The sequence below is a fragment of the Vicia villosa genome, unplaced genomic scaffold, assembly GCF_029867415.1.
Source record: "Vicia villosa cultivar HV-30 ecotype Madison, WI unplaced genomic scaffold, Vvil1.0 ctg.003182F_1_1, whole genome shotgun sequence".
In the NCBI taxonomy this organism is placed as follows: Eukaryota; Viridiplantae; Streptophyta; class Magnoliopsida; order Fabales; family Fabaceae; genus Vicia; species Vicia villosa.
The window spans coordinates 101,407-173,495 of NW_026706131.1; the positions used below are offsets into that span (position 1 = coordinate 101,407).

At 35.6% G+C, this 72,089-nt stretch overlaps 1 protein-coding gene and 1 non-coding gene across 2 annotated transcripts; both read left to right on the forward strand.

The window, feature by feature from the left end:
- Positions 1-19,909: 19,909 nt before the first annotated feature.
- Positions 19,910-20,016, forward strand: LOC131640504 (small nucleolar RNA R71). Its single transcript, XR_009295263.1, has one exon. It is a non-coding gene; the product is annotated as a small nucleolar RNA R71 (small nucleolar RNA).
- Positions 20,017-49,092: 29,076 nt separating this feature from the next.
- Positions 49,093-50,801, forward strand: LOC131640502 (uncharacterized). The gene is made up of 4 exons (XM_058910900.1): positions 49,093-49,392; positions 49,474-49,763; positions 50,052-50,209; positions 50,707-50,801. Exons 1-4 carry the CDS (start codon positions 49,093-49,095, stop codon positions 50,799-50,801), a joined length of 843 nt encoding a protein of 280 aa, XP_058766883.1.
- Positions 50,802-72,089: the final 21,288 nt, after the last annotated feature.

The following is a 72,089-nucleotide window of genomic DNA, read 5'->3' on the forward strand; positions in this document are numbered from 1 at the left end:
GCAGATCTAAAGCGATACCTCAGACGGTTCCACAATGATCAACTTCCAAAATCTAAAAAACTTTGGACAAGTTCCGTAACGATTATCTTCCAAGACTTAAAGCGGTAACCTTGGACGGTTCCGAAACAGTCAACACAAAGACTTTCAAATCCTTCATCAAGATATAATCAATGGATTCATTCTGATGAACAAACCCTCAACCCATTTACCAGGTGGCATCTGAAAGCCCATCTCAGGTAATGTTTCAATCTGCCAACAACATTTCGCAGACGACATTCAAATGCAACTTCCAACATCTCTTCTGATCAAGGTAAGTGCAAATTTTCAGGGCATCTAAATATTCAATCATCTTCTACCTTCAGATTTCAGACAATCTCTTCAGGTTTAAGAAGATTGAATAGGGGCAACTGTTATACCCCAAAATTTGCCCACATATTTTCCAAGAAAACTCCAATCTGAAAATTAAGGGTCTCATATAATCATGGATTTTTATTTCAACAAATATCCTGACATATGAAATACTTAGTTTTTAGAATTTTTCTTATACAGTAATTTGGCTTGCAGTTGAATTTATTCTTACGCAAACACCAAATACTGTTTATTTCTTTCAAATCTTACTTCCACTCAAATTTTCCTTTTGTACGGAATCACATCATTCCCCAACGTCTCTTTCCTTCTTTCCATTCTATAAATACCTCTCATTTTCTTCCATAAAATCTCACATCAAATTCCAACTCATCTTTCAAATTCCTATCTCATATCTATTTTTTCTTCTTCCCTGACAAGAATGGCAAAGTGGATAGAGACACTGTTTCTTACAGTCATCACCATTGCTACGGTGATCATGACTTTCTTCTGCCTGCATAGTCCTGAAGAGTGTGGACCTGCAATGGTTGCACTCCCAATCATCTACATGTTATTGTTCATAGCATGGGTCATTAATCGTCATTCTTAAAATTTGCAGTATTTCTTATTTCTTAAATGTACCGTTTATTCGTCGTACTGTTCAATATAGTATGTAATATTTGTACTGTCAGTATTAAATGTTGTACTATTTGTCATAATATTGCTTAATTACTAAGATAATATTTTGTGTGTTTTCTGCCAGTCAAATATTCCTATTTCTGTGCATTAAATGATTTTCAGGGTTATTATCGGTAATTTTGCCCGCATACCGTAAATATTAGTTATTTATTATGTCTGTGTTTTTAACAAGTCATGTAAATAAACTTTCATTTTTCACATAAAACAAAAACAAAAAACAACAAAAAAAAGAAAATTAACTTTGACTGTTGATTTTTTCACTCTAACTGCTACATCAATACCTGGACAGTCAGTCGACAGCCAAACTGCTGGCGGTACAATTCTCAGTGTTTTGTACCATCAATCAAATCAATCTTTCACAATTCAAAATTCCAAGATTTTTGTTCTAGAAGTCTTCTGAATATCACGCGATTAGCAGAGACTCAACACTGCGCAAAAATCAGGTACGCTTAACTGTCTCCTACATAAACAGTCCCTGACTAGGGTTTTTCTTGTTTTTACAGGAGCAACAAGTTTTTGAGAGCTCAAATGGATTTCATACACATCCATATATCTCAAAGTACCATCATACAAATTTTCAAACTTCAATTCACTCAGACGCACCGTCAGCAACTCAAACAGTCAACAGACGACCCGTTTGACCAAAAAAGTCAACAGACAGTCAAAAATGAAATTTTTTGTCAAAGTCCATATTTTGTCAAAGGATTCATCATTTGATCATTGGATGATCATAATTCATCAAGGAAAGATCAAAAATCAACAAAACCCTAAGATTCAAAATTAGGGTTTTTGCCTGAAAAGTCAACTCAACTTTGACTGATCATAACTCTCTCATCCTTCATCCAAAAAATTCAAACCAAAGCTTGTTTTGAAGGAAATTCAATTATCTTTCAAATGCCATTGATCCCATGGTCATTGGATTCACCATTTGAAAAATATGATCAAAGACATTACAGGTCATTTTCAAAGTCAACAAAAAGACACTTTTTTCAAAAGGACACACAAGGAGCTTCAAAAATCATTTTGACATGAGACCAAAGGCATTGGTTAGAGGACTCTTTGAGGTTTCCAAAAAGTGCAAGATCTCCTTCATATGACAAAAATTTAAGGATTTACACCTTGTTGAAGTTGGCTAAATTTTGGGGAAATACATGAAATCAACATTGATTAAAATGGCATTTTTTCCAAATGGGGCCAAGTTTTCAGCATTCAAACATCATTTCCATGATGATATGGGCCTCCCACGACCAAGACTAAGCCCATACCTTTTTTTATCCATTTTTGCATGATTTTATCTTATTTTAAGATTAAAATTAAAAGGAAAATGCATGGATAAATGGTAGCTTACAATTCAAGCATGACTCATCAAAGAATCTCCATTTTTCTGCAGCCAAATGAAGTACAAGGCAAGTGCATTGAAGGAGAGCAAGACTTGGTCAAGTTTTCAAAGATTTTTAATATTTAAAAATCAAACTTTCAACAAAGCAATCAATGCTCTTAGCTTCACTTCCAAGCAGCCCTTGGCCTATAAAAGAAGTAGAATATTTCAGCAACAAGAGGAGGGCCAACACACACGAAAATAGCCAAGGCATAGTCAAGAAAACTCACCAAAATTCTCTCAAAATTCCATAACTTTGTAATTTTCAATTTTCATATTTCCAATCAATATCAATACAAACAAACACTTCCAATTATCTTCTAAAATAATATAGAGCAAGAATAAACTCTTTGTGTGGTCCCATGAGAGTCGTAACATATGTATGGTGTTTTTCATGAACATACACATATAACTTTCGTTTTCCTATGCATGCTTGATTAAAATAAAAACTAACCACTTGCATGGACTCATGGCATGATATAGAGTAGGTTTGAGTGATCACATGCAAGCTTTAACGTGGTTTTGAAGCTCCACCATTTTTGAGCTTCAAACATGTGAAGCTTTCGTTCTCCATGATACAAGCTTCAAATGGAAAAACTAACGACGCTATCATGTTCAGAAGGGTCCAATTAGGTGATCTGGGTGGCCTTTGTTTTTTTTTTATTTTCATTTTGTAGGTCGTTCAAAAGCATGGAAAAAGAAAGAAAAATCCGCAGGAAAATTCGCAGGTAAATCTGCAGCAAAATCCGCAGGTAATATGAAGAAGAAGATGAATAGTAAGGTGGAATTTTTGACCAGCATGCGTGGCAGATTTACTCCCTCTCATTCGTTGGTCAACTGCACGTGGGTCCCACGTTGGACTCTCCAAATCAGCATGATCACATGTTGTCCCTCTATCCATGTGCATCATGTTACTTTAAATCTGAGCCACAAGATTTCCTAGTAATCTGATCCAACGCATCAAAAAAGCGCAGCCACACCATAACCCATCATAAATGACCACACATGATCACTGCTTTATTTATTTTTCTGTTTTATTTTAATTTCTTGTTAAATTAATTAAAAATAGTTTTAAAAATCTAAAAAATACACAAAAAATATTTTTAGACTTCTAAAATAATATATTATTTTCTGAAATAAAAATATTTTATTTTTCTTCAAAATTTCAATATTTTGCATAATTAATTAGTATATATTTATATATTTGCTTTTTAATTATTCTAACCAATCAAAAAATCATAAAAAAAATTGTTCTTTATATAAAATATTGTTTATATATTATAAACTAATTTTGTACATATTTTGAATAATTTTCTCTTTGAGTTTTAATTATTTATATAATTATTGGTATAATTATGTATTAATTAGCTTAATCAATTTCAAATCAATTTCAAAAATTCCAAAAAAATTAGTTTTGTTTTAAAATTAATTGACAAATATTTTGTACATATTTTAAACTTAATTCCTAGGTTTAAATCTATTTTCATCTTTTTTCTTCATTTTAATTTAATTAATCATGCATTAATTATAATTAAAATCAAATCATAAAAAATCCAAAAACATGCCTTTTATTTTTCTTGCAATTTAAATTCCTAGATAAATGTATAGGATGTCAAATTCATGTAAATAGGCTAGTTTACATTTCCTGCACAATTGATGTAATAGCGTAGATTTACTTTCCGCACTTTACATTTCCGCATTTTAATTTCCAGCAAATATAAACTGCGTGTATGTCAAAGATAAAATTGAACCGTTAGATCACTAACTCCAAAAGATAAAATATCTGAATTCAAACACAAATCACATTTGCACCTCTTAAGGTAATCCCTTCTCATTCTTTTCAAAATCAAAGTCAAAATTCCACTGTTTTGAGTACAAAATCGAACCTTTTGTTTATATCCGGTGAAAGGATAGATTTTTAAAGGAAATAAGGATAAAGACCTTACAACTCAGGGTAGACCTCCTAGTTTGCTTGCTCAAATCAAAACAAACAAAATTCTCATACACTGTTGTTTTTCAAAACAAAACATTCCAAAAAGACAATACTTTGTATACATCCAAATTAACACGGATCATTACAAAGTTAACGTTCTTTTCAAAACATCTTTCGAAAGATAAACAAACATTTTGTATACATCCACACAAGGATCATTACAAAATTCAATTTACAAAGGTATTTGAAACCACATATGAGCATTCTAAAGCAATTGAAAAGTAATCGAAAAACAAGTGAGCTAAGCAAACTTAAGAGCCCATGGATAACCATGGATACAAAGGGTGCTAACACCTTCCCTTTGTATAACCTACCCCCTTACCCAGAATTTCTTAAAGGTCTTTTTTCTGTTTCTTTTATAAACCTTTCCTTAATTGGATAAAATAAAAGGTCGGTGGCGACTCTGTGAATTTTCAAAAAAATGCGAAAGCATAAGCGATAAAAAAGAGTCAGTTCACGTATCTCTACCGCTCAGAGGTATGGCCCGAAAAAATCGGAGGTCCACACACAGACAGAGAAGTCGTCCATAAAGACCTCCATTATTCCATCTAGGAAGTCGGCAAATATTGCCATCATGCTGTAGCGGGGAAAATCTGACATCGAAGCCATGGAATTGACTCGAATCAATATTTCAGTGAAAGTCGCCACCGCGCTTTTATTATTTCCAAAGGAAAAGGGAAAAGAACGAAAAAAAACCAAAGTTTGTTTTGAAAACAAAAAGAAGAGATCTTGGGTACGGGTGTTGATTATATGAGGGGAAGGTTTTAAGCACCCCTCGTATCTGTGGTACTCCACAGGAACCTTTTTGAAAATCTGTGTGTGTGCTAAAAAAGAGTTTGTTTTATTTTTAAAATAAGCTCGGCAAAGCGTTAAGCTTCGGGCCTACATACCTCCTCGGTGCAATGGAGAAGTCAGAGCTAATGTAGTTCCGCTTTTGGGAAAAACATTTTTAAAAACGAATAAACACTTTGTTGTCGTTAGAGAGAAATACTCAGCCATTGATTTTGAGCATGAGAACAAACAAGTTCTTTGCATCGCAAATGAAAGAAGGGCTCCAACTCGGATAAAATCGACGAGTATGCCACTAGCTCTCTCACGCGGAAAAGATCTCATTATTATCAATCAATTTCAAAATCGTGGGGTATAACCACTCGTTTCGACAATTAACGGTGTCTAAACTTTTGAAGAAAAACCACTAAGGGCCAAAGATATTTTTAAGAAAAGGTTTTGAAAAGGTTTGCAAACATAAGAATATTTTGGAAAAAAGGGAGAAGATTTTGAAAATTTAAGAAGTGGGAGGAGATGAAGAGGCTAACCTAGTGCATAAAGTAAAAGCTAAGGAAAGAAACGGTCTAACCAAATAAGAAGCCAACACTTGACATTAAGAGCCAAAGTAGTTTTCCCATCCTTTGGATTTATCAATACCAACACATTAACACTTGGGGATCCAGATGAACTTATTGTCTTAGCACCACTTTGCATTAAGCACATTAAGGTTCTGACGAAAATCGGGCAGAGTAACGGCTGTTTTCGGGTAAAATCCTTATATCAATGCCTTGGAATTAACCATCAAGGGCTTTAAAGGAAATACCTGCACACAAAAACATACAACAGTACAATGCCAGACAGACAGAATAATCACAGGGGAGTAATAGAATGAGTCCAGAGGTACTAGGTCCATAAGTCCGAATCTCCAAATTGCTAAGGATAGTAACCGATAGTCCAAAGAGAACCTTATGTATTTTTTTAGATTTTGGTTATTTATTAGTGTTTTAGCAAGAAAAGTAGATTATGGTCCAAGTGGACAAAGAAAAATGACGGAAGCATAAACATATGTCCAAGTGGACAAAAGGGAAAATGGCGGAACGTAAATATGATGAAATGATAAAATAAAGCGATAAAGCGAGAAATATAAAGAGCGGTAATATAAAGAGCGGTAATATAAAGAGCGGTATAGTAAAGGTGCGGAAATTAAAGTTAGTTGTTAAATGTTAAAGATAACCATCTTGAAACTTGTCAAGTATGTTATCAAAGTTAGTAGGAGATCGATGGTGAGTGAATGATGTACTCGGATTTAAATTCAATGGGGTTTATCAGAAGCTTGATAAAATCATAGCGACTACACGATAAAAACCTCCACAAGTCTTAAATCAACCGCATACAATTCTCTTCCATATTGGATCTTTTATCGAGTCGGGACAAATGTAGGAGAACTCTCCATGTATCAAGATTATCAATCAAAAGAAATAAGAAGGAGAAGAAGAAACGATCTAGCCTTTATCAAGAATCCATAGAATTCTCAAGATATTAAGACTTTCATCGATCAAGAGGAAATAAAATGAAAAAAGATAAGAATAGAAACAAATTGATCTAGTCTTTATCAAGAATCCATAGAATTCTCAAGATATTAAGACTTTCATCGATCAAAAGAAAGATAAGATGAAAATAAGAATGAAAACAAATTGATCTAGTCTTCATCAAGAATTCATAGAATTCTCAAGATGTTAAGACTTTCATCGATCAAAAGAAAGATAAGATGAAAATAAGAATGAAAACATGAAAGATAATCAACTCACACTATCATTAATATCATTCATCCATTTTGGTGGATTAGGTCATTTCAAACCTATCAACACCCTAGATCCAATGATATTAATGAAGTGGAGGAAGTAGGAAGCCAAAACAAGCATAAAAAAGGCAAAAAACCACATTCTGCCCAGTGTAAATCGATTTGCACAGAGTGTAAATCGATTTGCATAACTTTGTTTTCAAAATCTGTGCAGTTTTCAGTTGTGTAAATCGATTTGCACCAGATGTAAATCGATTTGCACAACACAGTTTTCAAAAAAACAGCAAATCAAGAGAAGAAAACTTGTTTAAACATAAAACCAAACACCTTGTGATCTTGGATCAATTTGTGCACGAAAATGTATCAATTAAGCAAGCAAATCTCATCAATATAGCACCAAAGGTGCATCAAGCATAAACAACAATGGATCACATCTTGAATCATGTAAAGGATCTAGAATTTTACCAAATCTTCACAAACTTTGAATCTTCTTCAAGAACACACAACCACAAGCCTTGATCTCTCACAATTGATGAAGAAACTAGTGTTTATGTTGAGGTTTAGCTCTAAATTAGTGAGGTTCAAGATGTGACTCACTAATTTGTGTGGAAGAAAAAGAGCTTTGAGTGATGGGTTTGGAAGAGGTGAGGAGAGAATTTGCAATAAGTTTCTTGGCTATCAAAGCTTCAAGGAATGAATTTGCAATAAGTTTTTTGGCTATCAAAGCTTGAAAAATGAAGAGGGGAATGCCTCAATTTATAGGAGCTAGGCTTGGGAATTTTTGTGGCTTGGAGTTAGGATTGGAAAATAGAATTAGGCTTGGAGAAAGGTTTTGGAGCCAAAAATGAAATCCAATGGTCTTGATGCAATCACATGAGGGCTCATGATAAAATGATGTAGGAAATCCAATGTGAGAACTAAGTCATGCTTCCCATGCTTGCAAATGATGTCAACACTCTCAAAAGCTGAAATTTGCCTTCATTTTTCCAAATTCGTGCTGGTGCAATCGATTTACACTTTATGCAAATCTATTTACATAGCTGAGAAAGGCAAAATCTGGGGAAAAAACAGTTATGTAAATCGATTTGCACCTTATGCAAATCGATTTGCACAGATGGCAGAAGCAAAATCTGGTGCAGAAACAGTTGTGTAAATCGATTTACACCTTATGCAAATCGATTTGCACAGTGTAAATGTTGAAAAATGCCCTTTTTGAAGGATACTTTGACTTGGTACCTACAAAACACAAACATACAAAAGCACAAGGCAATATTTTTGGTATTTTGGTTAGTAAAACAATATATACAAGACTAAAACATTGGTGTTTGATGATCCCTCTTACAGATGAAGTGAGCATAACACCGAGAGCAGACCTTTAAGATGAAACTCTTGATTGATGATTGATATGCAAATGATGTATGATCTTAGGGTCAAAAATTGGGGTATGACAGATGCCCCTATTTAAGTTTCTTCTATCCGGAGATGTGAGGGTTAAAATCCTCGGCTCGACGTAATTGAAGAGACTTAAATATAAAACACACAATTTTTGAACCTAAGGTATGATGTGATGCTAATGGATGCGTCAAGTATGATTATGGAATAGAGAAAAGTATAACACCACTGGGGAGATAAGAAAGGATTCCACTGGGGAAAAGGTATGTGTCATCCAGGGATAAAACTTGGATTCCACAGGAGAAAGAGACAGTCAACAGAAGCTTTCAAGATAAAACATGATTGAGCTTCGAGAAGAGAGTATCTGAGGCCTACATGAATGTGGCTACATCAAATGAATATCAAGGTAAAACATGATTGGACAACATCAAATGACAACCAAGGTAAAACGTGATTGGGCAACATCGAATGACAATCAAGGTAAAACGTGATTGGATATCGTCAAAGGATAATCAAGGTAAAACATGATTGGATAATCATCAACGGACAATCAAGGTAAAACATGATTGGATAATCATCACAGGTCCATCAAGGTAAAACATGATTGGATGTCATTAAGGGATAATCAAGGTAAAACATGATTGGATAACATCAAATGACAATCAAGGTAAAACATGATTGAAAAATACCAAATGACAATCAAGGTAAAACATGATTAGATAACCAAGATAAAACATGGTCGAAAGCGATCAGGATAAAGCATGATTAGAGACAATCAAGATAAAACATCATTGAAGGGAAACAAGATAAAACATGGTGTAAGTGATCAGGATAAAGCATGATCAGAGACAATCAAGATAAAACGTGATTGAAGGGAAACAAGATAAAACATGGTGTAAGTCTTTCAGGAATGACAGTGAAAGAAGAAAAGATACATCTAGGAACAACACTAGACGGACAAGACAAACAAGTATCTGTTTTGGATAGGTGCCAAGTAAGCTGGACTTTGATCTCATGGTGAAGATGTTGATAGCAACAGAACCTTGGGAAAATGCAAATGAGTATGAAATTTGTTTCAATGCATGATGTTGAATTTTTCTATGCATGATATATGATCAATGCAATGCAATTGTTTGTTACAACTGAGGGAGACTCTTTTGTGAGGCACAATAGGAACTCGATTCCTCAACACGGGAACTCTGCCAATTCTGCTTGGGAAGAAGATGCTTAAACACACTTCTATTACACCGGTAACTGTATCAAAATGATGATCCTTTGAGAAGGACTGATGAACTGCTTGGGGATTGCTGAAGAAAATTGCCCCTGATTAACTAATTGTTGCAAGTTAACTGATCATGGCTTCAGCTGAAATGTATTGGGGATGAACTGATCATGGCTTCAATTCTTAAAATGTTTGTTGGGATGGCTTGCCCCAGTATAAGTCTTGAAAGGATATTCTGATCAACAAATCTTGACTGAACATCTGAACAACAGGATCTTGAAGTAACGTGCCCCTGATAGGATCACTGATCAAGTTTCTCGACTGTTTGAACTTCCTGAAAGGTGAGTGCTTACTTGCAAATAAAATGTTCATTCAAGAATGGTAATTTTAATGCAATGCTCAAAGAACATTTTTGAAATCAAAATCATTTTTGGAATGATGTCATTGATGTAAAGCAAATGGAATCACTGGTCAAAACATAGAGGTTATGACATTCAAAGTGAAAGATAAAACAAAGGCATGATATCAAAACAAATGATTGGAAAATCTCATGGGAGTCAGCTTACGCAACCTTGTTGTAGTATGCTTTCAAACAAACCTTGCTTCAATTAGGTCTTTCATAGGTTGTAACGTGGCCTGGTTCACGGTTTCAGAAACAAAGGATATAAGGCTCAAAATTTGATTGTACCCACCCCATCTTCGTGATTGTCTCCAGTCCTAAAACTCAGTTAATTCAACTTATGCATTCAGGTTCCAAGAGACTTCTGGAATTGCACCTTTGTAATGATGATAGCTCACAAGCAAAGAGAACTTTTGAGATGGCATTCACTTCTTCCTTTTGGTAGTCACAACATTTTGTTGCTTGAGGAATTTATTGACTTCTCTTTTTTCATCTTTTCTTTTTATATATCCCTAACTTTTGCCTGAACTGTTTATTTTTGTACTTACAGTCAGCGGGATGCCTTAATTTTTGCCTAAGTCATTTTTGGTTTTGACTTAGCAGGCTTTTCTTTGTATACATTTTTTGATACACTTTTTTTTTGAAAGATAGTGACTACCTTGCTTAATGATTAAGATGAACCATCTTTGGCTTTTGATTGACATCTCCAACATTTCTTTGATGTATGCTGAGGAGCGCTTGTGATTGAAACCTTTGTTGAAAGGTGTACTGAATGATTCTCTTAAAATAGAATGCACAGCCAAATTAACTGAGAACTACCCTGCCCCAGGTTTAAAATGTGGGTTTTTTCGTACAGAAAGAAACTCCTACTTCGAAGGCTCAGAGGGGTTGACAAGGGATTAACTTCCTTATTTCTCCAGTGTTTGGGAATTGAAACAATGCCTGTACATCATCAGCAAAGTTTTATTCGAAAGCATACAGTTCAACAACTTGGGTATTTCGTTGTCATCATCCTCCCTCCAATCTCTGCATAAAACACAAGTTTGATAGAGAAAGCAAATGGAAGAAAAAGTTTTGTAAAATAAAGCATGAACATAAACAGCGTAGATGAAAATGAATTCAAAATATGCAATGCTCATTTCATTAAAATCACCATTCAAAAATAAACAAAATCTAAAAGTAAACAGCACAATAAAGGAAATACAAACAGTACAGAAACATGGCCTAGTGACTAATCAGCAACAAAGATAAGCTATCTTGTCTGAAACACTTGGCTTTAGGAAAATTGGGCTTTGACTTGTCTTCAGCCACTCTGATCTGGCAAAGGATTAGTGACAACATTAGGACCCATATCCTTGAAAGTGAGCAACTTTGATCTCACCAACTCTTGAACTCTTTCCTTCAGAGGGAAACATCTTTCTAAATCATGGCCTGCTGCGCCTTGATGGAAAGGACAATGAAGATCAGATCTGAAACCATCAGGGAGAGGATTTCGAGGAGGCGGCATAGCTCTTGTTGTAATCAACCCTTGCTGGACCAAAGCAGGATACAGTTCCGTATAAGTCATGGGGATAGGATCAAAGTCGACCCTATTACGAATTTGATTCCGTTTAACAGCTTGAACTTGCACAGGAGCAACAGCAGCTACATAAGGTTGATCACCATTTTGAGGTCTACGACGAGATCCCCTTCTGTCATCTGACACAGCATTAGTCTCATTCTCCTTCTTCTTGTGGAAGTTTCCATAAGGTTTCTTTGATCCACCAGAAGATTCAGCAACATTAGCAACTTTCCCTTTCTTGATCCCCTCTTCAAGTCTCTGGCCAATAGTAACCAAATCTGTGAAATTTGAGGACACACTTCCAATCATTTTTTCCCAGTAGAAAGGGGAGAGAGTATCCATGAACATTCCAGTCAATTCTTTCTCAGCTAATGGTGGTTCAACTTGGGAAGCCAATTCTCTCCAACGTTGAGCATATTCTTTGAAAGACTCTTTTTCCTTCTGAGCCATGTTTTGCAACTGTCGGCGATCAGGTGCCATGTCCAGATTGTACTTATACTGCTTCATGAAAGCATCAGTCAGATCTTGGAAGCAATGAATGTGATTACTCTCAAGTCCCATATACCATTTCAGTGAAGCTCCACTCAAACTATCCTGAAAGCAATGGATAAGCAATTTATCATTCTGGGTATAAGCAGCCATTTTGCGATAGTACATGGTCAAATGGCTTCTTGGCCAAGTGTTCCCCTTATACTTCTCAAACTCAGGAGTCTTGAATTTTGCAGGCATGACAAAGTTGGAAACCAGACACATATTCTCAGCAGCAACCCCAAAGTAATCATTTCCTTCCATGGCTCTCAGGCGCTTTTCTAAAGTATGATACTGCTCTTTGACATCTTCAATATCTCCAGCATCTCCTTGACTTCCATTCTGGGAACGGGAAGCTTGATATTCAAACAGAGGATTAACATAAGTAGGCTGAGCAACAGTATGCACAATAGGTTGAGATTCAGTGAAGACAGGAGCATGAAACACTGGATTTGAAGCTTGACCAATCACAAGTTGTGAAGATTGACCAATACCAGGAGTCTTCTCATAGGGAGGAGTGTAACCATGAGGCAAACCAAACTCAGGCCACGTAGAAGGTGGTTGTTGAGTAGGTTGAGGGTCAACATCAGCACTTGAGACTTCAACAATGACAGTCTTCTGAGGCGGTTCTCCTCTAGCAATCAAAACTTGCAGCATTTCAGTTAACTTGGTCATGCCTGACTTCAATTCGTCAATTTCCATTCTGACCTCTGCATTGTGTTGCTCTTGGTATTCCATTCTCAATTTGACGTTGGCTCTAGTTCCGTACTTGTGTGGAGGAATCAGCTTGACGGTAGACAGACAAACTCTGAAGATGGAGAGAGACAAGGATAAGTTTTCTGGACAACCTGGATGTATGTATGCAAATGATGCAATTGCTGTTTTTTTATTTATTTATTTGATTTTCAAAGAATTCAAGTTATTACTTTGTAAACATCAAAACATGAAGGAAGTAAATCCCATATTGGATCAAAGCTTTGATCAAGTTATCATCAAGATCAATTATCCATTTTGGTGGATTAAGGTTTTCACCCTATCGACACCCAAGATCCATTGAGTTTGATGAAACTTATGATGTTTACAAAGAAAGACCTATGAGTTCCTTGGAAATCAAATGAATGCATGGATGCATGGTTTATGCATCAATCACAATCAAGATCACACACGGTCACACAAACAGGGTTCAAAGGTTCGACGTCACGAGCATGGAGTCAAGTTTAAGAACCACCCACAAAGGTATGTACTAGGGAATTTTGTACCTGCCGAACGGGTTCTACAAAGGTTCCCAGAGTTTTCAATCTTCTATCGGATATTACCGCCACGCACAATTGCTCATGGGCGCCAATAATATGCCTAAAAAGACCTCATCTGAGCGTAGTATCGCATGACAACAAGCTCAAATTGGTACTTGATCTTGTTTCTGCACTACATCCTAAAAAAGGCTTAGATTGGTTAAAAAGGGTTCTAGGCCATTCAGCTTCTACGGACACTCACTATTGAAAGTAATAGCATTCTTACGATAGTTCGTAACAACATCTACTACCTTCCATGAGGCCTCCACTGATTGGGGTTCCACCATATGACGCTCATGGTAAGGATTGCTCCTGACATGCGACTATTGGTCTTACCGCCTCCTATCTCAAGTTACTCACAAAAGTCCGGGTTAGAACTTTATCTCATCACAGAGGAACCATCGAGCACCAAAAAGAAAAAAAGAAAATAACAAACACAGCACACAGCAATATATACAGATAAAAACACACAGACAAACAAAAATAGGCTTAACACACTTAAAACTGGGTCCCCAGTGGAGTCGCCATTTTTCTGTAGCGGGGAAAATCTGACATCGAAGCCATGGGATTGACTCGAATCAATATTTCAGTGAAAGTCGCCACCGCGCTTTTATTATTTCCAAAGGAAAAGGGAAAAGAACGAAAAAAACCAAAGTTTGTTTTGAAAACAAAAAGAAGAGATCTTGGGTACGGGTGTTGATTATATGAGGGGAAGGTTTTAAGCACCCCTCATATTTGTGGTACTCCACAGGAACCTTTTTGAAAATCTGTGTGTGTGTGCTAAAAAAGAGTTTGTTTTATTTTTAAAATAAGCTCGGCAAAGCGTTAAGCTTCGGGCCTACATACCTCCTCGGTGCAATGGAGAAGTCAGAGCTAATGTAGTTCCGCTTTTGGGAAAAACATTTTTAAAAACGAATAAACACTTTGTTGTCGTTAGAGAGAAATACTCAGCCATTGATTTTGAGCATGAGAACAAACAAGTTCTTTGCATCGCAAATGAAAGAAGGGCTCCAACTCGGATAAAATCGACGAGTATGCCACTAGCTCTCTCACGCGGAAAAGATCTCATTATTATCAATCAATTTCAAAATCGTGGGGTATAACCACTCGTTTCGACAATTAACGGTGTCTAAACTTTTGAAGAAAAACCACTAAGGGCCAAAGATATTTTTAAGAAAAGGTTTTGAAAAGGTTTGCAAACATAAGAATATTTTGGAAAAAAGGGAGAAGATTTTGAAAATTTAAGAAGTGGGAGGAGATGAAGAGGCTAACCTAGTGCATAAAGTAAAAGCTAAGGAAAGAAACGGTCTAACCAAATAAGAAGCCAACACTTGACATTAAGAGCCAAAGTAGTTTTCCCATCCTTTGGATTTATCAATACCAACACATTAACACTTGGGGATCCAGATGAACTTATTGTCTTAGCACCACTTTGCATTAAGCACATTAAGGTTCTGACGAAAATCGGGCAGAGTAACGGCTGTTTTCGGGTAAAATCCTTATATCAATGCCTTGGAATTAACCATCAAGGGCTTTAAAGGAAATACCTGCACACAAAAACATACAACAGTACAATGCCAGACAGACAGAATAATCACAGGGGAGTAATAGAATGAGTCCAGAGGTACTAGGTCCATAAGTCCGAATCTCCAAATTGCTAAGGATAGTAACCGATAGTCCAAAGAGAACCTTATGTATTTTTTTAGATTTTGGTTATTTATTAGTGTTTTAGCAAGAAAAGTAGATTATGGTCCAAGTGGACAAAGAAAAATGACGGAAGCATAAACATATGTCCAAGTGGACAAAAGGGAAAATGGCGGAACGTAAATATGATGAAATGATAAAATAAAGCGATAAAGCGAGAAATATAAAGAGCGGTAATATAAAGAGCGGTAATATAAAGAGCGGTATAGTAAAGGTGCGGAAATTAAAGTTAGTTGTTAAATGTTAAAGATAACCATCTTGAAACTTGTCAAGTATGTTATCAAAGTTAGTAGGAGATCGATGGTGAGTGAATGATGTACTCGGATTTAAATTCAATGGGGTTTATCAGAAGCTTGATAAAATCATAGCGACTACACGATAAAAACCTCCACAAGTCTTAAATCAACCGCATACAATTCTCTTCCATATTGGATCTTTTATCGAGTCGGGACAAATGTAGGAGAACTCTCCATGTATCAAGATTATCAATCAAAAGAAATAAGAAGGAGAAGAAGAAATGATCTAGCCTTTATCAAGAATCCATAGAATTCTCAAGATATTAAGACTTTCATCGATCAAGAGGAAATAAAATGAAAAAAGATAAGAATAGAAACAAATTGATCTAGTCTTTATCAAGAATCCATAGAATTCTCAAGATATTAAGACTTTCATCGATCAAAAGAAAGATAAGATGAAAATAAGAATGAAAACAAATTGATCTAGTCTTCATCAAGAATTCATAGAATTCTCAAGATGTTAAGACTTTCATCGATCAAAAGAAAGATAAGATGAAAATAAGAATGAAAACATGAAAGATAATCAACTCACACTATCATTAATATCATTCATCCATTTTGGTGGATTAGGTCATTTCAAACCTATCAACACCCTAGATCCAATGATATTAATGAAGTGGAGGAAGTAGGAAGCCAAAACAAGCATAAAAAAGGCAAAAAAACCACATTCTGCCCAGTGTAAATCGATTTGCACAGAGTGTAAATCGATTTGCATAACTTTGTTTTCAAAATCTGCGCAGTTTTCAGTTGTGTAAATCGATTTGCACCAGATGTAAATCGATTTGCACAACACAGTTTTCAAAAAAACAGCAAATCAAGAGAAGAAAACTTGTTTAAACATAAAACCAAACACCTTGTGATCTTGGATCAATTTGTGCACGAAAATGTATCAATTAAGCAAGCAAATCTCATCAATATAGCACCAAAGGTGCATCAAGCATAAACAACAATGGATCACATCTTGAATCATGTAAAGGATCTAGAATTTTACCAAATCTTCACAAACTTTGAATCTTCTTCAAGAACACACAACCACAAGCCTTGATCTCTCACAATTGATGAAGAAACTAGTGTTTATGTTGAGGTTTAGCTCTAAATTAGTGAGGTTCAAGATGTGACTCACTAATTTGTGTGGAAGAAAAAGAGCTTTGAGTGATGGGTTTGGAAGAGGTGAGGAGAGAATTTGCAATAAGTTTCTTGGCTATCAAAGCTTCAAGGAATGAATTTGCAATAAGTTTTTTGGCTATCAAAGCTTGAAAAATGAAGAGGGGAATGCCTCAATTTATAGGAGCTAGGCTTGGGAATTTTTGTGGCTTGAAGTTAGGATTGGAAAATAGAATTAGGCTTGGAGAAAGGTTTTGGAGCCAAAAATGAAATCCAATGGTCTTGATGCAATCACATGAGGGCTCATGATAAAATGATGTAGGAAATCCAATGTGAGAACTAAGTCATGCTTCCCATGCTTGCAAATGATGTCAACACTCTCAAAAGCTGAAATTTGCCTTCATTTTTCCAAATTCGTGCTGGTGCAATCGATTTACACTTTATGCAAATCTATTTACATAGCTGAGAAAGGCAAAATCTGGGGAAAAAACAGTTATGTAAATCGATTTGCACCTTATGCAAATCGATTTGCACTGATGGCAGAAGCAAAATCTGGTGCAGAAACAGTTGTGTAAATCGATTTACACCTTATGCAAATCGATTTGCACAGTGTAAATGTTGAAAAATGCCCTTTTTGAAGGATACTTTGACTTGGTACCTACAAAACACAAACATACAAAAGCACAAGGCAATATTTTTGGTATTTTGGTTAGTAAAACAATATATACAAGACTAAAACATTGGTGTTTGATGATCCCTCTTACAGATGAAGTGAGCATAACACCGAGAGCAGACCTTTAAGATGAAACTCTTGATTGATGATTGATATGCAAATGATGTATGATCTTAGGGTCAAAAATTGGGGTATGACACATGCATCTTTGGAAGGTCGCGGGTGCATTGCAAAGCCCAAAAGGCATTCGTCTATAGGCGAATGTACCATAAGGACAGGTAAATGTGGTCTTCTCTTGGTCGTCAGGGTGGATAGGAATTTGGAAAAATCCGGAGTATCCATCCAAATAACAGAAATGCGAGTGTTTAGCTAGGCGTTCGAGCATTTGATCTATGAAAGGTAAAGGGAAATGGTCTTTTCGAGTAGCTTTGTTTAGCTTCCTATAGTCAATGCACATTCTCCATCCAGTTTGGGTACGTTGTGCTACAGATTCGCCTTTAGCGTTAGTGATTACAGTAACTCCTCCTTTCTTTGGTACGACGTGAACAGGGCTAACCCATTTACTATCGGATATAGGATATATTATTCCGGCTTCTAGTAGTTTATGGATTTCCTTCTTAACCACATCACTCATAATAGGATTTATCCGCCTTTGATGTTCTCTAGATGTTTTACAGTCGTCTTCGAGCATTATGCGGTGCATACAGAGGGAAGGACTTATTCCTTTCAAATATGATATGTTATATCCTAAAGCGGTTGGGTATTTTCTTAGGACAGTAAGTAATTTTACAGTCTCGGTTTGTCCTAAGTTAGCGTTTACTATAACTGGTCGGTTTTGTTCTTCGTCAAGGAATTCGTATCTTAGATCGGTAGGCAGTGTTTTTAGTTCTATAGCAGGCTTCTTCGGTCCAGGTATAGGATCAGGAGTAAGTGCCAAGCATTCACTCAAGTGGTTATCTTGATATTCCCCTCGCCAGTTGTCATCTTCAAGGATTGGCGGCATAGGAATTTTTATGATCTCGGTTTCCTTGTTTGGCTCGGATTGTATTTCATTAACACACTCGTCGATTATGTCAGCAGAGCAGCATGTGTCAATTATAGAAGGTGCTTTTAGGAATTGGGAAAGGATAAATTCTATTTTCTCTTCTCCTACTTCGAAAGTAAGCTTTCCTCGCTTTACGTCTATAATTGCACCAGCGGTTGCTAAGAATGGTCTTCCTAATATGATCGGGATGTTAGAATCTTCTTGGATATCCATAATGATGAAATCAGTCGGGATGTAGAATTGACCTACACGAACAGGGATATTCTCTAACATTCCTACAGGATATTTTACTGAACGGTCTGCTAGTTGAAGAGACATTCTCGTTGCTTTAAGCTCACCTAGATTTAGTTTCTTACAGGTTGAAAGAGGCATCAAACTAACACTAGCTCCTAAATCGCACAAGGCTTTCTCTATAATGGTTTTACCTATTACGCAGGGTATAGAGAAACTACCAGGGTCTTTCAGTTTTGGAGGCATGTTGTTTTGGATGATAGCACTACATTCAGCGGTAAGCGTCACAGTTTCGTTATCCTCTAGTTTCTTTTTGTTCGATAAGATTTCTTTTAGGAATTTAGCGTACGAAGGCATTTCAGTTATGGCTTCTGTGAATGGTATGGTTATGTTTAATTGCTTCAGAAGTTCTACAAATCTCTTAAATTGCGCTTCGGTTTTTGATTTAGCTAATCTTTGAGGATAAGGAATTGGCGGCTTATAAGGTGGTGGTGGAACATAAGGTTTTTCCTTTTCAGATTCCACTTCGTTATGGTTCTCTTTAGTCTTAGCAGTTTGGTCATCATTTGGTGTCTTTTGGGTTTCCTTTGGCTCTTGTTGTGACATGGGTACGTTTTGAGTTCGAGGATCAACGGGTCCATCGTAATTCGTTCCACTTCGTAGTGTTATTGCGTTCGCATGTCCTTTAGGATTAGGTTGTGGTTGAGCAGGAAACGTGCCAACAGGGGCAGCGGTAGGTGCTTGTTGTTGAGCTACTTGTGAGATTTGAGTTTCAAGCATTTTGTTATGCATAGCTAAAGCATCTACTTTGTTCGATAGTTGTTTTAGTTGCTCGCTATTGTGAATATTTTGATTCAGGAAGTCTTTGTTGGTTTGTTGTTGGGAAGCTATAAAGTTTTCCATCATGATTTCTAGATTTGACTTCCTAGGAGTGTTTTGAGCAACTACAGGCGCTTTTTGGTAGCCAGGTGGTACAGCAGGTGCTTGTCCAGGTGCGTACAACGCATTGTTGTTTTTATAGGAAAAGTTCGGATGGTTCTTCCATCCAGGGTTGTACGTGTTAGAATAAGGGTTTCCTTGAGCATAATTTACTTGATCAGATGGGGTTCCAGTCAAGAGTTGACATTCGGCAACTACATGTCCAGTCAATCCACAGATCTCGCAGTTAGGTATTACAGCAGCAGCGGTGGCTGATGGAGTGACGGTTAAGTTCTCGATCTTTTGAGTTAAAGCGTCTACTTTCGAGTTAACACGGTCTATACCACTTATTTCGTACATTCCTCCTTTGGTTTGGGCTTTCTCTAGAGCGGCTCGTTCTCCACCCCATTGGTAATGGTTTTGTGCCATGTTCTCTATGATGTTATATGCTTCATCATGTTGCTTGTCCATTAATGCTCCGCCAGCAGCGGCATCTATAGTCATTTTAGTGTTATATAAGAGACCACCATAGAAAGTATGGATGATCAGCCATGGTTCGAGTCCATGATGAGGGCATAGTCTAAGCATGTCCTTATAACGTTCCCAAGCTTCGAAGAGTGATTCGTTATCTTTCTGGGTAAATCCGTTGATTTGACCTCTGAGCATAGCAGTTTTGCTAGGCGGGAAATATCTCGCTAAGAATACTCTCTTCAATTCGTCCCATGTGGTTATGGAGTTCGAAGGCAGGGATTGAAGCCACGCTCTAGCTCTATCTCTCAAGGAGAAAGGAAAGAGACGTAATCGAATAGCTTCGGAACTAACGTTGTTAGCTTTGACAGTGTCGGGATATTGCACGAACACAGATAAATGGAGGTTAGGGTCGTCTACAGGGCTTCCAGAGAATTGATTCTGTTGAACAGCTTGGACCAGTGAAGGTTTCAGTTCGAAATTGTTCGCCTCAATCGCAGGTGGTGCGATGCTTGAGTGCGGTTCAGCGCGCGAAGGAGCGGCATATTCTCTAAGAGGACGAAGAGCAGCCATCTCTAACTTTGGGGTGAATTGATTCGTTTGATCAGTAAAAATCAATTCCTGATTAATCGGAATTGGGTCTTCTTCGGGAAGATTGCGAGCTCGACGTTTGACGTTAATGAAACGTTCGATCTCGTTAATTCGTTGTATTAAATCTCCTCCTTGTGAACGAGTATTTGGCATACAATCGTTCAAAAAGAAAGGGAAGAATTGTCCTAGTCTCTACGGTGTAACAGTGAGTTACAATATCGACTTAAATAGTCCCCGGCAACGGCGCCAAAAACTTGATTGCGACTTTACGTGTCTATAAATCTGATAACTGCAAGTGCACAGTCGTGTCGTGTAGTTTTAAAAGATATCGAATCCACAGGGACTATGAATCGACCTACCGTTATCTAAGGTTACTATGTAAAGCTAGGAGTACTAAAATTTCGATTGTTCCTAAGGGAAAGTGATTGTGAGAAAATAAAGAATAATAATAAAAGACAGGTATCAGTATGTATTTCGTTTAACTTGAGGTAATCTGAAGGTCCATTGGCTTTTGCATAATTAAATTAAAAATCTTTACTAATTCAATTGATTAAAAATCCTCGTCTCAAACTTTCGCTCTGTTGATTCAGATTACTATCCTAATCCTAATGTACGCTTTCGCCATCCCATTAGATTTCAGAAGAGCTTTTTGGAAACAATGTAATTAATAAAATGCCTATTTTATGAGGTTGTTATCTATTTAAATCTCCCAATCTCAAACTTTCGCTCTGTTGACTCGGAGCAAGCTAATATCCCTAACGTACGCTTTCGCCGTCCCGCTCGAGTGTAAAAACAATTTTTGAAAATAAATAAGTCCCAATTAGTTTTAATACGCTTTCGCCATCCTTAAAACTAATGTCCTATGTCTACTATCTGGTTAAAGATCTCAAACTTTCGCTCTATTGATTTTAACCTTTGACCGTCTTAACTCCTCAAACTTTCGCTCTATTGGTTTTAAGACTTACTAATTAATTAGACATACAAACCAAAAACAAGTGATAATTAATAAAACATAATTAATCCAATTTATTTCGGATCCCTACGGTTAACTTACTTTACATACCGACACCTTTAGTAATTTAGCCAGACATATTAATACGGTTAAACATGCATAAATTGGTTTGGTTCATAATAATAAGCATATTAAATGGTATATAATATATCATGCAAATAAATATAAATAAGGCGGTAAATAAAAACCTGAATTAAATAAATGGTAATTGGATCTTCAAGTACTGAACTTCCACCACAGGTTGGCTGGATTGTTCCTCGGAATTTAAATGGCAGAAAATAAAAACAAGGAAATAAAACGATAAATCTAACGTAAGGCTAGATCTATGAAAAGTTCACAACAATTTCCAGTGTAGAAATCGTTGTGAGAAAATAAATGGTTGAATGAAAGCAGAATAAAGAGAAACGGTTCGCGGTACAATTTCGGCAGCACTTCGTTGGCAGGAAATCGGACTCTTTGAAAGTGAGATAGCAGGTCCTATTTATAGGAGAGGGTCTGCTGTGACGTTGCGTGAAAAGAGGAGCTTTTTGCAGACTGGGCGTGGAGACGTGCGTCTCCGTTTCTTCAGGAGGCAGCTTGACTGACTTGAGACGTGCGTCTCAAGTGGAGAAGATGTAGGAACATGGAGACGTGCGTCTCCCTTTGCTGACGTGGCATAGAGGACGTGGAGACGTGCATCTCCACTTGCTGGGCAGGTTTGGGCCACGCGCCTTTGGTTCCATGGTGGGCTGAATATCTCTTTTGGGCCTTTTGGGTCCTAATTGCACCCCTCTTTCGCTTCAGCACTCCTTTTTCGTCTTTTAGGCATAAATATTGGTCATTTAAGCTCTATTTTCTTTCCTTTTCACAAATAGTCGTAATTGAAGTGTAAAACCTGAAACAAAGCAAATACACGCGTAATATCATAATAAATTAACATAATAAATGGAAAATGCTATAAATATCTATGGATTTTAAGCTAAATATACGATATAAAATCGTGTTATCAATAACACCAAGAGAAGTAAGCCCAAAAAATAACACAAGAATTGTTAGACCAAACGACACGACACTTGGTCGGACAAGACCGACCCGCTCTGATACCACTAATGTAACACCCCAATTCTACCCAGGCATATAGGTACAAATATCAGAGTATAAAAATTAAATTCATAAAAACAATTAGGGGCGTTACACTAAGTAACCACATAACCAAACATAACATACTCGCAAAAGATGCGTAACACAAATAGTCAAAGAGGAAAGATTCTCATAAACACCTGAATGTATTCATACTTATATATATATATATATATATATATATATATATATATATATATATATATGCATCGGTAAACAAAATATCCACAACATTCCTCCAAAATACACCGTATGAGAAGGTATCCAAAATACATAATACGAATGCATCTAAAGGATCAAATATACATCAAAAGGATCCTATAAGCATTATCTACAAAATAAGTGTTCGATCCCCCCCTAGGTGTTACGTATCACGAGCGGACGACGCCAAAACGGACGACTACAAGGAGAGCACCTACACTTGCGGATCACCTGCACATTACCCACGAGTAGGTAACATTAAGGCAGAAGGGTCAGAATATAATTCATAATGAAAGCATGATAAATATAGTGATGCCCACAAGTATCATCCAGAATCATATAACAAGATAATCCACTAAGTCAGCCACAATCAATATATAAGTAATGCGACACATGAATGGTAACATAAATTATAAAGACTGACGATGATGAATGAGACTCGACTATGCATATGCATGTGGTACCAAATCCGGAGTAAAACTCCTCCTTGTCATTATGACAAATACACCTTGCCGAGCATTATGCTGGGACTTCTTTCCCTCAGGAAAATACACCTTTGTCGAGCAGTAAGCTACGACTAACCGTCATCGAGCATCTAGCCCCCACTGATGACCTCTTGCCACTCGGGCAAATACACCTTTTTACCGAGCATTAAGCTTCCACTGGTAATAATTGCCAATTCAGGCCACCTGTTAATAGCATTCCGCCATTAACGTAATGAAATGTCATGCTGTGCATACAAACGACTCAATTACATAACAACAACAACAACAATATAACTCGGTCACATATCTACATCACACCGGTTATATTAATCCACACGGGTACATCCTCAAAATTGCCACTCGGGCGTTCATATTCACACAGCACACATATACCGTCAAAACATACTTGATTAGCAAATATCATTTCACAAAATACATTTATGAAAAATCATTCAACCACCAACACACTCCTCTTTATCATAAAGGATACTCAAGGGTTCCCATAATACTTCAAACGGCGCGTAGAAACGACCTACGGTTCAAAAGATACAACAAAACGAAGTTTGGAAAACAAAATTTCGCACAGTCCGCTTGAGCTCGGCTCAGCGGACCCAGACAGAAAATCATCAGACAAAAATATAGAACCTCCGCTCATCGGACCTTCACAGAGATTTTTCTGCAAGAGGACCTCCGCTCAGCGGACCCCCTCCGCTCAGCGGACCTGCGTAAACATAGAAAAATCAGTTCTGCAACAGACCTACAAAACCCCACCCAATCATCTCAAAACCTCAAATAAGCCTCCCTACACATCCTACACAACCCATACATGCCATATATTCACTCTAACAATCAATGATCCATGGCTCACTCACTAAATGTCAATAACTTAATAAATCCTTCATGAGCAAGAAAAACATGGAGAAATGGAAAAACAAACATGATCCATGGGAATATCTATCATCATAGTACACATACACACCACAAAATCAAGTTTATAACTTCAAAACTCACAAAACACCCAATCCACCATTTTTGGTCAAACTTAGAAAAGAGCAAGAACAAGAACAAAACACACAAAACTATAAGAGTCATACAATCAAGATAAACTAGATTCATCCCCCTTACCTTGGTTAGATTCTTGGCTCTAGCTTGGTTTGGATTTCTACAATTCTCTTCTTCTCTTTTTTTTCTCTTCTTTCTCTTCTCTTCACAAGTTTTCTTTCTTTCTTTCCCAAAATATCTCAAAATATCTCTTTTTCTCTCTATATCTCTTTCTATTTCTCTACTTCTCATTTTCACCCACTCAACTCTCATAAATTCTAATTTTGGCCCAAATGTTACTAAACATTAATTCTAACCAATTAACACCCAAAACATAATAATTACACACATGGAAAGTAATAAGTGAAATATTAACATAATTAATATTTACCGACTGACTCGACTCAAAAACGGTAAAATTAGGGAAATGTAGCAAACATCACAATTATTTAGAAAAACACATTTACGGGCGTTACATCTTGTACAAAAGATGTTAACTCTTTCAGTCTTTCCACATTAGGCGCTTTGAAACCGTACTTCTTGGTATGCCTTTTTACCCATTCCATAACTTAATCCTATAATGTTTGCAAAGAAAACTCTCTAAATTTTTTTTGGAAAAATCATGTTTATGGAAAAAGATGGATTTTTTTTTATGCATGTATGAATGCATGGATGCATGAATGCCACATATACAAACATGGTAAGGCAAACATGATAATGCAAACATAGTAACGCAAACATGGTACTACAAACATGGTAATACAAACATGGTACACACAAGTTCAAAGGTTCAGCGTCACGAGCATTAGGTCAGAGAACCAAACATGGGATAGTACTAGAGTTTAATCACCTGCACAACATGTTCTACTGATACGCCAGAGTCTACATTTTTCTTTCGTATATTACCGGCTTGCACAACTGAACTTGTGAGCTAGCAATATTCTCAAGAAAAACTCATCTGAGTGTGGCTCTCCGCATGACAACTAATCCAGGTCTTCACCTGAATAGTTTCTGCACCACAACCTAATAAGGCCAGGATGGGTTATGGGTTCTATAGCCAACTCAGCTTCTACAGTTCAATGAAAGCAATAATGTCTTTGCAACTGAACTTGCTAAACATATACTACCAACAAGGAACCTCCACTGAGCGGAAGGATTCTCATGCTAGCTTTTTAAGGACTGACTCCTTGTATGCCATACATGACTATACCTTCCACCTAATTCTTATGTGTACTTAATCCGGGTTAGGATTTGTCCATAATGTATCACTTGTAACAAAATCACACAAGTAACAGAACCAAAGAACCACATATGTAACAAGAATGGAAACATAATAATTAGAAATAACCCTTTCTTTGGAAACAATAAAAAGTTTTGTCCCCAGTGAAGTCGCCATTTTTCTGTCGCGGGGAAAAATCGTATCTTTTTCGGGATGAGACACTTGATGCCTTCTTTGGGCTCGAGTGCTCATGAAAATGATTTTTCTTTTGTTTTTGTCACGACCAAACTTTTTATTGTTTCCAAAACAAGAAAAGGAAAAAAGTTGCAATAACCTTAAAAGAGATGCAAAGCCATAAACTAAAAGCAATGCAAAAGTGGGGGAGAGATTCCGGGTAAGAGGATTGGTTAGACAAAGGGAAGGTATTAGCACCCAACGTATCTATAGTACTCTATAGGTTTCTTTGTTATGTTTGTTTCATTCTATGTTATGGTGGAGGTTCTTGTGAAATAGGTGGGACCTAAGGTGTTTGTTTGATTATGCTCGCAAAGATCATCGCGATCCTCTACATACATATCCCTTAGAGGGAATCAGAGCATCTGTAGCTTGGGGTCTACGGGTGCTAAGGTTTGAGTGGTTTGAGGGAGAAGTTTTGCTCGCCAAGGATACGACCTTGTGCCTACGTATTCTCAAAGGGATGTTGAGAAAATCAGAGCAATCGTAGTTCCCACTTATGCTAGTGGAAGCAAAGGATAAGAGACAAATATCATCTAAATGCTCGATGTATCTAATCTATATCATCACATACATCTGTTTGATTTTTGTTTGAAATCTTTTCATTATAAGCCCTGGGCTGTGCCACTTATGGCGCTTAGAATGATAAAGATGTTTTTTTGTTTAGCCAGCCTTGTGGCAAAAACTTTCAATGAAGTCAGCCTTGTGACAAAAAGTTTTGATTAATCAGCCAGCCTTGTGGCAAAGGTTTCGACGAAGCCAGCCTTGTGGCAAAAACTTTGATTAATCAGCCAGCCTGGTGGAAAAAGGTTTGATTGATTAGCCAGCCTTGTGGCAAAAAAAAGTTATTTGATTGATTGATTGTTTGTGATGATATAGAAGAGATACTCCTATCATAGAGATGATAAATGTCTAATCTCCTAGGGTATTTGTTTTGGATTATGGGGATGCTTATAAGAAGCCCGTGGGTCCTTGTACGAAGCCCAAGAGGAGGCTATCCGAGGGTCCTTGCATTGTAAGCCCAAGAGGAGGCGATGGGAGGGACAATTGAGGGTCCTTGCATTGTAAGCCCAAGAGGAGGCTATGGGAGGGACAAGTCGTTTGTACAAAGCCCAAGAGGAGGCATGGTATAGTTGGTTTGAGCTCTTAGAGCGATTTCACCGGGAAACCATACTCTATGTCCTAACCTAAACTCGGGAGATTCTTTGCACGAAGCCCAATAGGAGGCTATGGGGAACCTAGTGTTGTACTAAGTTGAACAAGTATATACATGAACACAAATAGATGAACAAGTATGAACAAACATGGACAAACATGAACAAGTATGAACAATTACACATATATATGACAAAGTGTGTGTATACAATGGAGTTTATGAAGGAAATATACCTGTAAGCATGATCCGTTTGTACACGGGGGCTCGGGACTCATACTCGGGGAGAGGCCCACTTGAGTTTATTCAAAGCTATGTAAACAAGTATTTACAAAAGGGCTTGGGACTTATACCTACATGGAGGCCCATGGTATTTTTGGGAAGATTTAAAGAAAACCTTCATTTTTGATTTGTTGTTCAAGGTTAAAAAACAAATTGATCGAGGTATGTGTCATACCCCAATTTTTGACCTAAGATTCCACCTCATATCATTGCATATGCATCATTTGCATCTCTAACAAATTGCATAGTTTGTGTTTGCTACTTGTGACTCAGCAGGGTTTAAACAAGAAATCACTCATCAGTACAAGTAACAAATCAATTAGGGTTTTGTTCTCCCTCCATTTCAAATGAATCATCTTCATCAACAATCAACATTTGGTCCTCAGAGATTCATTTCAACAAGCTCAAAGGCTCTGAACCAACCAGATTAGGGTTTTGACTGAAGATAGCATACTCCTGACTTTTGCTCAGGATTTGACCTAAAGACTTGGGACATGACCTCAAGACCCCAAGTACATCATTTTGACCTAATCCATTGGCTCATAACATCTCCTATACAAGGATTGATCAACAGTGAAATTTCAAATCATCAGATTAGGGTTTTGAACTATCAGGGACTGAAATCAGGGATCACATTTGGGAAACCCTAAAAATCCCCAGGAAGTCAATCAAAGATTTCAATCATCCTCAAATAATCCCTATGACAATATCCAATGGAAATTGCATCTCAATTCAAGATCCACAGTCATCAATTTCATCAGGTCGACAATTAGGGTTTTTGACCTAATTCACTGAACAACTGACTTTTCTAATCAGAACATGGTGCCACAACTCAAACCATGACTCAATATCCTCTAATGCTTCAATATGATACATTCATACCATTCATTTGGTGAGGATAGCCTAGTTCATTTGAAATCTCCAGAAACGCGGTTCGTCTGAAAAAGTCAACTGCATAAGATCACCATTGACTTTTGGGGAATTTTGGTCAACCATGACTTTTGAAGTTTTAAATCATCAATATATGATATGAGAAGTCATTTGATCAAGAAAAATCAAGAAAATCAATCAAGAATCAAAAAGTCAATGTTTGACTTTTATACTTAGAAAAATTTTCTAAGTGTTTTTCAATGGTTTTTTCCAAACTTTGGAAGGGAATAACTCAAAATTTCACCTACAAACTGAAAAAAACTTCCAACATGAAAGTTGTAGATTTTGATCCAATAAACAACTTTGACACATATGATGATTTTCCAAAAGATCAACCATTTAAGAGATATGGAGCTTCAAAGTTGGTATCTTTTGAAAATTTCACTTAAAACTTCATTTTCTTCAAAGTTCATGGATCTTTTTCACCCATTTCCTTAAAGGTCTTGAAGAAACTTTCAACTAGGGTTTTGAAGTGTGTAATATGAGCTTTCCAAAATTTCCAAGAGCATGAAAAAATATGGAGTGTAACTATGGTTTTGAATTTTGACATTAGTGAACTTTTCACTTGAAATTTCATGCCATTTTCACTAAGTTATGAACCATTTTGCCAAATGATCCAAGTAATGATGCATAGAAGCAATAATTGAATGATATTTTTTGATTTGAAGATCAGAATGGAAGAGGATAAGAAGCTTGAGTTTTAACCATGGTTTGGTCACTTTAACCATTTTGCATTAAATGTAAAAGATTCCTTTTTATCTCTTAAGCCAAATCACCAATTCTTGATCAACTTGCAAAGGTCTGAGTTCAGAACTCTTGGCCTATAAATAGAGGTCCAAACTTCATTCAAAATCACACCAAAACCTCACAAAAGATAGGTTTTCTCTTTCTTTCTTGAATTGCAAGTTTCTTAAGTTTCTAAGAGGTAGAAAACTCAACCTCCAAACCCTTGAAGTTATGGCCAAAGTGATGGTTCTAGCAACTCATAAACATCATATGGGATGTGTTTGAACCACTCACACACCCCAAATCACCCCAAAACTCAGATTCACTTTTCAACCTCCATATGAACATGAAATGAACCTTATCATGCCAAAATCCATTCTAGCTCATTTCTGTCCAAACTATCACTTCTAACATCATCCATATATCATATATGAACTATACAATCCATCACATATAGCCAATAACCTCAGAATCATCAAGCTCGATTCATACTTGGTCCTACTGCAGATCGGGTTCCACCAACTGATCCAGATGTTTTCAATCCACTCCAAGCATTCAAACACCTTCCCTAAGGTCCATTGAAGCTATCCAGATCATCAAACAACTTCTGTAACACCCCTATTGCAGAATTCGATTCTCACTTTTGCCGTTTTTGAAGGTAAACTACTTGAACTTCAAACTCTATGAATCATGCATCATAAATGAAATATGAACATACCATCTTGTTTCTGCACCTATGAGGATCATTAACCCTCAATCAATTGCTATTTATCTTGCACATACACGATTTCATGATCAATCTCAGAATTAGGGTTCTTCGTGTTCATCACAAAATTGATCACCTTAGAGGAAAAATAAATGAATTATGAGGGCACCATCATGATCCTTGTGAAAAACCGAGTGAGATAGACCCTTCACTTGATCAATTTGGTTCAGTTTTCAGAAATTTCAAAATCAAATTGGGGATGTGTTCTTGGCGCCATTTTCTGTTCAGAAATTTCAAATGTTCGTTTTTAAATATAATTAAATGGATGCGTTATACTTACAAGCTGCGCGCGCAGCCCAGTTGGTAAGTGTTTTGGCTGGTGAGAGAGAGAGCGTGGGTTCAAACCCTTGTGGAGACAGAACATTTTTTTAACACTATTTTTCTTTATTTTCTTCACAAACTTTATTTAATTAATTAATTAACCAAACTAATTCATTTTTTCTTCATTTTTTGTATACTCCTCATTTAATATATATATTTTATGAATACCAAAAAAAATCACAAAAATATATTTAGTTAATACATTTTTAAATAGGTTTAAAATGACATGTTTTTAAGTGTTTTTAAATACTTTAAAATATTATTTTTCATTTGATTTTTAACCTAATCACTTGTAAATATTTTTTGTGATCAAACCCTAATCATTTAGGTGTTAATTAAGTATAATCTTTTTGTTTATCTTGATTAATTTAACTTCTTTCAAAATTTCAAACCGTTTTAAAACAAACGATCATTCTTTTCAAAACGATAAACCATTTCTTTTTTGATTTCAAAGGAAAATATTGATTAAATCTTTTTAATTGATCAATTGATTTTCAAAGCGATGTGGGGCCTCTCGAATATTAGAGAGTATAAGACCCACTCCTTTTTCTTTATACAGTCTTTTTTTCAAAAAAAGCAAATAAACTTCTTTTAAAACAATACTTTTCAAACTGTTTTTAAAAACAACGAAACCTCGCGTCTGTTAATAAAACAATCAACCATGTTTTATAAAATAAAACATGGGCCTCCACATAGGTATAATTCTCATTCCCGTACATGAAATTAGGTATTTCATTGTACACCTTTTTGTACATACACATTTTTGTACATATCTCGATCAATTTGTTTTTTAACTTTTAATAACAAATCAAAAAATGAAGGTTTTCTTTAAATCTTCCCAAAAATACCATGGGCCTCCATGTAGGTATAAGTCCCAAGCCCTTTGTGAATATTTTGTTTGCATAGCTGTGAATAAACTCAAGTGGGCCTCTCCCCGAGTATAAGTCCCGAGCCCCCGTGTATGCAAATGGATCATGCTTACAGGTATATTTCCTTCATAAACTCCATTATATACACACACTTTGTCATATATAGCTGTTCATATAACTGTTCATATTTGTTCATGTACTTGTTCATGTTTGTTCATACTTGTTCATATCTGTGTTTGTGTTATATACTTGTTCAACTTAGTACAACACTAGGTTCCCCATAGCCTCCTATTGGGCTTCGTGCAAAGAATCTCCCTAGTTTAGGTTAGGACATAGAGTATGGTTTCCCGGTGAAATCGCTCTAAGAGCTCAAACCAACTATACCATGCCTCCTCTTGGGCTTTGTACAAACGACTTGTCCCTCCCATAGCCTCCTCTTGGGCTTACAATGCAAGGACCCTGGATTGTCCCTCCCATAGCCTCCTCTTGGGCTCACAAAGCAAGGACCCTCGGATAGCCTCCTCTTAGGCTTCGTACAAGGACCCACGGGCTTCTTATAAGCATCCCCAATATCCAAAATCAAATGCCCTAGGAGATTAGACATTTTTCATCTCTATGATAGGAGTATCTCTTCTATAGCATCACAAACAATCAATCAATCAAATAACTTTTTTTGCCACAAGGCTGGCTAATCAATCAAACTTTTTCTTGCCACAAGGCTGGCTAATCAATCAAACCGTTTTGCCACCATACTGGCTGATTAATCAAAGTTTTTGTCACAAGGCTGACTTCATTGAAACTTTTTCCACGAGGCTGGCTGATTAATCAAAACTTTTTGTCACAAGGCTGACTTCATTGAAAGTTTTTGCCACAAGGCTGGTTAAACAACAAAAAACATCTTTATCATTCTAAGCGCCATAAGTGGCACAGCCCAGGGCTTATAATGAAAAGATTTTCAAACAAAAATCAAACAGATGTATGTGATGATATAAATTAGATACATCGAGCATTTAGATGACATTTGTCTATTTTCCTTTGCTTCCACTAGCATAAGTGGGAACTACGATTGCTCTGACTTTCTCAACATCCCTTTGAGAATACGTAGGCACAAGGTCGTATCCTTGACGAGCAAAACAAAACAAAAAAAAACCATTCAAACCTTAGCACCCGTAGACCCCGAGCTACAGATGCTCTGATTCCCTCTAAGGGATATGTATGCAGAGGATCGCGATGATCTTTGCGAGCATAATCAAACAAACACCTTAGGTCCCACCTACCTCACAACAGAACCTCTCAATAAAATGGAATGAAAAATATAGAAAAGAAACCTATAGAGTACTATAGATACGTTGGGTGCTAATACCTTCCCTTCGTATAACCAACCCTCTTACCCAAAGATCTCTCCCCCACTTTTTAGGTTATTGCAGCTTTTTTCCTTTTCCTACTTTGGAAACAATAAAAAGTTTGGTCGGAACAAAAGAAAAATCATTTTTTGAGCACTCGAGCCTAAAGAAGGCATCAGGTGTCTCATCCTAAAAAAGGATAACGATTTTTCCCCGCGACAGTATGTACAAAAAGGTGTATGTACAATGAAATACCTAATTTCATGTAAGGGAATGGGACTTATACCTATGTGGAGGCCCATGTTTTATTTTATAAAACATGGTTGATTGTTTTATTAACAAACGCAAGGTTTCGTCGTTTGAAAAACTGTTTGAAAATTTTGTTTTGAAAGAAGTTTTATGTTTAAAGAAAAAAACTGTACAAAGAGAAGGAAAGGGACTTATACTCTCTAATATTCGAGAGGCCCAAGTTTTGAAAATCAATTGATCAACCCAAAAGATTTGATCAAGAGTTTTTGAAAGGAAAACCAAAAAGAAAGGGTTTTTGTTTGTTTTGAAAAACGGTGATCGTTCATTTTAAAACGGTTTGGAATTTTGAAAAGGTCCACTTAATTAAGATAGAAACAAATATTACACTTAATTGATACCTAAATGATTAGGGTTTGATCATAAAATATTCACAAGTGATCAATTTTGAAAATTCAAAAGAAAAACAATATTTAAAGTATTAAAAAACACTTAAAAACATGTCATTTTAAATTTAATAAAACTATATCAAATAAATATTATTTTTGTGATTTTTTTTGGATATTCATAAAATATATATATTAAATAAAGAGTGTACAAAAAATGAAATGAAAATGAATTAATTTGATTGGTTAATTAATTAATTGAAAATGTAAAGAAAAATGAAGAAAATATGTGTTAAAAAAAAGGTTTGGTCTTGCCAGGGTTTGAACTCACGCCCTCATGTTTACCAACCTAAACACTTGCCAAGCGAGCTGCGCGCGCAGCTTGTTATATGTATGCTTTCAATTGATTATATTTAAAAACAAGCTTTTGGATTTTCTGAATCAAAAATGGCGCCAAGAACACACCTTCAACTGAAATTTGAAAATCTCTAAAACTGTGTTGTTTTGATCAAGTAAAGGGTCTATCTCACTCGGTTTTGCACGAGGAACATGATGGTGATCTCACAATTCATTTATTTTTGCTCTAAGGTGGTCAATTTTCGCATGAACATGAAGAACCCTAGAACTGAAATTCAATGTGAAATCGTGGGTATGCAAGTTATGATGCAATTGATTGAGGGTTAATGATCCTCATAGGTGCAGAAACAAGATGGTATATCAATATTTCGTTTATGATGCATGTATGTATGAGTTTGAAGTTCATGAGGCTTACCTTCAAAAACGGAAAAATTGGAGATTGGATTTCGAGCTAGAGGTGTTATAGATGCTTTGTAATGATCTTGATAGCTTCAATGATGATTATGGAACATGTCTGGATGCTTGGAATGGATTGAATTCATCTGAGCAAAGCCATGGGAGTCGATCTGCAGTTGCTTGGAGTGAGGATCGAATTTGATGATTTTGGTGTTTCAGATCATGGATGATGGTTGGAACAGTTCATATGAAGTATATGGATGATGTTTAGAAGGTTAGTTTGGACAGATATGGCTTGGTATGAAAATTGGCATGTTAAGGCTCACTTTATGCAAACATGGAGGTGAGATGATGATTCTGAGTTTTAAGGTGTTTTGGGGTGTGTGAGTGGATCAAACACATCACATATGATATTTAGAAGTTGTTAGAACCATCACTTTGGCCATGGCTTCAAAGGTTTAGAGGTTGCGAATTTTACCTCTTTGAAAACTACGAAACTTGCAATTCAAGAAAGGAAGAGAAAACCTATGCTTATGAGGTTTTGGTGTGATTTGAAGAGTGGAAATGACCTCTATTTATAGGCCAAGCTTTCTGAATACAAAGCCTTTGCAAGTGGATCAAAGAGTGATGATTTGGCTTAAGAGATGGAATGGAATCTTTCACATTAAATGCAAATGGTTAAAATGACTTAACCATGGTTAAACTTCCAAGCTTCTTATCTCCTTCCATTCTGATCTTCAAATTAGAAAATATCTCTCAATTATTGCATTGATGCATCATTACTTGCATTATAGGTCATATAGTGTTGAAACTTAGTGAAAATGGTTTGAAATTTCATGCATAATGTTCACTAATGTCAAAATTCAAAACCATAGCTATGCTTCATATTTTTTCATGCTCTTGGACATTTTGGAAAGCTCATATTATGTACTTCAAAACCCTAGTTGAAAGTTTCTTCAATACCTTTAAGGAAATAGGTGAAAAAGATCCATGAACTTTGAAGAAAGTGAGATTTTAAGTGCATTTTTTCAAAAGATACCAACTTTGAAGCTCCATATCTCTTAAATGGTTGATCTTTTGGAAAAACATTTTATGTGACAAAGTTGTTTATTGGATCAAAATATACAACTTTCATGTTGGAAGTTTTTTTCAGTTTGTAGGTGAAAGTTTGAGTTATTCCCTTCCAAAGTTTGGAAAAAACCATTGAAAAACACTTAGAAAATTTTCTAAGTATGAAAGTCAAACTTTTGACTTTTTGATTCTTGATTGATTTTCTTGATTTTACTTGATCAAATGACTTCATATATCATATATTGATGATTTAAAACTTCAAAAGTCATGGTTGACCAAAATTTCCAAAAAGTCAATGGTGATCTTGTACAGTTGACTTTTTCAGACGAATCGCGTTTCTGGAGATTTCAAATGAACCAAGATATCCTCACCAAATGAATGGTATGAATGGATCACATTGAGTTATTGGAGGACCTTGAGCCATAGTTTAAGTTGTGGCACCATGTTCTGATTAAAAAGTCAGTGGTTCAGGTGAATTAGGTCAAAAACCCTAATTTGTCGACCTGATGAGATTGATGACTGTGAATCTTGAATTGAGATACAATTTCCATTGGATATTGTCATAGGGATTATTTGAAGATGATTGAAACCTTTGAGTGATCCCCTGGAGCTTTTTTGGGTATCCCAAATGTGATCCCTGATTTTAGTCCCTGATAGTTCAAAACCCTAATCTGATGATTTGAATTTTCATTGTTGATCAATCCTTGTGTAGGAGATGTCTTGAGCCAATAGATTAGGTCAAAATGATGTACTTGGGGTCTTGAGGTCATGTCCCAAGTCATTAGGTCAAATTCTGAGCAAAAGTCAGGGGTATGCTATCTTCAGTCAAAACCCTAATCTGGTTGATTCAGAGCCTTTGAGCTTGTTGAAATGAATATTTGAGGACCAAATGTTGATTGTTGATGAAGATGATTCATTTGAGATGAAGGGAGAACTAAACCCTAATTGATTGTTACTTGTACTGATGAGTGATTTCTTGATTAAACCTTGCTGAGTCACAAGTAGCAAACACATGATATGCAATTTGTTAGAGATGCAAATGATGCATATGCAAATGATATGAGGTGGTATCTTAGGTCAAAAATTGGGGTATGACAGCAACATGTCTCTTTTGAAATAAAATTCTGGACTCCATTCTTTCAGAATCGTAGGCACATTATAAATTGTACAAAGACCCTTCATGGGCACCATCTCCTTTTCCTTGTATGAGTGAAAATTCAAAAGAAAATAAACTTTTTCATGGTAAAACATATATGTAAGTTGAACAAAGTTCCAAACACTAGCCATATATTGTTTCACAGTAGTCATGCTAAGGTTTCTCCCTAAAACATACATGATTAGCGTTGTAACTCATAACTTATTCACTGATTCTACATCGACATTTTCAATTTCAACTCCCATCTTTCCTTTCACAATTTGGGGGGCTATGAACTTTATAGTTAACACATTTGCACTAATAACATCAACCCACAATTTCTTCAGAAGTGTTATTGTTCCTTGTTTGCTTTGTCAGCTCCAGGAGTTAAGTCGATGGTGACGACACCTTTTTTTGCGACCGTCCTTACCGCTGAGTCATGCTTCAAGACGCATGAAGCTTCAAACAGCCGAAATCCCTTTGATTAGGTTCCTAATCCAAGGATTAGGACTTTAAAACATCTCAAATCAAGATTCCTCCACTTGAAACTATGAAATTTGAAACCCTAAAACACAGTAGAAATTCGCTCTGCCGTGTCGAATATCGCTACTTCTCTTTATCTAATCGTTTTATTTTTTAATAATAAGCAATGGAATTAATAGGAGTATAAGGGATACTCCACCCACAAAACAAACGGAAAGTTCCTACATAATAATCTACTGATAATTAAATTGACTGATTAAAAATATATTTTTTGTAATATTTACTATTTATTTGACATAAAAGTTAAATTACACATTTATTTTAGTTAATTTTTGTTGGTCAAATAAGTATTTCTTTTACTTATAGGATTACCGTTTTACAACCCTATTCTTCCTCTGACGCGGTATACGCGGTATACATTCTTTCTTCTTTTCCCGTTTGTTTTTTATAAGTATTGTGTTTGCTGCTCTTTCTTTTTAACAAATGCGTGTTCGTATAACTTTTAAGCTCAATTAATTTTAATAATTTTTAAGCTCTATATCTATCTCTCTACTTTATCTACCATCTCTCTTCTTTTCATCTCTCTCGCCGGCATGCTTACACAATATATTTCTAAATTATATACATCTATGTTCAATTCTCATATCAGTAATTTACCATGGAAAAATTTCTTCATGCATTTTTGTATGTTTATAATGTATGGATATCTTCTTGGATCATACGGCCATAACTATCATTTTCAGGTAAGTACATTTTTTTCTCAAGGTAAATTATTCTTAATAACATGGCTCTCTATTTTTGTTGTTTTCATATTGCACATAACATCTCTTCAGGGTTTCGTATAACCTGCTCTCTTTTTCATAAGTATAATTTCTTATAGGGTTTAGTATATGTAACAACAATAACCTTATGAGTTATAATATTGCACATCTCTTTATTTTCATACGTTATTTCAACCAAAAGTTTCTAAATCTTAAAAATTATTTTTAAAAAATTGACTTCTTAGGCTAATCAATAGATGTAAAAAAAAATATTTTTCTTTCTTGTTATTATCATATATTATCTTGATGTGACTAAGTTATGTAATTTCACTCATCATCTTTAACATTTTTTTTCTTTTTTGTCCTAGAGGGTGAACATTCCAAAATCAATGGATAGCGTGATATATCGATTATTTTGGGGACTTCAGGTATGTCCTTAATTCCTTTTTCAATATTTGTTTTTAACTTATTAGGATTATAATTTCTAAGTAATCTAGAATACAATATTAAAATTGTTTTGGAAATAAAATATTCCAATCTTTTTTGATATGTTTATTATAATTTAATATTTATTTGATTAATAAATGAAATCGTACTAATACTATAATTGGGTAATATTTTGCAGCATATCTCTACTCTACCCGGATTTCTGAGGCCACACTCTTTTAGTGAGGTAATGCTTTTGACGATGGTTGGATTAGCACTTTGGATTTTTGCTTTTTTTATTGGAAAGAGACGTACTGATCCAAGATTATAGAGTGTTTCAATTTTTTCATACATGTAGTGTGATAATGTCTCTTGAATTTATCTATTATTTTGCTAAGCGTTTTTGTATCCGAAACAAATACCGAGATTATTTATTTATTCAAATTATTGATTGACATTATTGATCCAATTAATTGGCCTTAACTAATTTGTATCCGTTGGAACATTCAATAGTTTTAATTTTTTTAAATTTTAAATAAAATATTTATTTTTTAATTATTTTAATCATCCATTAAAAAAATGTAATAGTAATTTCAATTCAATTAAGAGTTTATTTAAAAAATTCCCAATTGGTAATATAGTATCAAATTATAAATTTAAAGCATTTTTATTTTTAATAGTAAATACGAGTTAAAAAAATTAAGTTGTCTAAAAGTATTTTAAGTTATAATATCGTTATTTTCTTAAATATATTTAAAAATTACAACAAGTTTTAGACTCACGAAAAATCCCAACCGATCATTGGCTCGGTCAAAATAGTTATCTTGATCACTCGTTGAACTAAATGATGCTAACCAATTTTGTGTTAATTTAAAATAAAAAATATTTATGAAATATAATTCTTAACATAATTTTTATATTTATAAACTCTACAAAAAATTTCACTTTTACTGACAAACTTAAAACACTACAAAAAAAAAATTATACCAATAACGTTAGACTATAATAATTTACCAATAGTTTATTTATTAGGTACGACTCTCTTCTCTTAATGGTTTCTAAATTCAACATCCTATTTTTTCACTTTTTACACTTCACATCTCTCTTTCATCTAATAATTCAATTTTTACTTACTACAATGATTTTGCTTAATAAAATTAAACGCCCTACTCCACCTCTTTTATTTCATATTATTATTTTCTTTTATATTTTTATTTTTGTGATTATATATTAATAATAATTACCGATTGACATTAAATTAAAATGATTAAGAATTAAATAATTTATTTTAATTTTTTTTATAATTTAATAACTTATTTTAATTTTATTTTAAGTTAATAAATACAAAATATAAGGATAAATAGAAAAACTAGAGAAAAAAAATTCGGTGTCCTAATCTAATGAAACTAGTCTATAGTAATAGAGAAAAAATGATGAATTTTGGTAAAAATAAAAATAAAAAATAAAAAATAATTTACTATGAAATAATTGACCCGAAATGATTATGATTAAATAAAAGTATAAAAAATTACAACAACCAATAATATTTTGCCAAGTATTTTTTGTGGCCCCCACTACTCTCTCTTTATTCAATATGTTGAATATATTTAACACCAATTAATCCACCTCATTTTCAACGCCTCATTCAACACTCCATTACACTCATTCAACTACTCATAGTATTCAAAGAAAACATAATATAAAATAGAGACATTACAAGAATTTAGATGAAAGTTGATCTTCAATCGCTTCCGTTCATGAAAACCTTCTTCTCTCCCAAACCCTTGTTTTCTCCAATCTTCAATCTTGTATCTTCTCTCCGTCCCAAAAAAAGGTCCCTCTGGCAGTTTTAGAAATTAACTTAAATAGTCTAGGTCAATTACAGCCAAGTCAAATGCCAAAAATGCCCTTCCGGATGAGTGTACTTGAAAATTCAAAAAAATACAAATTCTGTCCGCGCAACCTGCACGGGCCGTGCAGGTCTGCACGGGCCGTGCAACTCCCAGACTTTGCCAATAAAATCTTCAAGCTTCAGACCTTCTTGCACGGGCCGTGTCAAGCTGCACGGGCGCCCGTGCAAACTCTCTGGTTTTTGTATGGGAGATGACATTTGATTCTGCACGGGCCGCGCAGGTCTGCACAGGCCGTGCAGCCTTCAGAACTCCATTTTTCTTCCTTATTTCCCGATTTATTCTTATGATCCTGAAAACATTAAAACATACAACCAAAGCATAAAATGACGAATAATGAAATAAAACACTAAATAAAATAACTTAACCATACATAAAAACAACGGTAAATATATGTGTGAAAACCACTGATCAGAGGGTTTGGTGAATTGTTTAGATAATAAGGTAGAATGTGGAGGTGTGAGTAGAGATATGAAAATTGGTTGTTCATGTCATTCCAAAGTCTGTTTATATGGTTGGTGGTGGCTACATGATTTTGAGAAATTTGGTTATGGACGGACGTGTTGAAGTGGGTCCATTGAGCATTCATTGAAGTGTTGAGGTTTGCAAATTGGGTAGTCATGTCATCAAAGATTTCTTGGTTGCTTGGTCCACTTGGAACATTAGGAGGATGAATACATTCACCGTCTTCATTTTCTTGATCATTTTCTACGTTGTCTTCATCAAAGTAAGTGATAGTTTCGGTTTTTGGATCATAAGCAACACCCATTATTTTTTTCATATTCTTGGTGGTAATTTTGTGACCAGTTCATGAGACCATACTCAATTACTTCCAAATTTATGTCATAATGGTGTAGAATACGCGTGATAAACCATCCATATAGTATGGATTTCAACTTGGCAGTATGATACAACATGTGATGTAAAATGAGACGAGCCCAATTAATCTTGATACTATTCTTAACCGCATGCAACACTTGCAATTCAACATCTGTAATATTGCAATGATTGCCATTCCTCAAAAATAGAACATAAACTGAAAATAATGGAACATCCTATCATCATTAGAAAAGTATCCAGCAGACCACAACACCCATTCCAGTTCGGCCCCAACAAGTGATTTAACCCGCTTGTTATGGTACTCTACTTCAAAATTTCAACTGATGCTATAGTAAAATTCCCTCTTATTATAATCCTTCCAATCCTCATCTTCAGGATCATATAAAAGACTACCAACATAAGGGATGTCCAAAAAAATTTCAAGTCTTTTAGGAGTCAAAACAATCTTTTGGCCTCTAACACATGTAACAAATTTTTCATTTTCTATAGCCATATTGCAGTAAAAAAACCCTAACCAAATCCGGATAATATGGTCCAAATGAAGATATGTAAGATTCTAAACCTAACTCCCTAAACTTGTTTTGAAAATTAAAGCATTTTGAAGGAAATGTAGAAAGATTGTCGTATTTTGGAGTTTTTGGTATGCTTGATTTGATAATACTTCCCAAATATCTCCAATTGCTCCTTGGTGAGTTCTTTGAGGATTTGAGGAGTTTCAACGAAGGAAGAGGTTGGTTCCTTGCCCTTTGAAGTTGAGAAGACTTTCTTTTTCCTTTTGAAGCCATGAGTAAGGATGGATGGAAGCTTTAATGGAGATTTTGGAGAAGATGGAAAAGTATGGTTTTGAGAGAGTGAAAAGGAGTGTATGACTTCTAGGTTAAAATGAGTTTAGAAAAAATCGAGTTTAGACAGCGCTACATAGGCAGCATTTTTTCCCAAAGCGCTGCGATAAGTTCTTAAAAAAAATTAACTAAAAAACTTGAGAAAAAGTGCTGTTAAAGGCTTACTTTAGACAACGCTTCATAAAAGCGCTGGTATAGGCCATTTAGAAAGCGCTGCTATAAGTTTAATAAAAAATTTAAAACTATATACTAAAGCGCTTGTAATACGATGGGAGAACAGACTTTTTGTTTTGTTATTTCGCAAAACATGTTGCTGTTAGCAGGAATCGCCACCAACTTTTATTTTATCCAATTTAGAAAAGACATAAAAGAACAGGAAAGATCTTTAAAAGATTTTGAGTTCGGGGGGTAGGTTATACAAAGGGAAGGTATTATCATCCTTTGTATCTATGGTTATCCATGGACTCTTAATTGCTTAGCTCACTTGTTTGTTTGGAATGTTTGATTTGTGTGTGTGTGTTTGAAAAAGAGGTGCCAATAATAAGGCATAATTTCGTAATGGTTCTTGTATCAGTCCTCAAGAATGTATACGAAATATTTTGAAATTGTATGAAAATAGGTGGTGTGAAGAGTATTTTTTTTTGAGCAAGCAATTAAAAGTAACCTACCCTAAGGATTGGTCTTTCTTATTCTTTTCCTTTCGTTTTAAGGGAAAGAGACTACCCATACAACTTGTTAGTAAGGAGTCCTTTGCTTGGATGTAAAGAGACATCGAAAGGTCATCAGATGGTCATTGAAGGCAACATGTAAGGATGTCTTAGCATTCGAAGGGACGATCATCATTTTATTGTAGGCAACTCGAGGGACAAGATCATATTATGTAGGCAACTTGATGGGACTATGTTCTTTATGATGATATTAATCAGAGGAAAACTAGCTAAGACGTCCCTACGTTCGAGGGACTTAACCATATAATCAAAGGCAACAAAAGGGGGCTACCCTAAAGGTGAGTGTGTGAGACGTGTGTTGTATTTAGGTATAGTATTTATCTTGGAATTAGGAGTGATCTAACAGTCAACTTTAAGTCTTATCATACAATCCTATTAGCCATACATCCAAGCAGTTAATATTTGCGGAAATTAAAAGTGCGGAAAGTAAAGCCCTAAACTATTACATGGTGTCATACCCCAAAATTTGCCCATCATATTTTTTATATTCAAGCTCATCTGAATGGCAAAAGCTCAAGGCCCGACTGAGTGTACACTCTCCTAAGCAGCAACCTTCACAAATAGAGTTTTGCTTCTCTCCAAGTAAAATCAATTTCCGATACTTCAAGTGGACTCCATGACCTCTCATATGATTCAAAGGACATTTATGCTAAGTTTCAAGCCCTGATCCCCAAAGATGCTCAATTAGTCGCTCAAATAGTTAACAGTCGACCAAATTGACCTGAAAGTCAACTATGGTCAAAATAAAGTCAAAACTCCTGATTTTTGGTCAACATCAACATTTTAATACTAGATTCATCATTTGATCAAGTGTTGATCATGATTCATCTAGAAGAGCTCCAAAATCATCAAAACCTCAAGTTTCTAAACTAGGGTTTTTAAGGAGAAAGTCAACCCAACTTTGACTGATCATATCTCTCTCATACTTTCTCATAAATTCCCCAATCAAAGCTCATTCACAAGGAAATTTGATTCTCTACAACTTTTATGTTGGGTCCAAAGTCAAGAAATGCACCATTTGAAAGATACGAGCCAATACATTACAGGTCCTTCTAAAAGTCAACAAAAAGTAATTCTTTTCAAAAGCTTATAACTTGAACATGGTAAACTCAATTGAGATGAAATCAAAAGAAGGTTTTAGAGGACATCTTGATCTTTCCAAAAAAAACCTAGAACATCTTCATGTGACAAATATTGAAGGAGATATGATTGATAGAAGTTGGGAAAAAAATCAAGAAAGTCATGAAATTTTAATTGAGAGATCTTGAGTTTCTTAGCATTGGGCCTCTATTTTCAAGTACCCACGTGAACTCAAGACCATAAGAGGCCCATAAATTAATTCCCTCCTATTTTATGATTTTTATTATTTTAATTGTGAATTTATTCTTTTATATATTCATAATTAGATTAAAGAAATTCATAATTAAATAGGGAAAATATTTAGAGATTCTCCAATCATTTTAAGAACCAGCTCTAAAAACTCAAAGAATCGTGTGATGATGGTTGAAGATTTGATTGGTATTGATTGAAATTTAGAATGGAAACTTTTTATACCTATTTCAAAATCAAACACAATCTCTTGGTTCAAACAAATTTGGTAACCTAAATCCATCTCTATATATATATCGAATCCTAATCAGCAAAGGGGGTATTTTTTCTTTTCTGGACAAGAGGATTTCGGCAGCCTCATGAACCTTGGAAAAGCTTGAAAATCGTGATATTCAAGGAGGCGAAAAACAGATCCCCAGCCCGGTTCCATTTAAACAAAGGTGTCCAATAGCTTCCCGATGATCTTCTGAATCGTCCCATGCCCCTGCAAACGAGTGAAGCATCTAGAAACATGAAATTGCAGTGTTCTTTTCCTTCATTTTTTTATTCGCGATTTCATAGTTACATGAGTTTTCAACGTGAATTGATCACATGTTTGTATTCCTAACATGATTTCTATGATTCTTGTATGCTTTGATTTCGGTTTGGGCGCAGGTACAGGTTTTCACCATGGCTAGGGTTCTAAGTTTCGTTTTGGGGCTTTGAGCTGTAGACAAAATTGAATCAAATTAACTGCACCATCGCACTTAGGGAAGATCGGGTAATCGAACCATGCTTTTATTTAAGATTTATATGGTGTATGGTGTGTACTGGTGGATTGCAGGGCTATGGCGACGAACAAGAGAAAACCATGGGCACAGATTTCAGGAAGAGAAGGTTGGGGACGAAGGCAAGCTGGGGCGCGCAGCATTGTTTTTTTTAAAATTTATTCATTTAATACTGTATATAATTATTGGCGTGGGTGACATTATCAGCAAGCGATCATGGAACGAGTGGTGAAGGATGTACACCAGTCACAATCCAAGCAGGGGTTCGATCCCCGCGTGCAACGCTTTTATTTTTCTTTATTCCTTTGCATTAACAAGTTTGCAGATCCAGTGCCTTTAATATATGTATGGTAACGGTGCACTCTCCATCCTAAGCCATACGATTCCTTCTAACTCGGACCCAGCGAACTGGGATTGAAGGTCCACCATGGACACTCACAAGCGTACAACATCTGATCTCAGCTAAGTTTTCTCATGTTCTTTGACTATTATCTATCTTTTTTATTCTATGAACCCTTTTTTTTATATGGTTTTTCTAAGAAAACCTTTTCTTAAACTTTCTTTTTTTTTTCTTTCTTTCTTCTCATAAAATTATTTATTTTGACAAACATTTATTTTAATTAAATAATTAATTTGATTAAGTTTTTTTCTAATAATAATTTTTATGTGATTAAATGATTAAGTTAACAGTTTAAACCATTTAATTAATCCTAGATATTTTTATTAATTGACTTGATTACCACTGATTTAATTAATCAGGTTGAAAAACCAATGATTAATTAAATTCATTTTATTTATTCTATTAAACTTAATCAATTTGAATCCTAATCAGGGTTTACGAGAGCTTTCCCTACACTGAATATATTTATTTTTCTGTGCCTTTTCAGGGTTGTCTTTCCAGATGCCTTCCGACTACGCGCCACGTCAAAAGAACGAAGCTAAGTTCTAAACCCTTCTTTTATTATTATTGTTATTTATTTTATGTGATTAGGGTTTAATTTCCTCGTCAATAGAACTCTTCCTACACTTATATTTTTGTCAATTCTCTGATGATCAGATTCAATGCTTAAGGCTTGAGGCGAACCCAGGGCCGGCCCAAGCCATGTTGAGGCCTAAGGCGAATTCAAAAAATAGGTTTTTAAAATATATTTTATAAAATTATTATTATTTTATTCAAACTAATATTCTGTTTTAAAAAGTCATTCATTAAATTATTTTAAAATCAATTTATTTGATTTTATTGTGTGATCATAAATTTTAATTTTTAAACAAATTTTTAAGTTTTAGCTTAACTTGTTTAAATATTCTAGTTGGTATTACTTTAAACTAAAATAAAAGAGTATTCCAAGTATACAAATAAATAAATAAAATAAAAGATTATAAATTAAGGCTAAAATGTAAAAATAAAATAAAATACAACTTAATTGTTAAGATATTATTTCATATAAAGTTACTCTGGCCAATATAACATTGTTGAAGAATTAATATAATTAAAATTTAAACATCTACTTCAAAATAAAAATTCACGTGATACCGTAATCATTATTATCAATTAAAATAATTTAATCATTGTTGTTCTTACTTGTATTTTGAAGACACAAAGCATAATAAAGCTCAGTAATTATTGCACATAAGCACATTGATAGTTTCACACGACGCATTGAAAAGTGCATCAGATAAAAAACAAAGAGTATTGATTCAGTGTATAAAAGAACACATTTCCATTAGTATAAGTAAGAAAAAGTTGAGAGAGTATTGATTCAGTGTATAAAAGAACACATTTCCATTGGTATAGGTAAGAAAAAGTTGAGGCCCTAGGCAAAGGCCTTGTTTGCCTACCCCTAGGGCCGGGCCTGGGCGAACCTTTGCCCATCAACCTGTCAATTGAAGCTAAGTATTTAATTTAATTTTTAAGTTTATTCTGTTTCTTTTTATTTTTAGGGTTTGCCCTTTTAACATCTATTTGAACTATGCATGCACTCATCTATTTTTTTGCCTTTGCCTTGCCACTTTCAGGGTTAACCTTGAGGCTTCCTCCGACCGTCAACCATGTCAGATCAAATTCAAATGCAAAGCTAAGTGTTTTATTTATTTATTTATTTATTATTAATTTCTTTATCCTTTATTTTTATTAGGGTTAGCCTCTGAACTGATAATACACTCATCTATGTTTTATTTTCTTTCCCCTAATTTTCAGAGTTTACTAACCGCCAAAGCTCGGATATTGGTAACCCTAAACTCTATCTCAATTATTACTTGTGTTAAACCTTTTATTTTAATTATATCCCGTTGGTTTCAATTCCCCTTTCCTCCGCTGGTTACAATTTCCGTGTAACTCTGAACTGAATTAGAATCACCTAATTATAAGATAATATAATTGAATATGATCACGTGATTGTTGCACACACGCACCCTTTTGGGGTAACCTCTCTGTTGCCTTGTTGCCTTGTGTTTTTGCAGAATAGCCATGTCCCTCGAATACGAGGATACCTCAGCCATGCTGCATCGATAAATACAAAGGTCATACGACCCTAATGATGCTGCCTTCGATACACTAATATGACCTCGACCCTCGGAAGTTGCCTACGAAAAAGGCTGAGGTATCTTCTGGCTGCCTACGAAAAGGCTATTCTGATCCTTCCCTTTAGACTACCTGCCTTCTCTATGGCATGGGACAGTTTTAAGGCGAACGATAACTCGACGACCCTTCAATCTCCAAATGAAAGGCTTCCTGCCCTCTTATGGCTTGGATAGACCCTTTCACCCTGAAAGGCTAAAAGAACATTTTTCATCTAACCAGGTAATTTGCCCTTAATTGCATGCTCAGGTTTAAAAACATCTTTCTACTATTTTCTAAACACTTTCAAGGCTACGCTCATTTACGAGCTAAAGTCCGTGTTTCTTCTTCTTCTACATTTCTAAAACTTTTTTGTTTCGAAAACGAGCAAAGCAATTAAGAGCCCATGGAAAACCATGGATGCAAAGGGTGCTTTTTAAACCTTCCCTTTGCATAAATTACCCCCCGAACTCAAAATCTTTTTAAAAGGTATTTTCCTGTTCTTTTAGCCTTTCCGATATTTGGATAAAATAAAAGTCGGTGGAGACTCATGCTTAACCGTACATTTTTCGATCATAAAAGTCAGTTCACCGTATTACACATGGCTTTGGGAAAGGTGCATAATAGGAGGTGCGAAAAGATAAAAACCCTAATTACTATTACAAATCATAGGCAATTACATAATTATAAAAAATTGCAAAAAATAAAGGTGCGAAAATTAAATACCTAATTACTATTACAACCTCGAAACAATTACATAATTATAAAAATATGCGAATAAATAGATACCGGGTAATTCGAGAAGTCGAGAAAATATTGGAGGAAGAGAGACGAATGGAATTAGGGTTAGGAAAATCCATTTTTTAACTGATTACTAATTAATCAAACTAATCCTAATTAACTATTTAATTATAATTAAATATGTACAAAATAAAAATTAATTGATTAAAAACCTATGTCTAACTATTTTTATCCTAAAAATAATCTAAATCCTAATTTATTAAGTTAATTAAAAAAATTTATGTTGCATAAAAAAAATCAAACTAAAACAAATATCCTTTTTTGTGTTTTTATGAAGAAAAAAAACTAAATTAATACCTAATCCTAAACAAAGTTAAATTAGTTAGAAAAGAAACATATTAAAACATAAATCAGTTGATTTTAACCTAATTCTTATGTTAATGATTAATTAAGTGTTAATGGGATTAGTTACAATAAAAAGAATGGAAAAAGAGAAGTTGCAAAGGGTCTCGCCTGGGTTCGAACCAAGGTTCCCTAACTCATGGCCACTCCCGCGTCACCATCAGGGCTGTGCGTTTTTGTTGATAAAAAATAACCCAAAAAATATAAAATATAAAAGGTAAATAACAAGGGCAGAATTCAAAGTTCAGTCAATGTGGGCCCCCTGATTGCATTCGCGACCACTCATGGGTGGAGGGAGGATTTGACTTTGCTGACCAACTAACCCAAGCGATGCGCGTGTCCTTCTTCTTCTATCATTATAGGCACAAAAACTGCTACGAATTTTGCTAGGATTTTGGCTACGGTTTCCTCGTGGCTAAACTTGCAGATTTAAAATTCATGCAATAACCACAATTTTACGATTTAGCTAATGTTTCATTCGTAGCTACACTTGCTAAATCAAATTTCACCGAAACAACATTTAACAAACAATCTAAGCACCCCGACTACTTAATTAAGGTATCACGATTACGATGGTGGGATTTATTTGGCTTGAAGCTTGCTGTAGGGGCGAAAATGAAAGGGAGCAAGTTTTATACCCTAACCATGGTGTTTATAAAACAACACATTCAAACGCCTAAACCACCATCCAAAACTATTACATATGACCTCAAAAACACATTAGAATGATTAGTTTACATTAAAATCTAACAATAATCAAGAAACAAAAATTCCACCATGGATGAAGAACATGTTCATGATGTGTGTATTCTGAACGTTTCAAAGCATGTCCTTTGGCCAATACCTACCCTTTGATACCTTAAGAGAATGTTAAGATGATTGGTTTGGCTTGAGAGTGGCTGCACCAAGGAATACGATTCGGACTTGTATTTTGAAATTTTGTAGGTTTTGGAATGGTTCTTTGCTTAGGATATTTTTGTCAGTTTTGATGCTGAGGATGTTGTGTTTATATAGAGGGTAGAATTAGGGTAAAAAGAATTGGAAAGGAATCAATGATAATTGAAGAAAAAATTTGATTTGATTCTTGCATGGAAAATTACTATTTTTTATTCAAATCTATTTCTTGCACTTTTCTCACGATTTCTTGGCCTTTAGATGATGATTTAATCTGATCAAATGATTTTTTAAAATAAATCACATGGTCCTTGAGCATCAAGTTATGATTTATTTGGATTTTATTTTATTTAAATTGAATTTAAGTAAATAAATTCAAAAATAAATGGAATAAAACCATAAAATAAATATCAATTGATCTCTGGGCTTCTTTTAAGCTTAATGTCACGTGGAAAGTCCAATACCAAAGACCCAATACTCAAAAGTTTGCATTTTGCCACTTAGGATTTCATACTTTTCTCAAATTTTACCCAACTTATGTTGATCATAACTCACCCAATTTTACTCACATGGAAATGTTTTTGTACCTTTTGAAAAGCCCAGGATGTCCTCTACAACCCCCTTTGAAACCTTTTTTTGCATTTGGAGATTTTATTTTGAAGATATGGCTCTTGACGAAAAATGGCTTTTTGTTGATTTCTAAAAGGACCTATGCTTAGGAAGTCTGATGGAACCACTATAACCAAGCAAGATGACATTGAGCAGGAAATTACTGAGTTCTATGGTAACCTTATGGGTGCTGAGAGCCCAAAGCTTGCCCAGATTGATATTGAATCCATGAGGAAAAGCAAGCAGCTTAGCTGGGACCAGAGGGAGTTTCTTCAGAGAAAAGTCACCATGCAGGAAATTGACAAAGCGTTAAAGGGTATAGGAGATAAGAAAAGTCAAGGCATTGATGGTTATGGGGCTAGATTATACAAATCTAGTTGGCATATTATCAAGGATGATGTGGTGGTTGCCATTCATGAGTTTTTTGACCAAGGTGTAATGCACAAATAGTTCAACAAAACTATAGTGACTTTAATTCCTAAGAGCCCTACAGCCAGTAGTATTAAGGACTATAGGCCAATAGCTGCCTGCACAACCTTCTACAAGATAATATCCAGAATTCTAACTGATAGACTGGGCCAGGTTATGCAGTTTCTTATTAACAAGTGTCAAGCAGCTTTTAGTTATGGCCAGCATATCCACAACCACATTTTGATTGCTTATGAACTTATTAAAGGATATGGGAGAAAACATGGAACTCCAAGGTGTATGATGCAATTGGATCTCCAAAAATCTTATGATATGGTTAATTGGAAGCCTCTTCGGAATATCATGTATGAATTGGACATACCTAGTACCTTCATATCCTAGATAGTGGCTACTATGACATTTGTTTCTTATGTGCTTAATGTGAATGGAGTGCTGACTCAATCTATGCAAGCATGTAGAGGTATTAGGCATGGGGATCCTATCTCCCCCTTGCTTTTTGTGATTGTTATGGAGTACTAGAACAGGCTAATTGTTAAGATGCAAATGAATCACAATTTCAATTTCCATGCTAAATGTGAGAAGTTGGGATTGTCTAATCTGATTTTTGCTGATGATATCCTGTTGTTCTGTAGGGGAGATTCTAATTCTGTAGCTATGCTACTCTCTACTGTCAATGCTTTTTCTATGTCTACAGGTCTGACCATGAATCCTCAAAAGTGCAAGTTGTTTTGTGGAGGAGTGGATATTACCACCAAAGATGCCATAAAGATGATCACTGGATTTGAGGAAGGTAAGTTAACAGTAAAATATCTTGGTGTTCCATTGACTAGCAAAAGGCTGAACATCATTCACTATCTTCCACTGATTGAGAAAATAGTTGGTAGAGTGAGACATTGGACATCAAAGCTACTCAACTATGCAGGTAGAGTTCAACTCATCCAGAGTATTTATTTTGCCATAACTCAGTACTGGCTGCAATGTTTTCTTTTGCCAAAGTTTGTCCTTGCCAAGATAGATACTATTTACAGAACTTTTTTATGGATAGGTAAAAATGATAAGAGTGGGAAAAGCCCAACAGCATGGCACACTGTATGTAGACATAGATGTAGTGGGGGGCTCAATATTATCAGCCTCTCTATTTGGAATCAAGTGACTATGCTTAAGTGCCTTTGGAATATATATAGGAAAGCTGATAATTTATGGGTAACGTGGATTCATATATATTATCTAAAGGGGACTCATGTGATGGATATGGAGCCTAGTAGTTCTTGGTCCTGGATTTTCTAGGCTATAATGCTGCAGAGAGAGAATATTACAAGGATCCAGGTGTTATGGAACAATATGATAGCAAAGCAGAAATTCAGTATGAAACAGGTCTATGATATTCTTGTTGATGATATTCTAAGGGTACCTTGGAGATACCTGTTGCAACATAACTCTGCTAGACCTCGGGCCATGATCACCACTTGGATGTTATTCCATGGAAGACTTCCAACCAAGGATAGACTCATCCAGTTTGGATTTATTCAAGATCCTGTCTGTAGCTTATGTAATCTTGCTTCTGAATCTATTCCACGTCTATTCTTTCAATGCATTGCTGTTAATGATATATGGAAAACCATTCTGAACTAGATCGATATCAAGCATACTCCTCAAGATTGGAATACAGAGCTGCAGTGGGTTCTCACTACTACCAATAAGAAGGGGTCGAAAGCTACACTGCTGAAGCTTGCATTTTTTAAGTCAATCTATGGTATATGGCAGCTTAGGAATGCTATAATTTTTTATACACATCATAGATAGAATAATGTTAGTAAGATTGTAGATAATATCATCTACCGAGGTTGGAAGGATAAATGTCTTAGAGATCACATAGACAAGGTAATGATTTAGGCCTTTCTTTTTTATTTCTTTTCTTTTCTTGTTTTGATTAGTTGGATCCTTAGGGATCACTTGTACCTCATGGACTTTTTGAATTAATATATATTCATTTTAGTTAAAAAAAAAGGACCTATAATGTTATAGCTCCTATCTTTAAATTGAAGCATTTATTGGTCTTGGGCCCAACATCAAAGTTGTAGAGAATTGAATTTCCTTGAAAACAGGCTTTGGTTGGGAGAAAATTGATGAATTATGTGAGAGTTATGACACATCAAGATTGCGTTGACTTTTGCCTAAAAAACCCTAATTTGGGAACCTTGAGTTTTGTGGATTTCAGATCTTTTCTTGATGAATCATGATCAACCCTTGATCAAATGATGAATGTGACTTCAAATGATTGATGTTGACCAAAAATCTAGACTTTTGACTGTAAGTTGACCATATTTGACTTTTAGGTCACCGTAGTTGACTGTTGATGATTTGAGCAATTGAGTGGGCAATCTTGTGAATTAAGGCTTGAAACTTGCTATTAGGATACTCTGAACCATATGAGATACCATGAAGTCCACTTGAGGCCTTAGAAGTTCAATTTCTTTTTATTTAAACCAAAACCCTAATTTAGGTCTTATTGCTTAGGAGAGGCATTGCGTAATGAAACCTTGAGTCTCCGTGAACAAATAATTTTTAAACCAATTGTCTTAAATAGGGGAGGGAAAATTTGAGGGTGCAACAGTGCTGCTAAAGGATGTGTTTAGAAAGCACTTCTTATAAGCATTGCTATAGGGAAAGCGCTGCTAAAGGAGAAAGTGCTACATAAGGGTTGTCATACCCCAAAATTTTCCCAACATATTTATTCATATTTCAGTACATCAGACTTTCAAATACTCAAAGATACACAAGAAGGAAGCATGCAGTCTCTCTCCTAAACAACAGCCTCTAAATAAGGGCTTCCGATTTAATCAAGGAATTTGAACTTCTGATACTTCAAGTGGATTCCATGATCTCGCATATGATTCAAAGTACCCTCATGCCAAGTTTCAAGCCCTGATTCAAAAGATTGCTCATTCAATGACCCAAATAATCAACAATCGACTGGTTGACCTAAAAGTCAAACCATGGTCAAATCACAGTCAAAGTTCCTAATTTTTTGTCGACATTCTCATTTTGAAGTTTCATTCATCATTTGATCAAGAGTCGATCATGATTCATCAAGAAAAGTTCAAAAATCCATAAAAGTACAAAGTTGCTAAATTAGGGTTTCTAGGTAAAAGTCAACTGAACTTTGACCAGTCATAACACTCTCATACTTTCTCAGAAATTCCTCAATCAAAGCTCATTCTCAAGGAAATTTGATTCTCTACAACTTTCATGTTGGGCCCGAGGTCAAGAAATGCTTCCGCATAAGAGATATAAATCAATACATTACAGGTCCTTTTAGAAGATCGCAAAAAGCTGTTTTTTGTCAGGAGCCATATCATTAAGATAAAATTATCAAATGGAAAAAAGCTTTCAAAGTGACTTGTAGAGGACATCTTAGACTTTTCAAAAAGTTGTATATCATCTCCATACGACAAATATTAAATTAGTTATGGTTTGCACAAGTTGGGCAAATTTTGAGAAATGCTTGAAACTATAATTGACAAAATTCATGTTTTGAGTATTGGGCCCATGGTTTTGGATTTCTCACGTGGTTACAAGCTTAAAATTGGCCCATAAACCAACTACCCTTTAATTCTTTATTTTATTTTATTTTTATTTGAATTAAATCAATTAAATTCAAATAAAATCTAATGAAATTAAGATTAAATGATAAAAGATTGAGAGATTAATCTTTCTATATTTGTTTCAATCTAATATCACTTAGGGGATCCATAAAATAATCTCATGATATGCTATGGTTTTATTTTCTTTATTTTTGAATTTATTCACATAAATTCATGATTAAATCAAATAAAATCAAGTTTTATTGAGATATTTTTTATGAATCAATTCTCCAAATATTTAATCAATTCAAATATCATCCAATGGTCAAGTTTGAATAAGAAATATGCAAGAAATATGATTGAATTAAATATAGAAAATAAAGCCCTTAAACATAACCGGGGGTAGGGTAGTTGCTCAGTAACTTAATTATCCCAAATTGATCCTTTGAACACAATCATTGATGATTCCCTGTCATCATTAAGTCAGGCAGTCAATATCCACAAAGAAAAAGGATAAAAACAACGCAATGCCTGTTAAGTCAAAACCTATGAAGTAGACTTAGGAAAAATTAGGGCATCCCGCTGACTGTAGTCTCAAAATAAACAGTTCAGACAAAAGTTATGGGTAACGAAGTCGAAAAGAGGTCACTACATACCCTCCACAAAAGGAAATTATTACAAAAAAAGAGGATGATTGCCTTTTCAAATAAACTTTTGGTTTTTGAACCATCATAAATGTCAATATTAAAATTCCCAAAGTCTTTTGGAGCTTAAAGGCATAGTTAACTGAGCATAGGAATGGAGAACACCGCGAAGATTGGGATGGGTACAAATAAACTTTGATCCATTATCCTTTGTTTCTTAAAACCGTGAACCAAGCCACGTTACAACCCTTAAAAGTCCTAACTGAAGCACGATTAGTTCGAAAGCATATTGTTACCAAAAGGTATCCTGACTCCTTAAGGTCTAGTATAACTCTTGAGTTGATATTAATTTCCTACAAGACTCTGTTTTACTAAAATGTTTTTCAAAACTTCGAGACAAACATATGAATTCGCATCTTATGAATTTCACTATAAAGCACATTTGTCTACATAGATTCAAATGCCTAACATCAAGGAGAAATTGCACGGGGCATGGCTAATGACTAAAAGTCCTCCCAAAAGACAAAGTAGCTTTATAAGCACATGAAAAAGAAGAAACATCTCTTACGCCTAACTCGGTTGGCTAAAGGATAATGTGTACACGGGGCATGACCCGTCGTTATCCCATTTATCTGGGGCAATCTAATCAAGATTCATGGAATCTCTCAAAGACGCTGAAAATCCCATGGGGGCAAACCCTTTCTAGGAGCCTTTTCAGGTAGTCTTCTTTAAGACACATCTTCTCATCCTTTCTAGGAGCCTTTCCATGTATTTCTCATCATTTTCGGGAATCTTTCTAGATAGTCTTCTCTTAGACATATCCCTTTTTAAGAACCTCTTTAGGTAGACTTCTCTAAGACGTTTATCATCCTTTCTAGGAACCCCTTTAGGTAGTCTTCTTTAAGACATTCCTTACCCTTTTTAGGAACCTTTTCAGATAATCTTCTCTAAGATATCCCTCATCCTTTCCAGGAACCTTTCTAGGTAGTCTTCTTTAATACATCTCTTAGACTTTTCAGGCGGTCTCCTTTAAAGACATATCTCTATAAACCTTTTTAGGTAGTTTTCTCTAAAAATATTTCTCTTATTCTTCCAAGAACCTTGTCAAACTTTGTTTAAAGTACAGTCTTCCTTAAGACGGTCTCCTATCCTTTCTAGGGTAATCTTCTTCAAGACGTCTCTTCCTGAGTTTTGTTTAAAACACAATATCCCTTAAACCAGTTTTATCTTCTATAGGAATCTTTTGACCTTCTTTACAGACATGTCTCACTAGGCTTTGTTTAAAGCAGAGTCTTGTTTAAAACAGTTTTCTATCCTTTCCAGGAGCCTCTTCAGGTAATCTTCTAGAAGACATCGTTTCATTCTGAGTACTCAGCAAATTACTATCCATCAGATACGGTCAAAATGTATGATTCATTCTGAAAAGCATCTGCTTCACATTCAGATCAATACTTAGCATCAAGGAGATCTCGGAATTGGTTTAATCAAAGGCGATCATTTCTAATAAAGACTCTTGAATGGGGGGGGGGGGACCACGTCCAGAGAGTTCTCCTAAACAGGGGAAAAATTTCGAGGATTGCAGGGGCATACAATAAAAGATCCTATTGACTAGGGGCATTCATTCTAGGATTTAATCAACTTGGTCACATATCGAAGCAATAATAATCAGGGGCATATATTTCAAGAATTCAAATACTGGGACAGTGCATATCAGGTTCGTGGCATGACATGGTAAAATTCGAGTTCCCTCTAAGGATACTTCCTTCAGATTAAGGGGCACGTCTCTCAAAATTTCTGATGTTGGGGAAATCACACTAGTATCACACAAGGAGCATTGTTGCGTAATTGACCTTCCTACGCTTGTATTATTTACGGCCTATAATTTGGGATCATCATACATACATACGCATTAACATACATACATGCAACATTTACACCCAAACATCATGCATCTGCAATGATGATACATGTATACGAGCATCACACTATCAAACATTACTCATATAAAAAAGGTTCATTCATCTATATTTTACAAACAACAGGATCACATGCATATACATGGTGCATACGCATTTATAATACAACTTTTATACGGATGATCTTGCTAGCACTATAGCAAGTTAATCTTTCTTACATGGGTAAACTTGTCAAAACCATGGCAAGTAATCCTTTTTACGCAGGTAAACTTGTCAGAACCATGGCATGTAATCCCTTTTACGCAGGTGAATTTGCTAGAACCATAGCAAGTGAATCCTTTTACGCGGATGAATTTGCTAGAACCATAGCAAGTAATCCTTTTACGCTGGTGAATTTGCTAGAACCATAGCAAGTAAATCCTTTTACGCAGGCGAATCTGCTAGAACCATAACAGGTAAATCCTTTTACGCAGGCGAATCTGCTAGAACCATAGCAGGTGAATCCTTTTATGCAAGTGAATTTTCTAGAACCATAGCAAGTGAATCCTTTTACGCGGGTGAATCTGCTAGAACCATAGCAGGTGAACCCTTCCTCATTCAGGATATATGCAAGGGCTTACTAGACCTATAGTAAATCATTCTCTTCATACAAACTGAAAATACTTTCTAGCACTATAGCAAGTGGAGTACCTTCTATACAATAAATGGCGAGTCCTCTCTATGTAAGACTTGGGCTTTAGCAAGACGCTTTCAGAATTCAGGACAAGGCAAATTTAGAGGTCTTCCATTATTTAATAACTCTTCGATCCGAAAAACGTGAGACCTGCGTATTCTCACGCCATTCAATCCAAGGTAATTAAATAGGGGCAACAGTCATACCCCAAAATTTTCCCATCCCATTTCACTTTCAAACTCATACAATGACTCAAGGCTCAATCGTTAACTCAATGCACACTCTCCTAACTAAAGACCTCCTCAACCAGGGTTTTGCATTCTCTTAGGAAAATTGATGAATCAAGGTCTCCAATGGATTTCATATGGCTTTTTTTGTTTCAAATTATCTCCATGCCAAATTTCAACCTTCAACTCCAAAGATTGCTCATTCAATTGCTCAAATAGTCAACGGTCGACTAGTTTGACCTAAAAGTCAACTATGGTCAAACCACAATCAAGACTCCTGATTTTGGTCAAACATCCTTGTTTTGAAGTATCATTTATCATTTTATCAAGGTTTGATCATGGTTCATCAAGGAAAGCTTCAAAATCAACAAGATTCAAAGTTGCTAAATTAAGGTTTTTGGTCTAAAGAGTCAACTGAACTTTGACCAGCCAGAAATTTAGTTATCTACAACTTTGTTTCTCACATGCCAAGGATAAAAATACTTCATTGAGGAGATATGGTCCAATAGATTATAGGTCCTTTTCAAAAGTCAACTAAAAGCAGTTTTTTGTCAAAGCCCATATCATCAAGATCAAATCTTCAAATGGAAAAAGTTTCCTAATTGGCTAATAGAAGACATCTTGAGGTTTCTAAAAAGTCCTAGAACTCTTCCATATCTTAAAAATTGAGGGAGATATGCCTTGTCAAAGTTGGACAATTTTGAAGGCAAAATGTGAAACAAAAGTGGTTCAAAATGGATATTTTTACAAATGGGCGTATCTTTTTATGATCCAAACTTGGTTATGAAGCTACTAAGAATATCCAAATCCATCCCCACGCCCATTTGATTTTAAGTGCAATTTACATCAAATAAGTGAAAGAAAATAAAAAGATTTGATTTGATTCTATTTTTCAATCAATTTCAATCATTCAATGGGCCAAAATATGAACCAATTTCGTGCAAAGGGATATTGGAAAGAGAAGGAACAAAATTGGTCAATTTTAGAAATATTTCATTCAAGATTCAATCAAAGATCAATTTCACAAATTATGGAGATTCGGTTCAGTTTAGTTTACCTAATTGGTTCTACTATAAGTACATAATGTAGGGCAATGGATTAGGGGACGATTTTTCTGGCTTAAAGAACCCTAACCTAACTCTAAAATTCCTCATAAAAAGTCAAGTTCATTTTTGAAGTTAGAGTTGATTCCAAGGATTCAAGTAGCTCTATCGTGTGCCTCTGAGTCAGTCCAGATAGTCACAAGCACCCAGAACGCCCAGAAGCCAGAGAACAGGTATAGCCCAGGTTTGAATTTGGTTCAACGAAGAAGAAGGGTGCATGTCTCCATATGTCTGTCCGGTTTGAATTCGCGCGCGTGTTTCCAGGTATGCCTTTCTTTTTCATATATTATTTTATGGTTGCGTTCAATTTACAAAAAACGCAAATAGCTCAGATGGCAAGCACATTTTCTTGGGACCAAAGGGCACCGATTCGATCCTGTTAAGGGCCATCTTGCTCTTATTTTTTCTGATTTATATGCCTTCATGTTTTCTAACCACTTTTTATGTTTTTCCTTTTTTTATTTAATTAGCTAATTAGTTAGGGTTATTATTAGGTTAATTATATGGTCATCTTAATTTAACTAGTGTGATTAGAATAAACACCTTAGACTAATTAGGTTTAATTAATTTAGGTTAATTAGTAAATAATTTAGTAACTTAATTAGGTAATTATTTTGATAATTTAGTAATTGGTTTTAGGTTAATTAATTGAATAATTAATTTAGGATTAATAAATTAATTAATTTAGGTCTTTAAATAATAAAAATAATTAGGTTTAAATAATTAATATTTGGTTCGATTATTTTTAATAATCGCGTTGATTATTAATATCTCCTTCTCATTAAACAATATGCAAATTAATATTAATATTTAATATGAATTTTATACGCACAATTAAGGCTACTTCGCTAATTGTTTTAATCAAATCAATTGATTACGATAATTAGCGACAAATTAATTTGGTCAAGCAAATCAAGGGTCAATTTGTTAACCGTTTTAATCGAACTAATCGACTGCGATGGTTAATAATAAAATTATTTATTTAAAAAATTTAAATAATTCATACAAATCAAAATTCAACTTTCTGTTTATTTTAACCAAATCAATTGGTTATGATAAATAGCAATAAAATTAACCTTATTTTAATTTGTTATTTATGTTGATAAAAGCTATTGATCAACGCGATTAACAATGCTAAGGTTTAAAATACTAATCAGGGTTGTACGCCGTGTCAAAATACATCTCTTTCACAAACTGCGAATTTCAAAACTGCGACAATTACCAAACTGCGTACGGTAATTTAAAACATACATTCAACATTCATACTAAATCTAAGGCGTACAACCCTGCCCCAAACTACGTAGACTTTAATCCTCCATAAGGAGGTACGTAGGCACTTGGATAACCAATGCGAGTCCCCTTCCCCAAAACTCCAATTAGGTTCGAATCTTACCATTCACGCTTGAAAGCATAAACCTTGCCTTAACATTTTTAGCCACAAACATTTGCCTTAAACTTAAAACCTTAGGAAAGGGTTAAGGGTGCCTAACACCTTCCCTTGACCTGAATATAATAACTTACCCAGATTTCTTAACTTCGTAGGGTTTCCTATTCGCCCTGGTAGAATAGGTGGCGACTCTAAATTTCTTTAATTTTTAGAGCAGGTTGCTACACTGTGACGAAGATTCCATCTTCCCCTCATCTGGTATAAAGAACTTAAATAGGGCAGTTGTTGCACCCCAATTTTTTACCACTGAGATCCCACCATAGCTTAAACATTAGGATTATCATTGTCATCATAATCATCATGCATTTATCATTTATTAACCCAAAAATACAAACATTGTTGTTTGTTGGTTGTTTCCCAAAACAGGAGACTGATCAAGGGGAAGCAAAGCAAGTTAGGATTTTGAGACCTACAAGGAAATTCAACATCCTTCTATGATTCAAAGGACTCCCCAAACAAATTCAAAGCCTAAAGATATTTCAATACAAGATCAATAACCTTCAAGTTCATCAGAAGCCCTAATTAGAGTTTTGACCTAATTTCACTAGAGGGTTGACTTTTAATCATGAGATGGTTCCAAGGCTCAAAATATGATTCAAGGGCATCCAAATCAACATTATAGTCCATCCATATAATTCCTTTTAAGAGGAGAGCTTGATTCATTTGGAAATCACAAAATTGCAGTTCATTTGGAAAAAGTCAAATGTGCAAGTCAACCTTTGGCTTTTGAGAAAAAGAGTCAACTATGGACTTTTAAGGATCCAAATCATCATCATATGGATATTGAAGACATTTAATCAAATAAAATTCAAATAATTCATCAAGAATAAAAAAGTCAACAAAAAGTCAAATTAGGGTTCTTAAGTGTATTTTGTCCTAATTCATAGATCTTTAAATTTTGCTTACACACTCAAAAATCTCCCTACATGAAAGTTGTAGAACTTGGCAAAACAAAAAACTTATCACAACGAAACATTTTGCAAAAAATGATTATTTTGAGAGATATGGAATTAAGAAGATAATTTTCAAAAGACTTGGAGAAATTTTCAAGTGTTTTATTTGGATTTTTTCTTAACTTTATGGCCATTTTTCTCAATGATCCAAGAAGAGTTTGGGGAATTTTTCAACAAGTGAATTGAAGTATGTAGCAAGGGCTTCCAAAAGAGATAAGTAGCATGAAAATCCATGGCTCCATCCATGAGATATGATTTTGTGAAGAAGACACCATGAACACTTGAAAAATGGAGATGAACATGAAGAACAAGTTTGAATTTGGTTCAAATCTGAAAGAATCTTCAAAGTACAGCCACTCTAACTTGTTTAACACACCATAATCATAAGATTACACACTCTCTAGGGATATGATCCAAGTGTTTAAGCCATTAACCATTGAATCATTCTATTTCAAGCATGAAGGTTACACTTCCATTCTAGTAAAATGACTTTAATCACCAAGAGGCTCATGACTAGGAGGAAAGGTAAGGCTGTTGTACAAAGTTCTCCCAAAAGAAAGGTTGCTCCTAAAAGTCCCTCTGCTGATTATATCAGGAAGAAAAGTACCTCTATAGGTCCCATAAAGAGCAGAGCTGTATTTCAGAGTGTTTCTGTTGGTCCTTCCAAATCTTGGAGCAAAGTTATTCCCAAGAAAAGGAGGGCTCAAGCTATTGTTGACACTGACTCTTGTGTTGATTTTGATGTTCAAGACATTTCACCTAGGAATAGACCAACAACTAGCAACCTGGCTGCTAGTGTTCCTGAGGTACCCATTGATAAAATCTCTTTTCATTACCCTTCCAGTGTCAATAGGTGGAAATATGTTTACCACAAGAGGTTAGCATTGGAAAGGGAGTTGGCTCAGAATTTCCTTGAGAATAAAGATATCATGGATCTGATTCATGAAGCTGGACTATTTAAAACTGTTGCTCATTTGCCTACGTGTTATGAAATCCTGGTTAAAGAGTTCTTTATGAATCTATCAGAAGACTGCGCTGATAGAAAATCAAAGAATTTCAGAAAAGTATATGTAAGAGGAAAATGTGTTACCTTCTCCTCCACTTTTATCAACAATTTTATTGGAAGATCTGATGAAGCTCAACCTGAGCTGGAAGTGACTGACAACAAAATATGCGAGTTATCACGGCTAAGCAGGTAAAAGCCTGGCCCCTGAAAGGAAAACTTTTTGCAAGCAAGCTCAAGATAAAATATGCAATGCTACACAAGATTGGAGCTGCTAACTGGGTGCCCACAAGTCAACTGTTGCTAATGTGCTGGGAAAGTTTATATATGATGTTGGAACAAAGACAAAGTTTGACTATGGTACTTACATATTTGATCAAACAATGAAGCATGCCGGGAGTTATAGTGCGAAGGGTCCTATTGCCTTCCCATCTATCATACATGGTATAATTATGAATCAATACCCTAATATCCTAACTGAAAATGATGTTGTATGCAAGAGACAAAGTGCTTTATCATTTCACTACAAACTGTTTCAAGGAACACATGGTCCTGACATTGTCACAACATTAGCTGGAACATCCAAAGACAGCATAACTACAAGTAAAGATGTCGTGATTGAAATGCTCTGGAAAACATGTAAGGAGCTAGAGTCCAGAAAACTGGCTCTTGAAAAATTGATCAACTCCCTTGAGATGGACGAAAGAGCTGAATTTGCTGATATTAATATGGATGAACCTGGTGAAGAGGAAGGTGAATTAGATAGAGAAGTTGAGAAAAAAGCCATTCTTGATGATGGTACAGGTGAAGATGCTGAACTCAGCAGCTCTGAGTCTGAGGACTATAGTCCTTCTGGTCTCTTCTGGTGGTTTCAAATTTTTTAGTTGTTTCTTTTTATTTTTGGCCTGTACTCATTGGATATCAAGGTTGTTTTGGCAACATTTCTGGAAAAAAGGGGGAGTAGTGTATGTCACCCCAGAACAAATAATTTTTTTTTAGTGCTGATACATGATGGAAGTGTTGATATGTTTGTGTGATGGTATGATGTGGTGGTATAGCCTGTCTGGTAGTTGTAGCAGTAGTATAATCATGCATGCTGATTGATGTGGTAATGAGTAGTTGTATTAGTTATTCATGCAGGTGTGGTTGACGGGTTGTTTGCTATGGTTGTGTGCTGTGTGTTTTCATGCTGCAAGATTCTCTGATAATGTGGTGACTGGTTGTTTTAGCCAAAAATTTCTAAAGGAGGAGTTTGTAAATGCTTTTATATTGGCTGCATTTTATGGTAAAAAATTCCTGTCTGTGTGTGTGATGTCTTGACTAATGTCATGACACACTATGTATGGAATTATGCAGGATTATGTGGTTGAGGAAATACTGGTTTTGGTTGGATGTCATGCTCGATGTCATGACATCAGTATATGACAACAGTAGCTGTTATATTTTAGCTGTTATGTTTCCTTATTTATCTCAGGCTACAATTTAGGAAACTTTATATTTTGTGTTGTATGATTTGCGCTAAAATATCCTGTACTACAGCATATATGAACACCCTGATGATGTGGAAATTAGGTTAACTTGGTTAATCCTAATTTATGTTTGGAAGGCCCAAGTGCTGCCTGTAAGAAGATTGCTAATTCTACTTTCAGAGGCAGAGATTTTGAGCGTGAAGATTATTGTGTTTTCTGTGTATTAACGTGTGTCTTAGTGTTTTTCTTGTACTCCAAGCAATTGTCACTTTGATGATTGTATTGGAATAAGGTGTTTTTGAGTTGTAATTGTTTTTATCACTCTAAGCTTTTAAGCATGAGTGTTGTGTCTCTTGATTGAAGCTTCTAAGCAAGATCAAGATTTGTTTGAAGTGTGTCTTCAATTTGCTTTTTATAATTATCTGTTTGTTATCAGTGCTATGATTGAGGGGGAGTAAGTATGGACTCAGGTCTAGCACTAGATTGAAATTGCATTGGGTAGGTCTTAAGTGAGGAGTTGTAAACGGGGGAGTTTAGCTCTAAATTAATATTGCTTAGAGTGGATTTCCTCCCTGGCTTGGTAGCCCCCAGAGTAGGTGTTGTTGTACACCGAAATGGGTAAACAATTATCTTTGTTCTTTACTGGTTTTGTTTACTATCTGCATAATTCGTTGATCTGTGTCTTAGTGGATGTAATAACATCCGACACGACATCGATCGTGTGTTGCTATAATTTTCATTGTCTTTACAACTTTAATTAATCATTTTACCTATCAGATTAAATCATTTTCACTTGATTTTTCACACACCACTCATTTATTATACCTATTTTATGAACATCCAAAAAAATCACAAAAATATTATTTATTTGACATATTTTTATTAGGTTTAAAATTGTGTGTTTTTAGGTATTTTAAAATACTTTAAAATATAATTTCATTTGGATTTTTAAACTTAATCATTCTTGTAAATAATTTTGCTATAAACATAGGAACATGTCTTTAGTTACCTTTTAGCCTACCCTAGTGAGATTCTTCTATTCTTCAAACCAGACTTCAAACAAGTCAAGTATGTCTCAATCTTAGTATTGAGTTCATCTTTTGGAATGAGAGATATGGACAGTCTTTATCACCCATACTTTCAATCTCCAATAATTCTTCTCCTTAGTAGAGTCAAGATTCCACATCTATTTCCTCAATAATATCAGCCTTAATATTGGGCTTTAAACAAGATGTACTGTATCCCTTCTAAGTCAGCCACAATTCTGGCCTTTGTACAGAACACCAAATAAACCCTTCAGTCAAATAAAACAAAACACTATCTAGTTAAAGTCAACCACAATTTTGGGCTTCTTACATAACACCATCAAAATAATCAATCAATATTCTTCCTGTGGCAACAACCCATAGAGTCAGTCAAACTCTTTTAAGCCTCAAACTTAGACCTTGTGCAAGCCAGTCAAAAATTCCAAATCTTTCTTACAGAGGTGAGACATGATTCATCTCTATGAATACACTTTTCAATTGTTATACCACATTCAAACATAACAAACATCATTTTCATAAAAAAACATTTCCCATTTAGATTGATATAAGACTGCTTGCTCTGTTGACTTCATTTCCAGACTGTTGTCTTCCTCTAATGGTTGAAATCTTTTACTTCATATAAGATGATATTGGTATACTTGCACACACACAAGTAAGGTCCCTCTCTTATCATAAAGTAAACATTTCGTTATGATTGTTCTTTCATATAAGATAATACAGGCATACTTGCACACACACAAGTAAGGTCCCTATCTTATCATGAAAGAACCCTCATTTTCACTCACTTTCAAAATGTTTGTGGTAAAACAATTGAAATGTATCTCCATTAAGATGACGACATGTCTCTTTTCTCCAAGCAGAGATTTAATTCAAACTTCAACCTTGAGTTCAAACAAGGCACCCAAAACCAATTTACTTCCCTAATTAGTTCCCTGAACTACAAAAAGCTCTGACTTCCATTAGGGATATGTAGGCATGAGATTCACAAGGAATCTTTGCGAGCTAATAAAAAACCAAAAACAGTCAGTTCATCTGTCTTTCAATTCAATTCTCTCTCCTAACACAAAGGAGAAACTTTCCCAATCAGGCACCAAACACACAGACACAGAGAAGGTTCCCGTAGAGTACTGTAGATATGTAGGGTGCTTAAAACCTTCCCTATGTATAACCAACCTCCCTGACTCTAGAATATCTATTTAGATGAAATCCTCACACCAAGAAAACTCTTAGGGTTTATTTGAGATATTTTTCCCCTTCCTCCTCGTAGGACAATTAAAAAGTTCCCGTGCTTTCGTAGAAAGAACTGAAATAAGATTCCTCCCACAAGGACGCCTCTCTCCTTCCATATTTCGCGTGAAGGGTCCGGCGTGCCGTCCTCCCAAGTAAAACGGGGAGGTAAAAAAAGAAACAACAAAGGCCTTGAATGTGATCATGGATTTTTTTCAATATCGTCCCATAATCTTCTTTTTTTCCCATAGTGTTAAAACCATAGATTGCAGTGCACAACATCATAAAATCACCATTGAGAGTGAATCCGCATAGTGGATAGTTTGCTTTGTGTAGGATATACTCTTTACCTGAATTTTTGAATCATCCCACATAATCCATATTTTACAATTATTGTGTTTAGAATAGTAATCCAAGTAACTTCATCTTGTCCCCATTTTATTCCTCATACCTTTAGCTTTGTGAGGCTTAACTATTGTTTCAACTAAGATGGCTAACTTAGGTTTTATGCTATTGAGGCGAGAGATTGTCTCTCGGAGTTTCCATAAATGATTCATCCCTCCCTAACATTACAGGAAACAATCATGTTCTTATATCATTGGGCATTCCACGATCATTCCAAATCACGAGTGTTTAAAAACCATTATGATAAGGAATCTCAACCTTAGTGTTATTAGTAGTACTCACATATATCACATTCTTACGTTGGTTTTTCTAGTTATTAGAGACTTGTGTCCAAAAGGTGCTAGCTTTCTCAACTGGTTTGGTTGGAGTATTTCTTTTCCCTTCAATTGGAACTACTAGTGCAGGATTCTCACGCATTGCTTAGTGACCTTAATCTTCTCCTTGGTACATTTAAAATTCTGGACTCAGACACGCGATGTCTTACAGGATGTCACGACATCACTATCTGAATATTTTCAAACCAATGAACAAAGAGTAAACAGTAAACAACACAGGAAAAATGTTAACCCAGTTCGGTGCAAATACACCTACATCTGGGGGCTACCAAGCCAGGGAGGAAGTCCACTATAAGTAATATTAATTCAAGGTAATACAACTCAATATTACGCCTTTCACTTAATATCTACCCAATGCAACTTCAATCTAAACCGCTAGACCAGAGCTCCTACTCACTCCCCCTCAATCACAGCAGTGATGAAAAACTAACAGACGAAAAGCAAAAGAAGACACTCTTCAAAACACACCTTGATCTTGCTTAAAAGCTTTGATCAAGAACAATAGTACTCTTGCTTAAAAGCTTTGAGTACTTTTTACAACTCAAAATAAAAACGCCTAGACCAAGACAATCATCATGATGATTGTTTGGCTTACAAGAAAACACAACGAGAAAACTAAAACAAAAAGAACTCTAACAGTTTTTCAACCAAAAACCTTGACGGCAACAGCAGCTCCTACACGGATTAAATAGCCTTCAGACAATACAGCAAATGGGCCTTGGATCCACAAAATAGTTTTTGCCCTAATTAAAACAAATCTCCATTATACAAGGAACTGATAATAGTAATCATCCAAGACGTCCTTGAACCAGATCAGAATCCATTATTACCAAATATAGCGCATAAGGTCTTAACAGATCATACAATCATAAGTAGTAATATAAAATAGCAAACAGCTGCGAATGTCATGACATCGGCCTTGACATCAGGTAAAGGCCTGCATTAGGAAGCACATCACAACAACAGAAAGTATGTCATGACACTGTTTTTGACAAGATAGAGCCACAATCAGTTTTACCAAAAATTACAGCCAATCAACAACATCTACAAACTCCCCCTTTGGCAAATTTTTGGCTAAAACACTAATAGATGCAAAGCAGATACCAGAGCATACAGCAGCCAACAACAGAAAAATAAATTCTGTAAGAAAAACAGCAGCAACTTGATTCAACTTGATTAATCACCAAAAAAAAACCAACTACTTAATCAATTGTTACAGAAACCACTTGTCATTGTCAGGGAGAACCAGAGAACACCCAAATAAAGGGAACCAAAAAAAAACCATGTCCAAGTAAAAAACCAAAAGATCACCAGAACAATAAGATAACCATTACAACCATTACAATAAAAAACACACACTACTCCCCCTTTTTAGCCACAAAAGGAGCCAAACACCAAATGAAGATTTAATCTTCAGAGCCAGCAGTACCATCATCATCCTCCTCACTCATCTCTTCATCACTGGAGCTACTAGACTTATATTCATCCTCACTATCAGCATCCATATCATCATTCATCTTCTCACCATCACCACCAGCAACATGATCATCATCACTATCAGCAGACTGCTCAAGACTGAGTATAAGTTGTTCAAGCTTCATCTTCCTATTTTCCAGCTCTTTGCAGGTCTCCTTCAGCTCAGCTATAAGAGAGGCTTTGGTCACAGACTTGCTAGTTTGAGATGTCCCAGCAGATGTTGAGGCATCAGTCCTTTGAAGCAGCTTGTAGTGAAAAGTCAAAGCACTTTCCCTTTTGCAAACAGAATCTTTAGTTTTCAAGATGCCAGGGTATTGCTTTAGGATGATTCCACATATTAGGGATGGAAAGGCAATAGGAAGCTTAGTAGCAGAGGTACCTGCATGTCTCATAGTCTGGTCAAAAATATAGGTTCCATAGTCAAACACAGTCTTGGTCCCTATAGCATAAATGAATCTTCCTAAACCAACAGCAATGGTAGAGGTGTGATTGGTGGGCACCCAGTTGGCAGAACCAATTTTATGCAGCAGAGCATACTTAACAGTCAAGAGACTAGCAGACAGTTTGCTTTTGATGAGCCACTTTTTCACCTTACCCCCAGTGATGGTGTTGCAGACCTCATTATCAGTTACTTCAAGCTCAGGTTGAGCTTCAGCATTTCTACCTAGAAAGTGATTGATAACAGCAGGGGAGAACTCTATGCATTTTCTTCTAACATAAACTTTATGAAAATCATCTGTTCTACCATCAGCACAGTCTTGAGATAAATTGACAATAAACTCTTTCACAAGCATTTCATAGCATTTAGAGAATTGAGAAACAGTCTTAATCAAACCTGCAGTTTTGATGAGCTGCATTACCTCTTGATTCTCCAGAGCATCATTTGCTAACTCTCTTTCAAGGGCCAGCCTTCTTTGATACACAAATTTCCACTGGATTGCATTGGAAGCATAGTGCAGATATATGTTATCCAAAGGAACATCACGGACCTTTGTAGCAGATTTAGTAACAGCAATTTTCTTCTTGGAGGGGATGTCAGGGACATCACTTGGGACATCAGCTTCAGAGTCAGAAATGCTTCTTTCCTTCCTCTTCTTCACACTAACTTTGCTTCCAGACTTTGAGGGTCCAGTAGGGACTTTCTTTATTTTTTCTTTAGTAACAGTCTTCAGAGGAGTAACCTGTGGCTTGAGAGACTGTTGTTCACAAACTTGTTTTCCGTTACGAGCCTTGACCCTGTTGGAGATGCTGGAGATGAGGTCATCATCAGCAATATCAATGGGATCATCAAGTTCATCTAGGTCCACCACATCATGCACATTAGGGTTTTCATCTTCTTTAGCAGGAACAGCAGGAACCTCCTCATTTTTCTTAGGTGGAAGAGTCTCATCATCTTTGGTACCAGATGCTTCAACATTGATAGCTTCAGATGTTTCAACATCTTTGGAAACAGGGGTCTCATCATTATTGACAGATGTCTCAACATCTTTAGCAACAACAGGAGTCTCATCATTTTTATCAGCAGATGTCTCATCATTTTTATCAGAATCTTTGCTGGCATCATCTTGCTCACCTTGATCATCATCGGAAGCAGACATTTGGGCTAGAGGGACAGAAATTCCTTCAACCTTGTGCCCTTCACTCAAGATTCTGGTGACAATATTTGCAATCGCATTATGAACATAGGACGAGCCCTCTCTACCCTGGACAGGGAAAGTTTCTGGGACAGATCCTCCGGTTGATTTTCTTGCATGTATCTTTCTTGGTTGACTGCGAGCAGAATCGGAAGGAGGGACAGAGTTCAATGGCACAACATCCAGCACAACATCTTGATTGCTCACAACATTTGGTGCCCTAGAACCTGATGCTGTTTCAGAGATGGGAGAAGATTTCTTTGAGGAAGGACTCTGAGACATGGTGAGAGAAAATGAGAGGCTGGGTAAGGAGTGATGAATGCAGGAACACAGTGAGATAGCGTGAGTGTGGAGGAGAGGTTGTGGAGGAATGAAAACCGTTTGAGTAACTTGCAAAAAGGGGGGAAAATACACTTTAATGTGTAATGATATCCAAGATTTGGAAAGAGAAATAGTGCTGGCCCCACTCTCAATTAATTGCCATAATCTTTCACAAAGACAAATGCCTAATTTGTTTCTTAGATTTTCAGACTTATTTGCATCTAAGACTTTTGTAAAACTGTCAGCAAGTTGAAGATCTGTGGCAGCATGTTCCAAGCCAATTATTTTGTCCTCAACAAGATCTCTGATGTAGTGATGTCTAATATCACTATACTTGGTCCTGCTGTGCTGAATGGAATTCTTTGAAATGTTGATGGCACCTAAGTTGTCACAATATAATGTCATGACATCTTGTGTGACATTGTATTCTGTTGACATTTGTTTCATCCAAACAAGTTGAGAACATCTACTTCCCAAGAAGGAACATCCTCCTGAAGTTCTTTTTCTGTTATCAGCACTGCCTGCCCAGTCTCTTAGATAAGGATGACCAAGTTTTTGGTGCCATAGCTTTGCTTCTTCTTCTTTAGAGCATATAGTAGAATAGCTGGATTCCTGAGACACCCACAAGAAGTAGTTATTTTTGGATCTGACACCCCTCATTACTACTTCCTTTTCTTCATTAGTAACCACACACTCATCTTTAGTGAAGTTGACTTGGTATCCTTGGTCACAGAGTTGACTGATGCTTATAAGATTGGCAGTCAGGTCTTTGACCAACAGAACATCTTCTAAATTTGGCACTCCTGAACACTCTAATTTTCCAACTCCTTTGATTTCACCTTTAGCTCCATCACCAAAGGTTACATAATTAGTAGAATGACTCTTGATATCAACAAGCAGATTCTTGAGTCCAGTCATGTGTCTGGAGCATCCACTATCAAAATACCAGTCTTCTTTGGCTGAAACTCTAAGAGATGTATGGGCTATTAAAGCCATACTTTTAGGTTTCCATTGTTGCTTCTGAATGGGCATGATCTGCTTAGGTTTGTAAAAAGGAGCTTGATCTGGATATCCATATAGTCTGAAGCAAAAAGGCTTAATGTGTCCAAATCTTCCACAGTAATGACATCTCCATCTTTGAAATTTTCTCTTCATTTCACCTTTCTCGTGATGTTGAGTCACATGTTTTGACATCGGCTTCGACATCTCAGCTTCAGGTTTAGTTCTGCTACTATCTTGGACATATTTCTTTGCACTGACAAATCCTATGCCAGACATATCTCTTGAACTTTTTCCAACCTGCAAGATTTCCTCCAGCATATCCGTGCCATTGTTCAACATTTTTACTGATTTAGACATCTGATCAAGTTTGGATTGTAACAGGATAATTTCATCATTCAGTTCAGATATAGTTTCATTAAGCTCTTTGTTATCAGCCTCCAACTGGGCTATGTATTTCTTCTGCTTTTCACCTTGTTAACATACTTCAGCACTTCTGATACAGAGCTTTCTGTAGGAGGTTGCCAGTTCTTCAAAGGATAGCTCATCTTCACTAGAATCTTCATCTGAGTTGTAAACTCCAGTCAGAGCTGTGACATGTTTGGCTGATTCTTCTTCAAAATCACTCTCAGAATCTTCATCAGACCAGGAGACTGACAATCCTTTCTTTTGTTTCTTGAGATAGGTAGGGTATTCAGCTCTAATATGTCCATACCCTTCACATCCATGACATTGAATCCCTTTACTGTGATTGTATTTTTCTTCTGGTTTATCTCTTCTGCCAGAGTCATAAGATCTGCTGATGTCAGATGAGATGTTCTTGACATTAGGTCTTGGCTTCTGATCCATTCTTCTTATAATTTTGTTGAATTGTTTGCCAAGCATAGCTATAGATTCAGATAGATTCTCTTCACTACTTTCCTCTACTTCCTCTCGAGAGTTGGACATAAAGGCTATGCTTTTGTTCTTCTTTTCAGAATTTTCATTGATTCCCATCTCAAAGGTTTGAAGAGATCCAATTAACTCCTCTACCTTCATACTGCTGATGTCTTGTGCCTCTTCTATAGCTGTAACTTTCATATCAAATCTCTTAGGTAGGGATCTAAGAATTTTCCTCACCAACTTTTCATCAGACATTTTTTCTCCCAAAGCTCCTGAGGTATTAGCAATATCGAGTAAATTCATATGAAAATCCTTAATACTTTCATCATCCCTCATCCTTAGATTTTCAAATTTTGTAGTTAGCAGTTGAAGTCTTGACATCTTCACTTTGGAGGTGCCCTCATGAGTAGTCTTTAGGATATCCCAGACATCTTTGGCTAGTTCACACTGGTGAACCAGTCTGAATATATTTTTGTCAATTCCATTGAATAAAGCATTTAGGGCTTTAGAGTTGCCAAGCGCCAATGCCTCTTCATCTTCGTCCCAATCTTCCTCTGGTTTAAGAGTTTTGTTGCCATCTTTATCAGTAATAACAGGATGTTCCCATCCTTTGTTCACAGCTCTCCATGCTTTGCTGTTCACAGATTTCAGAAAAGCCACCATGAGAGGTTTCCAATAATCATAATTAGAGCCATCCAGAATGGGTGGTCTCATTATAAATCCACCACCTTCTTTGTCCATCGAACCAGAAAATACTTTCCCTAGATCTCACCCAGTAAAAACAGGCAGGGTGCCTGCTCTGATGCCAACTAAAATTCTGGACTCAGACACGCGATGTCTTACAGGATGTCACGACATCACTATCTGAATATTTTCAAACCAATGAACAAAGAGTAAACAGTAAACAACACAGGAAAAATGTTAACCCAGTTCGGTGCAAATACACCTACATCTGGGGGCTACCAAGCCAGGGAGGAAGTCCACTATAAGTAATATTAATTCAAGGTAATACAACTCAATATTACGCCTTTCACTTAATATCTACCCAATGCAACTTCAATCTAAACCGCTAGACCAGAGCTCCTACTCACTCCCCCTCAATCACAGCAGTGATGAAAAACTAACAGACGAAAAGCAAAAGAAGACACTCTTCAAAACACACCTTGATCTTGCTTAAAAGCTTTGATCAAGAACAATAGTACTCTTGCTTAAAAGCTTTGAGTACTTTTTACAACTCAAAATAAAAACGCCTAGACCAAGACAATCATCATGATGATTGTTTGGCTTACAAGAAAACACAACGAGAAAACTAAAACAAAAAGAACA

Coding starts and splice junctions, on each gene's coding strand:
- LOC131640502 (XM_058910900.1), top strand. CDS start 49,093: ATGCTTAGGAAGTCTGATGGAACCACTATAACCAAGCAAGATGACATT. Junction 49,393..49,473: donor ATATTATCAAGGATGATGTG/GTGGTTGCCATT, acceptor TTAATTCCTAAG/AGCCCTACAGCCAGTAGTAT. Junction 49,764..50,051: donor AAGCCTCTTCGGAATATCAT/GTATGAATTGGA, acceptor GTTGTTCTGTAG/GGGAGATTCTAATTCTGTAG.